The 72,089-nt window shown below is 41.2% G+C and overlaps 1 protein-coding gene across 1 annotated transcript; it reads right to left on the bottom strand.

The window, feature by feature from the left end:
* Positions 1–25,495: 25,495 nt before the first annotated feature.
* GOLPH3 (golgi phosphoprotein 3) lies at positions 25,496–55,493 on the bottom strand. Its single transcript, XM_069880128.1, has 4 exons — positions 55,134–55,493; positions 34,337–34,468; positions 29,149–29,263; positions 25,496–25,936 (listed from the first exon to the last, which is right to left on the bottom strand). The coding sequence occupies exons 1-4, from the start codon at positions 55,341–55,343 to the stop codon at positions 25,512–25,514; spliced, it is 882 nt and encodes a 293-aa protein (XP_069736229.1). The 5' UTR covers positions 55,344–55,493; the 3' UTR covers positions 25,496–25,511.
* Positions 55,494–72,089: the final 16,596 nt, after the last annotated feature.

Below are 72,089 nucleotides of genomic sequence, written 5' to 3'. Positions count from 1 at the left end.
GAGATGACGCGCTGCAGCCCCAGGAGCGCCCGGGAGACGAATCCCGCGGGTGTCCGGGAGGCTCCCCGCGGTGCCCGGCGATCCCACCCTCCCGCGGCCACGGAGCCCCCGTCCCGTCCCGTCCCGCCGCCCGCAGCCCCGGGTCCGCACTCACCTCGGCGGGGACGGGGCGGGAGGGGAACCCGGCGTCCCCGGGGCCGCGCAGCCCCGTCCCGGCTCCTCGCTCCGAGCGGCGGGGGCGGCCCCGGCGGGGCGGGCGGCGCGGGGATCCCGGGGGGCGGCGCCCGCAGGACCCGCCCGGGAGGTTCCCCGGACGCCCCGGGACCCGGCGGCTCCTCGTGAGGCTGCGGGTAGAAACTCGGGCTCGTCGGGGTGTTTTTAAGTCCCTTAAATGTTGTCCGTGTGTCGCTTTTATCTTCTGTTCTCGCTCAGCAGGCAGCGCTTGTTCCAAAGTGGCTTTAAATGAACAGCGAAATTACACACTTTTTTTTTTTACTTTTTTTTCTTTACTTTTTTTTTTACTTTTTTTCTGTACTTTTTTTTTTACTGTATTTTTTACTGGTTTTTTTACTGTTTTTTTTTACTGTATTTTACTTTTTTTATTTAAAAGAGCTAATGGAATCCTTTTTAAATTTAAAAGAGTCCCTCTTCGTACCTCCTGCATCATGCACTGCAGGAGGTCAGTGGGATGCATACCCCATCATCCTAGGCTCCATCCCCAAGGGACCAGGCGGTTTATCACCCCTGCAGGAGGGCAGTGCGATGTGTACCCCATCATCCTGGGGTCCATCCCACACCATCCTGGGGTCCATCCCCAAGGGACAAAGGGTTTCATCACCCCTGCAGCGGGATAGTGGGATGTGTACCCAGTCATCCTGGGGTCCGTCCCCAGGGAACCACGGGGTTCATCAGCCCTGCAGGAGGTCAGTGGGATGCATACTCCATCATCCTAGGCTCCATCCCCAGGGAACCAGGGGGCTCATCACCCCTGCAGGAGGACAGTGGGATGTATACCCCATCATCCTAGGCTCCATCCCCAGGGAACCAGGGGGCTTATCACCCCTGCAGGAGGACAGTGGGATGTGTACCCCATCATCCTAGGCTCTATCACCAAGGGACCAAGGGGTTCATGACCCCTGCAGGAGGTCAGTGGGATGCGTACCCCGTCATCCTGGGGTCCATCCCCAGGGGACCAGGGGGTTTACCGTGCTGCAGGGGTCAGTGGGGTGTGTAGCCCTTTAATAACTTAAGATTATTAAAATGAAAATGCATTCTAAAATGTTAGGTTATTTTTCCAGGTTTACTTTTCCCAGGCACAGCAGAAGGAAATGGTCAGCTCAGAAGCTCTGTTTTCCTTCAAGCCACAGCCCCTTCCTGACTCATGGGCCCATACAAGGCTCAGGGAGTGTGTTTCCAGTACTGCTGTGCTAAAATTAAATTAAAAAAAAAAAAAAGAAAGAAGATCAACCCAAGTGTCTCTAAAGTATTGTCTTTATTAAAGACTTTGTCAGGTAATCACGTTACAATTTGTCCCAGATGCTCTGCCTATCACTGCTTTGAAGATGATTGCTCGTGATGGCAGTATCTGGGCTGATGACTAAATCAAGCCCCACATTTCAAGCACAGGGCTGTCTAGAGGCACTTGTTGCAGTGACAGGCTCGGCACAGGGTACCAGGCAGTGCCTTAGGACTCTTCAGCATGTGAAGAATGCTGTTAGTTGAGCGGAATTATTTTGCAAATGCAGAATACTTCCATGCAAACAAAACAGCATTGCAGGGTGCATTCTCAGCCGTCCTCTGTGCAGAGCAGGGAGGTTTTCAATAATGTTGGCCAGGCCATAGCATCCAATGAGGGAAAAAAAAAAGACACTAACATCTTCCACGCTGCTGAACTCTGGGATGAGGCGCAAAAAGATAGGTATGGGATTCCTGTTGGTGACCTTGTTTCAATGAGGAAATCTCAGGCACATGGAGCATGTAATAGCTGCTGGGAATGGCAGCAGAGCAGCTCCCAACAAGCAGCGTGCCAAGTTTTCCACCAGCACTGTCAGGAAACATAGAATCATAGAATAGTTTGCGTTGGAAGTGACCTTAAAGATCATCCAGTTCCAACCCCCTGCAATGGGCCGGGACACCTCCCACTGATCAGGCTGCCCGAGGCCCCATCCCACCTGGCCTTGAACCTGCCCAGGGATGGGGCAGCCACAACTTCCCTGGGCAACCTGTGCCAGTGCCTCACCACTCTCATGGTGAAGAAATTCCTCCTTATGTCTAATCTAAATCTGTCCCTCACCAGTTTATAGCCATGCTAACACCATGCCAGGTCACAGATAACCAAGCAGCCCGCAGGAGAAGTGCGTCCTGGTGTTTTTTACTCTGTGTCTTCATGCTGAAGTGCAATCCCATTAGGTGGTTCCCTGTAGGGATGAGGTTAATCCAGCATACAATTCCATGACATTTCAGTACAAACCAATTTGGGGATGTATGAAGTTTTTTCCGCCACCCAGGACACCGTGGGAGTAATGCTGACCTGTTCCCCTGCCAGTGTCAGGTCACAGCAGATCAAGCACTGCAGTATCAGACTGATTCACTCTCCATCTGTGATGTTTCCACTGTCTTTCTAGGGACTTGCCTTTGAGCAATGCTTTGTTCGTTATTTATCCGCATAAGAAGAGCCAATGCTTGCAACTGATTATTTTGTGCTGCCAGGTAGCCCTGTGGAAACGGTGTTGGCTCGCAACAGGCTGGATGATGCGGTGAAACAGAAGAAACTCTCAGAATTACTCCCTCTGATTCCCAAGTTCAAAAATGTGATTATCTCCTGGTAAGACATGAAAAATCCCCAGAGGTCCCACAATAACTCGGGACAGGAGCCCAGAGTGCTAAGCCCTTATTTCAGAGCACAGATGTCCCCTGTGATCAATTCTGGCAGGAAATAATAGCCAATAGCCATGCAAATGTGATGATTAACTTCAGCAGCAACAACATATGGATCAGAATCACCAAAATATACATGCACAAACTCGCATTAATCTGTTATCTTCATTTTTGAAGATCCACAATTCAGCCTATTTGTACGCTCAATGCTGGGACAAGGGAGCAGATTATGTCTGAACCTCTTCTCATTTAAATCAGAGCAATTCTATTCATTTCAGGGGTTACACCAATGTGCAAATGGCATGAAAAGGGACTCTGCTTTATCTTTCTTATCCCACCACATAACAATATCATTTAAATCTCTCTGAAGCTGGTCATCTGCATTTCCCTCATTTTCTGCATCAGTTATAGGATAAATTTATAAAGCACTGAAGGTTTGGTGCTCCCACTGCAGAGCATTTGGCTTCTGGCAGGATTATGCCATGGAAGCAAAGCTGATGCTCATAAACAATGTCTTTTACTAAGTACTTTCATAGGCAGCTGTTGGCATTCAATTTGGTAATGTAAATCCGTTGTTGCTTGTATCTTCTGATACCAGGACAAAAGGTAGAAAAGATATTGTTGGGTTTATTCTGCAGATCTCTATGGAAAGGTCAACTTTATCTGCAACTGGAATCAGTCATTCTAGAGGCAGCCAGCAATATTTTAAATTCTCCTCTTACACATCTGAGAAATACTAGTTTTCAGCTGCTCTTGCTGAAGGTTATATACCTCTTCTGCAATGTGAACATTAAAATCTTAATTACATGTGGTTTCATGAGTATGGACCTCCCAACATTGATATATAGGGTTTGCAATCCCTATATTTTGCAACCTGGTCAGGTGTTGATAGCAGCAGCAGCATTCTGTGTTTTTCTCAGACACCAGCTGAGTAGGGATTAAGTATATCCCTTAGTGTTTTTCACACTTCACCTCCCAGAGAGTGCCCCAAATCTCATTTTATTTTGCTTTAGATAAGGGAGAGATGCTGAAAGTAAAACAGTTATCTGGACCCCTGGGGAACCTGGAAGAGACACTGGAGCCCAAGGAAAAGGTGAGAAACCAGAAAGCAGAGAGAAAGATCAGATTAAGCCAATGGCATAATATTCAGCTTTCAGAATTCAAACACTGCTCAGATCATATAACCTCATGTGGCTGTATCAGTGAGACTAGTAGCATTTTTTCAGAAAACTGGAGTTTTCTCAGAGTTGCTGCACAGCAGATTTTAGTCACCCTAACAACATTTTATCCCAATGCCAGCTTCAGCAATCTGTAATTTTGTCACATTTTCCAAGGACAAGCAGGATTTTCTGCCCTGACCCATGCCATCGGGACAGTGTCCATCTTCTGCTGCAATCTGTGGACGGCTGTGCAAAAATCAGCCACCCAGGCAGATCTGCTGAGCTGTCACCTGCCCTCAGCTCTTCCTGAAATCCCCAGATGTGGGGGTTCACATTATTCTGAAGTTTTTCTGTTCCCATTTGATGCCTCTTGGGTCTAGTTTAGTGGCTTGGAGACAGAATATCTGGCAGCAGGTAGAGAAGAAAATGCAAATTAAGCAGCTCAGTGTCTTCACATGCAGGTGAGGTGTGCATAGTGCTGCCACCACCAACGGTAAAAAAAGTAGGGCAACAAGTATCTGGGACTGATTAATCTGAATTATGCCTTACCCCTAGCAGCTTCCAAAATTCAGGCTGTGATTTAAAAACCCCAGCATGACTCCTGACATGTGAGCTCCAGCAGCCAGACTTGTGTTTTCCTGTGTTTATGGAACAAAACTGGGACTCTTCAACTTTAATATTGCACCTTGCTCTTCTCATCTCTACCCTTTACAGTCACACACACATCTCCATGTATATAGCTGGTATAAAATAGACAAAGCACAAGCCACCACTGGCTGTGCTATTATCATTTCCATTCACAAGCAGACTAAAATGAACTATTCTGTTGATTTCTTTGTCTACTTGGAAAAATTAACCAGCATGATTATGGTGATAACCTAGAGTCATCATGATCCTCAGGTGGGCACAAAGTTCCAGTTTTATTTGCAAATAATTAGTTCAAAAGCACAGTAATTTTTCCAGGACAGTGTCTAACTCTGAAAGAACATACCCATACGGCTTCCACTGCGGCAGCAGTGACAGTGATTTGCTTTGCATAAGCAAATCCCAAGAGAGGGAACACATTACATATGTCTCCTCTGTAACATCCCGCAGTAAATATGAGACTAAAAGGGCTGAATAAGAGAAACCTTTGGAGGTGGATGGAGCCAAGCACAAAAAGTGAACAGTCACGCCAGGCTCAGAGCCACAGTCACAATTTGGCTCTGCGCAGCCTTATATCGTTTGTAATAATGACACTCCACTTTGTCCCAGCTTTAATTTGGATCACCAGCTACAAATGGGAACAACAGCAATGAAACAATGCTGATCCAATACTTTTTTGCTGCCTTTTGAAGCCTACTACATCTTTACAGCAAGGCGGAGGGGGGAAATAAGCTGATAGCTGTGAATACTCAGCAGGGATTTCTCTCCATTTATGTCTTTCTGCCTATATTTTCATAGGCCAACTGCAAGACTTACTAGCATGTAAAGCTCCCGAGAGGCAATGGGTTTCCCCCAGAGCACAAAAGTGGGCAACCCACTTCTTAAGAAGTACTTAGTTTAAATTTGCATGAAAGATAGAAGCATAATTTTACCCAACATACCTGGGAGGTGAAGACAGGGAGTAAAAATGCCACTATCAAGAAGGTCTAAACTTTAAAAGAAAAAAACTTACACTTATATACATTTATTTTAAATTGGGTTTTGATACCACCAAATAATTATTTATTTGCTGCAAAAGTCTACAATACGTACTATATATAAATACTACAAGAGACCAAAATAAGTCAATAGTAAGGGTCAAAGTGTATCATATTCAAATACTCAGATACAAATCTTCAAAGAAACATTTGTTTTCCAAGCTCCCGGGGGGTAAAAGCCTCTCTGAGCTTATTTTACAATATATGTAAGATACAATTCTCTGAAGACTCTCTGCCATATATTCCTCTATCAACACATGCTTCGATTTCAATGGTATATCAGAAGTCAAATTCATCCATTGCATGAACTTGATTATAAATAGAATATTTGCAGAGACTACAGACATAGATTAAAAAAAAAAATGGTTAGAGCTTCTTATTAAGATCAAGATTTTGTGCTAATTTCTTTAGCAAATTAGTCATCCTCCTCTTTATTACTGTGCAGTGGTTGTCAAACCTGCTCTGATGCTGTGTTTGCTTAACTTTGAAGTAATAAACTTTTGTATGTCCTTGATTTCTAATATTAGGCGATCAGCTCTTCATTCCTCCCTGTATCTACAAAAGTGATGCTGTATGATTTAGGACTTATTGTATTTCCTTGTTAAATATGTGGGCAGATATAGAGTCAGTTGCCATTTCAAAGTACTTCCTTCAATTTCAACATCATCTTTGCACAAAAAATCCGTGTCTGCACATATCTGTGGGGGAAAACATAATATTTCATTCACAGTAGTTGCTGAGTGTGTGCTGTCTGAAAAAAAATACTTTCTTCCACAGAACTGGCACCAAAGAGTTATAAAATAACTGTGCAATAGAAACCAAGTCCTGCTTATGTGTGGCCAAAGCAATCTGTCACTAGGGGAATGTCTACATCTTAAATGTACAAATAGCAGCATCAGTGCCTAGTCAGTGTTAAATTAATCAAGGACTGTGCAAAGAGAAGTGTTTTGGTGAAGCACTGCCACAGAGCTAGCCAGCAGCCAGCACTGCCCTGTTCCCAGGTCCCGGCATTGCTCCTGCTTTCCCCAACACGGCCACATTCATGGTCCACCAGAACCAAGAGGATCAGCTTGATTTCATAATGTGAACCACCAATCTGATGTCCTCTCCATGTGGGAGCAGGAGGCACTTGCTGCAGACGAGAGTCTACTCATTATTCAACAAAATATTTGTCACACATGTTAATCATTATAATTTTTGCAGTCAGATAGTACCATTCATCTGATGAGCTCAGCCTACAAATTTAGCTTTAATCTGATCCGGCATCTGTCTTGAAGTATGCTTTGATTTGAAAATTCTGTTAAAACAGCCTAGAATTCTTTCTTTGTGTACATGTGGATCTGTGTGCGCCTGTACACATGGACAGAAATTCCTAATGTTTCAGTACATTTTGGATGAGCACTGAGCACCACAGACCATCTGCCAGTAACTGTATCTCCAAACTTGGGAAAAAAAAAGAAAATAAGAGATATTTTAATCCTTTTGCTCATAACAGCAGTGATTTCTCTAGAAATTCAAGCAGCTATAAAAGGGATGTACCATTTCAAAGGCAGCACTCACTCAACAGGTTATGAATTCTCTGTAACTTAACGTCTTAATATTCTACCATGTCAAATAAGGACAAAAAACCCCTCATCTTTATCTAGCCAGGGTCCATATGGCAGGTGCTTTCCGGACATTTGGAATCTCAGATGTAAAGTGCTAAAGAAAGGCAAAATAATCTTGTTAAATGACAAGCAAGGCGGAAATGAAGTGCACTGTTGGAATGTCTTTATGGATCATGAAGGTCTCTGTGACACTGCATGCAGAGATTTGATATTCAGGAGAAACTTCTTAGTTTCATCTGTCAGGTCTTATCACTACGGTATATGCAGCATCCTTTTTTATTTTTTTTCCTGGGTTTCTTCCAAATTGTATTTGTTGCAGGTGGAAATTGTTCATCCGAAGAGTTTTCTGAAAAAAAAAACCCAAAAAAACAAACACCAAATACTCTGCCTGGATTGCAGTTGGTTTTTCTCTGTCATGGCCCCAGTGCACAGCCACAGCAGCCTCTTCTGAACACATTTTCATCTAGGATATTGCACTTTAATATAATTTTATTTCTTATTCCTTTTACTCATTAAAAAAGAAAAAAAAGAAAAAAGAGACAGAGAGAGACAGGCAGACAGAGAGAGAGAAAGAGAGAGAAATCCAATGCTGACAAAATATAAACTAGCTAATAGAAAAAGCTGTGTGTTTGAATTTTTATAGTCTTTAAAGCATGTGATGTGAAGTCCTGTGAAGCTGCAAAACTCTCTCATAAAATGCTCCCAGGTCTTCCTTCAATGGCCGTTTCAAGCAACCAGTATCTGGTTTCCTTTTTTAAGTAAAACATGCTATTATTTAGTGTGAACTGCCTGGGGTCTAGAATTCTGGAAAAGCTAATAAAAAGTTTTCTACACACTTCTATTTTTGTATCAAATCCAAAGCACTGCAAGTCAGAGCTGTTACTTCAAATGAACATTTTTCTGTGTCATTGAGACACAGGTGCGTGGTAACAAGCATAAGAAATCCAAAGGAGCAGTGAATCAAATAAATCACCAGAAATCCTGATAGAGAGGGAGAGACAAAGAGACAGACCTGGAAAATTAAACTGCTACACTGCTCTTGAAGAATTGCAATTTACAGCGATAAAAACTGTCCTTGCAAATAACATCATCAAAAACTTCCCAGAGCTGAAATGTCAAATACTAATGCAATTCCACTAAATAACCCCCATATTAATCCCATTTCAGTGACATTAAAGAGTGAGAAGGCAAAAAATAACCATCCAGGGAACCAGGCAGGGGAGGGAAGTGATGGAGCTATGCCTCAAGAGAGGAGGATCCAGCTAAGGGCCAGAATTAGCAGCCCATTACAATCTCCAGCCTGAATCTGGACATGGAAGTGAGTCAGCACAACAGAGGTTTATACTCCTGTTTCTTGAGAGAGGGACAGAAAGAGACAAGTAAATGGACAAGCCTTCTCCTTATAACGAATCTGTCAGGTTTAGTGGAAGGCCGAGACTCATTTTGAGTTAATTGGCTTGAAGCAAAGAAATTTAAGTGCTGTAAACACCATGAGTATCAAAGGGTTCTAAGTGATGCTTGTGAATACAAGGGGCTGTTATGCAGGCAGCCTAAGGCTTTTGCCTTCCTTAATTTATTATTTTTTTTTAATACTTCAGTGCCAATTTGCAATCTGAACAGGTACCCGAGGCCAAAAGGCTGCAGAGGAAACCCAGGTGCAAATCCAGCACTCCCCCACCAGTACGGTGCTGCTCAACAAGCATCTGCTTTCACTTCACTCCTCTAGGGAGCTGTGGCACAGTGGATCTGCCTGCAGGAGAGGAAAAGGCAATCCAGCAATGTACACTCCCAGGCTATGTCCCATGTACCTACTTTGTGAGCTGAGGATGGATCAGAGACACGGGAGCCACCCACCCCTTGCTTGGTTTTCCAGTTGGAGTCCAGTAGAGACACAGCTTCCATCAGGCCTTTATTGCAAGGGGTAGATCTGCATGGGAGCATCTACAAGCTGCTGGAGGCCACGGCCTTTGGGTCCTTGTGTGCCAGCCTGGGCTTCTCAGAGTCTTCATCTTGCAAATCAGACAGGTTCCTGCCTGCATGGAGGCAACTGGCCATGTCTGCATACTGATACACCATTTGATAACAATGTCGATTGCAGTATTTTTGAGATCACAGTTAGAGGGTTGGTGAGAGATCATTAGGCAAATGCCACTTCTGCTGGTGCCAGACTACATACTTGTATACACACTTCTGATACCTTCCATCTCTCACTTTGGTATCGATTCCCTTAATGCTCAGAGCATCCCTTAACTCAGAGCAATGTGCAAAGTGCCATACTCCTCCTTCACATCCTTTCTTACCCTGGTATCTTATCTCCTGTAGGGTGTCTCTGTAGCTAGGACTGCTGAGCACCCATTTTCGCCCAGCTTTGTCTCATCCTTTCCCTGTGGTCACTCCTGCCTTTACCATCTGTACTGTGGTGAAGAAAGCACACACGGCCCCAAAAGCATGATTGACCAGCTTATATCAAGACAGATATGGCATGAGGTCAGTTGGCATTCATTTAAGTGTTATACACCCAAACATTAACTTGCGAAGTCTGTAAATTGAGCTGCAAACCACTTTCTGGCTGAGAGAGTAAGAGGGCTTTTACACTGTATTTCTGCACAGTATCCAGCCCTGGGGGACCCCAGTCAAAGGCAAGTGGTCTGCTATGGACCATCACTCTCACTGAAACACCATACTGACTGTCATTGAGGTCTTTCCCTGGTTCGGCTGTGATGAAAAAAAAAGCCAGCCCTTCGCAGAGAAAATCTTATTGATAACGATACCAAAGCTGTTGCTGTGGTCAGGTCCCTCTGTTGTGAGCTAAAGTGGAGGAGCTCACATCTGCCACATCTTTCTCAACAGCTCAACTTCCTGTAATAGAAAAAGCAAGAAGATACCAGCATGCTTCTCAAATGGAGAACTTCAAGAGGAATCCACTGCTCGACAGTCTAACTTTGGCTGTCCTCCCTCTCTCCCAGCAGCACTCCTGCCCTCATCTCTTTGAGATGCCGCAGCTCTGTGTAAAATAAGTGGTGAATGTGAAACCCTGACAAAGGAGAGGGAACTAATGGGCTATTTCTATTTCTGGAATTGCCCATTAGAGAAGCTATTCTGTGGTACACAGCATGCCAGTGCACTTTAAAAAAATAAATAGGAACAAGAATATTAGCAAAGGAAGCATATGTGGCCCCAAGACCATGACTCATCGGGTTAAATCGACCAGCTGAGGTCAGTGCTTCTATTTATCAGCTTTTAGTTGCAAATATGGCAATGGGGACAATGATTCTATTACTTAAATTTTACATGCTGTGTAAAATACAGCAGTGATTAATGTCTGTAACTAAGGCAGCTAGCTAGCTAGATGTGCTGCTTTTAGAATTTGGAAGCTATTTCAAGGTCAAGAGGTTTAGTTTTCTTCCTAAAGTGGGTTTTCAGCTGGGTTTCCTACAGACTTCAGGGTAGGTATTTATAGGCAATAAAGGTATTTTGTGTTCTCATCAGTCTCCAAAAACAGAGCTGAAACACAGCTTGATGAGAAAAGCCCCACTAATTGCACTTACAGTCACCCATCTTTCCTGCATTGTGGGACCATGAAAGCATTGACTGTAAGCTGATGCCAAACATGAAGCTGTTTAGACAAATACAGAGAACATTCCTATAATATGTTGTTGGTGTCCCAGATTTTGGATGCAAAGCATCCTCATCTTCAGTCAGTCTGTACCCTGGTCATTTATGCCACCAGTGCACAGGGTTTGGATTGGTGGTGCAGGTGGGGGACTTATGGGCTGCTGCGTCAGGGCACACTGAAGCTCAGTTTAAAACAGACGGTGGGAAACCATCTCGCTGAGGAAGGTCTTCTTCTGTTGCCAGGACATCACATGCAGATCATTACAAGAGGTGCAACTGACCTTACATCCCTGCTGCCTTATAACTGAGTTGTTACTATTTTCACTGTGAAATTATTCCATTCTGTTCTTTGCTGTCAATTCAACAACAACAACAACAACAACAAAAGCTGGAGGTAGCGCTGATGGGAAGACAGCATTCCTTTCCATCAAACACCCCGTAGCCCATAGATGTGTCCAGGTACAACGCATTTGTACAGAAGGAGAAATACCCTTCTCTCCTCTCTTTCACCAGGAAACCTCAGGATAACAACAGGACAAGCACAGAGCAGAAGAGTAACTGCGTTATCTCCAGTTGTCACCATTTCCCAGCAAAGAAGCAGAGGTAAGTTAAAACCAAGAAACTCCCTGCTCTGACTCACATGCCACACTACTGTGTGCCACTCCTTCATCCCACCGCTGTGCAGGTAAACAGGGGCTCTGCAGATCTGCTATGAGAAAGCTAGACTCTGTTCAAGCAGGGGAGCTCATTCCAGAGGTTGATAGGGCAGGCAGAGCCCAGGTGAGTCGCAACAGCACAATCCCATCTCTGTTGGTCAAAACTAAGAACGATAATGAGAGAAGTCTCAACCCAACAGCTGTCTTGCAACATATCTGCTGTAGGCAGCTCGTCTCCCTCACCCTGGGCAGTGTGGCTGGAGAAAACAGCGATGGGGAGACAGCAGGCATCTGCAGATCAAACCTGGCAGCATAAGGCAGCATAAACAAAGGGCGTCAGGCTGGGCCAGGTGTGCCAAAGGTTTACTGGCTACCATCCACAGTAAGGGGAAGGGTCTGTTAGTGTGTCAGCTAACCCCCCTGGCACATTTGGTACAAGGCATGCCATCTCTTATGCTAGCCAGCCTCCTCCTTTATGCCTGGTTCCTGCAAGCAGATGCTCTCGGGAGATGAATCCCCATACTTCCACGCTGCTCAGCCTCACACACCCACGGCTGTCTGTCTGCCTGCAGCCTCTTAACAGTCAGACCCAATCACCAGAATATGTAAAACTTCCTATAGGAACCCTGTAGGCCTGCAGTAATTACAGGCAAACTGCAGTGCTGGTTGGAGCTGTGCTGTAATTACTAGCAGCAAAGATAAAACCTCTAAGCAGGCTCTCAAACTATTTAGATTACAGCTCTGCTCAGCTTAGCACTGCTTTCCACAGCAGCATCCGTCTTTCAGGAACATCAGCTGGTCATCGTGCAGGGTTTCACACAGTTTTACCGCTCCCTACTTCTTAAAGGTTTTTGCTTGTTTGAGGGTTTGTTTGGGCTTTTGGGGGCTTTTTTTTAAGGCCAACTTCAATACAAGATATTTTTGGCACTATTTTCTCCCCTGAAGCCCTCACTAGACGCCACTTCCAAGGTTCACACTCATGAATTTCATTATTTCCAATGGAAACTGCATGCATCCCAAGTCCCTGGAGCATCAAGGGGAGATGATTTAACTACTAATGTCAGTCTGATAATTTTGTGCCTAGGTTTGGAGGCATCTTCTGCGACCGTTTCTCCACTAAGTGCTTGGTGTCTTGAATTTTTCATGGCTAAGGCATCTATGACTAAGGCATACAGAAAGATTATTCTTTTTAAATACAGGTTAGCTACTCTTTTATTTGATTTGTGTGGGTGTTATTTCACTCAGCGCTTCAGCATCTTGTGACCCACTTACAGGCTGAAACAAGCTCCGGTGAACTTTCAGCTTTTATATTCACGTTGTTCTTCACTGACAAAAAAAAACCTCTGAGGCAACTCTATCCTTGAGTTTTAAATCAGAAATGGTTCTTCCGTATAAGTGAATATGAGAATGTTATAGCAATTCATTTTGTGATTCTTGTGAGCTATGAGGGCCAAACGAGTTCTCAGCAGGGCTTTAGGTGCTGGGCTTGCCTAAAAAGATTTGAAGTGCCAGGGATTGTCATGTGCTTTTTTTATTCGTCGTGAAGGCTCATGTCCCAAATCCAAGAGGGTTGTAGACCCTGATTTATATGTGGCAACTGGGGTGAAGCTGCTGCAGAAACCAAAGTGCTCCTCATTCACCTCCAAATTCTCCCCCAGGCAGGAGAAAACACTGGGAGAGCTTCCAAAATCCCTTTGGAAGGAGTTTAAAAGAAAATTAAAATAAAACCTACTTCGATCCCAAAACAACAGTTCCCTTGTGGGGAGCTTTGGTGGCGCCTAGCACTTTATTTTGCTGGTATAATCGTGCCAGAAAAATGTGTGTACTCTTCTGTACTGATACGCCCTTAAGGAGTTTAAGCGGTTCAGTCTGTCTTTGAAGATGTTGTGAGGTGACTTAATTGCAATGTAAATGCATCTTCAGAGGGGAAATATCACAACTGTAACGGCTGGGAGTTACGGTCAGGATACCAGCCTTAGAAATGTAGGACACACACACAGTATCAGGTTAACCTTATCCAAGTAAACTAGTGAAGTATGAAACAGAAGCGTAAGGCACCCAGTGTCTTGTTATCCTCACACCAAGGCAGGATGTCTTACCAGAAAATCTGATTTAGCCAAAACCTACGATGCACAGTGGGAAACAGATACAGCTTTTGGTCAGGAGGCTGGACTACGTTTATTAGCAGTCTCTCCTCACACTCAAAGTCACCTTCATTAGCAGCTATTTCACAAGCTCCTGTAGCTTCCAGGAGAAACATAGCACTTCAGAGCAAGGCAAGAGAAGTCATAGAAAGGTGACTCTACACAATTTGGAATATTTGACTTGCATGGTACGCTGTGCATTTTAGCTTGCCTTTTTTTTAAGGAAAAAAAAAAAGAACTATGCAATATAACCGGTCATGAAGGAATGCTAACTAGAAAGCATAGTCACTTATTTAGAATAAACATGAGCAGGAGACTAGGAATTTTCTCATCGGTTCTGGAAGTTGAAGGCACTAAGATGAGATGTAATTTATGTTAAAACTTAAGAAGTCCAGTTGATGCATTAGAGAACTCAGCAACCTAAATGATAGGCATTTACTGAAACACACACATGGTCTGTCCATGTGGTAAATAATAGCTAGTGGATCATCAAAGAAGTCACATCCACACAAACAGCAGCAATAAAAGAAAACAAAAATTACTTCAAAGGCAACATGCACTTGCGGAGATGTTGATTGCCCTGGGCGCTGGGGTTGGTCTGTCCTTTCAGAGAGTTCTGCTCTGTCCTGTCTCTGGTGCATCCCACCATGTATTCAGAGACCCTGACTGGCAGGGAGCTCTTTGAGTTTCTTTTCGCAGCTGTAAATCATTCTTTATGTTAGCATAGGACACCTGCCTTAAAACCGTCTTTTCCCGAAGATAGTAACGCTCTACAGAAAGACTGCTTCACATGCCCTGTGGCTCAAAGCAGACAGAGAGCAAGACTGAAAGTGGTGGGTAGTTTCTAAAGAAATCTAGAAAGCCTACAAGGTTTTAAATTACATAGCTATGTGCACACATAATTAAATTAAAAAACAATTACCACAATTTATTATATGAATCCAACTCTTTTGCAAACTGAGATTGCAGTTGAGTTTGCTCTTTGACTCCTTTTTTTTGTTGACGCTTCCTGAATTATGCTGGCTGATGTTTCTCCTTAAGGTGGAATGACAGAAGACAGTTTTTAGTAGGTGCTCTGACCGTTCATTTCTGGAGTGACATTAATTCTTTTCCTCTTCCTGCGGACATTGGATAGAAGTGGTAATTTTTTTATTGAACTGTAATGAGGTTGAACTGAAAAATAAGAGATACCAAGAACAAATGCTGAACACCAGGGTGAAAATTAAAGAGTCTCCTACTGCACAGACTGATCCAGGAGGAGAGATTCCTGCAGAGCACATAATTTCACAGAATCACAGAATCACAGAATAACCAGGTTGGAAGAGACCCACAGGATCACCAAGTCCAACCGTTCCTACCAAACACTAAACCATGTCCCTCAGCACCTCGTCCACCCGTGCCTTAAACACCTCCAGGGAAGGTGACACAACCACCTCCCTGGGCAGCCTGTTCCAGTGCCCAATGACCCTTTCTGTAAAGAATTTTTTCCTAACGTCTAGCCTAAACCTCCCCTGGCGGAGCTTGAGGCCATTCCCTCTTGTCCTGTCCCCTGTCACTTGGGAGAAGAGGCCAGCACCCTCCTCTCTACAACGTCCTTTCAGGTAGTTGTAGAGAGCAATGAGGTCACCCCTCAGCCTCCTCTTCTCCAGGCTAAACAACCCCAGCTCTCTCAGCCGCTCCTCATAAGGCCTGTTCTCCAGCCCTTTCACCAGCTTTGTTGCTCTTCTCTGGACTCTCTCCAGAGCCTCAACATCCTTCTTGTGGTGAGGGGCCCAGAACTGAACACAGTATTCGAGGAGCGGTCTCACCAGTGCCGAGTACAGAGGGAGGATAACCTCCCTGGACCTGCTGGTCACGCCGTTTCTGATCCAAGCCAAGATGCCATTGGCCTTCTTGGCCACCTGGGCACACTGCTGGCTCATATTCAGTCGGTTGTCAACCAACACCCCCAGGTCCCTCTCCTCCAGGCAGCTTTCTAGACAGACTTCTCCCAGTCTGTAGCACTGCACAGGGTTGTTGTGCCCCAAGTGCAGGACCCGGCATTTGGCCTTGTTAAACCTCATGCCATTGGACTCTGCCCAGCGGTCCAGCCTGTTCAGATCCCTTTGCAGAGCCTCCCGACCCTCCAGCAGATCGACACTTCCACCCAGCTTAGTGTCGTCCGCAAACTTGCTCAGGGTGCACTCGATGCCTTCATCCAGATCATTGATGAAGACATTGAACAGGGCTGGACCCAGCACTGAGCCCTGGGGAACCCCACTTGTCACTGGCCTCCAGCTGGATTTCACACCCTTTCCCACCACTCTCTGGGCCCGGCCAGCCAACCAGTTTTCCACCCAGGAGAGTGCGCGCCTGTCCAGCCCAGAGGCTGACAGTTTCTCAAGCAGAACGCTGTGAGAAACTGTGTCAAAGGCTTTGCTGAAGTCCAGGAAGACCACATCCACAGCCTTTCCTTTCTTTCATGGTGCACCACTGTGTTCCTTGATATTCATTCATAAGTATGGATGGATATTAATTAGGGAAGGCAAGTATTACATGCAGATACATAATCTTGGCTTTGAAGAAAGTGACAAGTGTATGTATTTGCTGAAAATATCCTGGAAATACATGCTTTTTCAAAATAGTTTTTCAACCACTTTTAGTTTAACAGAAGTATCTACAGTAAGGAACTTTTCCTTAATACTTGAAGTAGTGAAACAACTTTCTAAATAACACTGATGGACTGGCATGATTTTGCAGAACCTAAAAAAGCCTCTCAATTCAAGCTATTTTGTCAGCAGTGGCCAGTGGTGTGGAGCTGCTCCCCCTCCCCATGCCCCCCATGCCGTGCTACAGGCAGGTCTGGTGCCTTGCTTGGGGTTTGCTGCCTGGATGAAACCACCCTCATGCTTTACCTGCCCGATATCACCACTGTCTTGCAAGAGAAATGTTGATTCTGGCAGTTTGACTGGCAATATCTCCAGTCTATCTGTCAAGGAAATAACTGAATAATGTTTCTAGTACGTGTAAAATTCTGCGGCATTCAGGAGTGCTTTACTTCTGCTCAAATAAAACAAGAGCGAACCACCACAGCCCTCTGTTCTGCAGTCTCTCACTCTGCTATTTGACCAGCCTGTTGAGCACCGCGCTGGTTGGAGTATCCAACTTAACAGTCTTGGTCAAAGTGGTGAATCTGAAGCTGAACACAGAATTACGGAAATGTTAGCTAAGAAGGACCTTTGGAGGTCATCCAGCTCAACCTCCCACTTGGAGCAGGGTTTTTGCCAACACTAAATCCGGTCAGCTGTGGTTTTGTCTAGACAAGTGTGTGAGACCTCCAAGGATGAAGATACCATAACGCTTCTGGTTAGACTGCCCCAGGGCTGTACCACCCTCCTTGTGAATAAATTTTCCTGAAGTCCAATTTGAAACTCCAGAGGTGCAGTTTGACAGTATTACCCACTTGTACATTACTTGCTGCTACTGAGACCAGTTGATGCCTGTCATTTTTATTAACTTCCTCCTGCCAAATAACCATGAGCCCCAAGACCTTCTTTTCCCTAGACTGAAGAATCCAAGTTCCCTCTGCCTTTTCTTGTAGGCCATGTACCCAAGGGCCCATGACCATCCTCACAGCCCGTTGCTGGACCCTATTTCCTGAAGCTGGACATGCTATTGCTGATGTGAGCAACATCTTCAATGCGGAGAAGAGGGAGCTAACCACTTCCCTCAAAACTGCTGCCCACCTTCTTCACATTGTCATGGGAGAACCATAGTGGCTCATATTCAAGGCAGTCCATGTCCTTTACAGCAGCATCACTCCCACTTGGCTCCCAGCCTGCACCACTACACTGGGGATTTTTTTCCTACCCTAGACACAGGACTCCACAGTTCTTGCTGAACTTCGTCAGATATCGGTTGTCCCAGTTTCAAGTTTCTCTGTGTCCATCTGGATGGAAGCTCTACTTTTTTGGTATGTCAACTACTCTCCCTTAATATTACTGTCCACAAATTTTCTGAAGACACATCTTGTCTCCTTGTGTACGTGGCTGATGATGCTACTGAACATCGTTAACTCCTGTCTAGCGACTGGAGTCCAGCCAATATTCCCCTCACTGAACAGCCTAGACTTCCAGCCTGTACTTTCACAGCTTTCTTCTAAGAGTGCTGTAGAGACAGTGTTGAAAGCCTTTCTGAAGCCAAGCAGTCTCATATCCACTGCCCCCCATTCCCATAGCCAGGCATTTCATCAGAGAAGGCAGTTTTATTGGTCAGGCCCAATTTGCACTTTATAAATCTTTAAGTACCTTCCTGAGCTGTTACATGTTTGGAAATAGACTCAAGAAGGTGTGCTTCCTGCACTTACTTGTCTGGGTCTTGAGACAAGCCTGGCTGTACTGTTTTCTCCATCTCAAACGGAGATACAAACTGGCCCAGCCCTCAAGGACTTCCGTAAGTCTCTGTGTTTTTTCCAAGATGAAGCTTAGTATCACTCTCAGCCCCTTGGGGTGAATCCCGTCTAGCTGCATGGATCTGTGTGCATCTAGCACCTCTGAGCAGTCTCTGCTGCTGGCTATGCCCCTCCATCCCAAGCTGTCAGCGCAGACATCAAGCTCCGGTGCAGGCAAAGAACAGTATTTCAGCTTTTTCTGTATTGCTAATTGCTTGTCTCCCTCACTCACTGTGGTGTTCCTATGGGCTATGGTGTTCACTATGGGCTGCCTCATATAGAAACAGCATATATGCAGCTCCTTTGGGAGCTCTCTATATCTCCAGCTCTGAGTGCAGGAAGCTTACGGGCATGGATCTCCCAGCCTTTGGAGCAGTGAAAAGCCTTGGAGGAGAGGAGCTTCCAGGGCAGCCATGACTGTTGGCTGCACATCCGAAACTGGCAAGTGGCAAATTTGCAGAGCCCCAAGCGGCTCAAAGACATTGATGTGGGAGAGCTGGGACTCGTTTGACTGTACAACCGAAGGGCCGAGAACCAAGCAGACTCGAATCCTGTTCATTACTGTAACCCCACAGGGTGAACTGTCAGATTTCTGAACTCCTTTCTGTGCCACTGATGAACATAACTTGCAAGACGTGCCACGAGCAGGATACTCACCAACCTGATCATACCTCGAGTTATCTTCTAAACAATTGCCTTCTGAAGATACACTTCAAATAAGGCTGAAGTGATGCGTGCTTCTCCCTGTTGCTGTGCAGGGTAAATGAAAATGTGCCAGACATTTCTGCTCTTCATCACTCACAAATCCTTCACCCTTGTACTGCCTTTCAGCCATACGTGATCTTGGCAGCAGGTATGTCCATTCTCTACAGAAGAAAGAAAAGACAAAAAAAGGAGGATATGATCTTTCATATAATGAAAAGAAGATTTTGTTTCCTCTTAAAGGCGAATCTACAAAGTTAGTATACATTTCTATAAATACTGTATACAAATTCCCCTGCTTGCCAGTGCTGCTGGTACAGAAGGGATTCTGTATGTCTTTGGCAGAGCATCTCGGATTAGGGTATATTAAAATGCATGTAAATCTTCAGCTGGATCTCAGAAGGAAGCTCTCAATAGCTAGTGCCTAACAGCAGACAACATACTTGCAAGAAAGGCAAATGCAGTAAATTTAGCTCCATTTCCTGTTTGCAACGTATCCAACAGACAGACCTCAGTTGTTATTCCAAATGTGTTTATAATTGCATTTTATTTCAGGCCTGTTTTATTTGTATGTATTCCAGTTTATGGAAGGTCACACGCACTCCCTTTTTTTTGAGTACAGGCACTCACCCGCTTGACGTGGTGTTTTCCTGGATGACTGAAAGCTTTGTGAACATCTGTCTGTTCCTCTCCCATGCAGGCGCAAGCACAGACCCAGGCACATCTGCAGCGTTTTGGCCAGCGTGCACCACCCAGCTCAGACAAACTGTTTGCCTCAAAGGTCTCCTGGGCACACATGAGGTGGGACCACTGAGTGCAGCCCCTGGGGGAAGAGGCTCAGGTCTACCATGGTCATGGTGGTTCATGGCCTGCCTGAAGAGCGAGCAGCTCTTTCTCACCTCTGGCCCATGGCCAGCGCCAGGGGAGAAAGACTGGTGAAGCATGCATCCATAAAAGACCTTTTCCAAATGTCATTAAGAACGTTGCATAAGATTAACGCCTCAGGAATCTCAGACCTTTCCAGGAGAGGAAGTTCCCTTGAACCAGTTTTCATTTGGGCACCAGAGTGACTTCTCCATCAAGGGCTCTGCTTACTGTCACAGCTGAAGTGGGTTACTGCAAGGCTGTTGCTTGGAGAAACAACTAGATTTTGCTAAACTCCTTCTGCAAGTCCTCTGAATCCAAGGTCTGAGACTTTTAATGGTGTGTAGGCGTTGTTCTGCTTAGCATTGCAAAACTCACACATGCCTTAGCTAACCCTTATTTCCAGAAGCGACTGAGGTCCTCAGGAGCTTAAGGAGACAGAGCAGGTTTTCTAAAGCTGGTTGAGACATGATTTGATTTCTTTTGAACAGGCAGGAAACAAAGAAGGACCTATAAAGATGCCCTTTGAGTGGCAAAGAAAGCTTATGAACTGTCTGTCATTTTGCTTTACAACCACAGAAGAGTCCTCATAGTATCTACCTTAAAGATCAATCCCAAGGCAGAGGGAGAAAAAAAAATACAAGTTTTGAATACAAATTCAAACAAAAGGAAAATTCATACAAAAGGAAGGGGCAACACATGATAAATTCTGAAGGACTAATGGATTAGACGATGGCAAATCCTTTATGAACAGACCTCAGAAGCACTAGAAAAAGAGGAACTAAATAATGTACTGGGAGTCAAAAAAAATTGAAACCCTGAAAGATTTTAGTCTGTTTTGCCAGGAAAACAGTTTATGTGATCACATTATAAGCGTATCTATGTCTCTGTCTTCTCCCACTAGTCACTTCTAATCAAATTAAATAGAAATAAACCTTCCAAATAATTAAAATGTCTACAACTTCCACAAAAATAAATGGTCAAATATAGAAGATGCATTTTTAAGCTGCAAAACAAACTCAGTTCTTTTTCAACAAGCAGAGAGCCCAGAAGGGAAAATTTCTCCTGTATATAATGCCCTCACTGTAGGAAAAGCTTGAGTGAGAGACAGGAAGTCCTAAGAGCACTGGCTCAGCAACAAGATCTCCTTAGATTAGAGAACTGGCAAAATTATGATCCTCAGCTGCCAGTCCTCCTCCTGCTGCTGGACTACAATTTGCTTTCAAAGCAGGCAGAGGACAGTTTCAAGGTAAATTAGCACCAGGTCTTGGTCATTTTAACAAACCACGTTCTAAGCTGTAGCTGCTACAGACGTAGCTGGTATTGACAAATGTATTTGTTGAAGGGGAGGTTCCTTGAGGCATCAGCTGGGAATCAAAGCAGAGGGGAAAATGTCTCCAAGGATAGTATAACGGAGAGTCATGATCAAATTGATTGCAAAACTGAAAGCAAAAAAAAAAGGTTATTAACAGCCAAGAGTCAAAACACCTAAGTTTGGAAACCAGTACCACTCATTCACAAGCATGAGAGAGGAAGTTGCCAAGCAAAAGGGAGAGAGAAGAAACAGAGAATATGGACCGAAGTCAAGAAGGGGGAAAAAGCAAAACTGAAAACAGTTTGGAAATACAGAAAGGTGTGTGCGTTCGGAAGCCACAGGCTGCAACTCATCTGGAGTTCTTTCCCTATTCTTTTTTTCTGTATTAGGGGCTAGCTTTTCTTCCCAGCATTTCAGCAGCATTTCTTTCTTCTCCTGAGACAGAAGCATCAGAAGACACTTCCTACTGTCAGCTTTCCATAGGCTTCATGTTACTCATCTGTAGACAGGTGAAAACAAGACCCAATGGTAGGAAACTCCAGATCTTATTCAAGGATTCACACAAGCAGTAGCTCCCATCATGCTTCTTCCCCATCCAAAGACCTACCCAAGCAGGCAACCTCCTACCCACACCTGAAAGCACACTTCATATTTAGCACTTACCAAGCACTTGACAGCAGCTCATATCCTAAGTAATTAAACTGTTGTATGCATTAAGCAATACCACAGAATAAATCAGTTACTTTTCCAAGAAACTTACACCTCTCTGAAACTGGAAAATGCATTCCCTATAGAAAGGCAGATGGACAATATGGGAAACTAGGACATAACAGACTGACTACTTCAAGTGCCTGAAAGCCAGTCGAGGTAGAATTGAGAGAAATCTTAAATTTCTGTTTCCCAAACTGGTAAAGACAGGAGCCTCAGGAAAAACTGAAAATTACTTAGCAAATAACAAAATATCAAAAAAAAAGGCCTTTAGGTATTGCATGCATGTGATACACAGTAATCATTTGCAGCATGTAGCTTGAAAGGGTGCTTTATTTTGTTTCCATACAGATTCAGTCCAGTTCACAGAACACATTAGTTAATACGCGTCTTCACTTTGTAGGAGAAATGGGCATGAACACGAGCACTCAGTTACCAACCTTATACAGCCAATTTATGGAACTTTTACCTCAAAAGCATCATGTCTGGCAGACAGGTTTCACTAGCATCCCATAGAGGAGCACTGCAACATCAACTCTTGGAACATAGGAGGACATAAATTTCTAGGACTGTAAAACTATATAGATACTGCTTTTGACATAAACTTGAAAGTTTGTTTTAAAAGAACATGTCCCTGAATAATATATGTTCTTCCTTGAGGCACATATTCAAGTTCCAGCTACGTGGACAGCAGTCTTCACTTTAAGCAGCCACTGAATGCTGAGGTCTCAAAGCAGAGAGCACTGCCTTAAAATCAGGTCTCCAGGCCTCCAGGAGTTGCAGCAGCAGCAGCTAATAGGAGGAAGAGTACCTGGATCTCAGCAGAACAAAGCAGTCTCCTATGTCAAACTATTCCATTAGAACCGGAAATAACAACAAAAGAAAGGATGTTAGCTAAATCAGACACTGCCAACCTACCAAACTTCTGTTCCTTGCCAGACATAAGGTCTGTGAGCACTCGTGAGGCTTTGGATTTTTTCAAGCACAATAGACTCAAGACTCCAAAAACTCATCTACTTCCACTGCACATCCAGGCTTATACCAGGTGGCTACCAAAATACACTGTTTCTCTTCACAAAACCTTCATTACTTTCATGAAAGCTCTCTGATATGGCCCGTACAAACTCCCCATCACAGACAGAGGTTCTACCTTTAATCAAAACAAAGCTGATAAATACTGCAGGCATTTATCTTCTATGTGAAACAAAAAACAGTAAACCCCTTTTTGGGGTGAAAAGGGGGGGATTAAAGGGTGACTTCTTTTAAACCATGTTGGCTGTAACAGTGACAAAACCCCAATATCCTCAACAACCAAACATGAAATCAGCAGCAACATGGAAAACAATGTAGCTGAGAGGACAGAAAGAAGAGATTATGAAAGTTACTTCAGTCTGAAGCCTGTTTCAAGTAGCTCAGATTTTCAGAGCAATTTTAAGTTTTGTGCATTCAACTTGCTCCTGAATATTCCCCTATTCTTCAGACCCTTCCACCTAATTACTTTTGTCTCCATTCAAAGAGCAACAGAAAACAAGAAAAATTGCAGGAGAGGCAATGGAAGCAGTGAGCTAGTACATATTATCAATTACAGAAACTACTCTATAAGCTGTCAGATTTGAAAGCAACATGGCAACTTTCATCTTTCCTCCACTTTAAAGCAATCACATTTTGAAACATTTAAGACATGTCCAAAGTTCATGCCCAAGCTCCTCAAAGCTTTAAACACAGCATCTTACAACTGAGAACACTTTTTTCATTTGTAAACCGGAATTTGAAATATCTTACAATGTTTCGAAAGAAACAGCATTTAAGAACGGAAAGAACAGTGTGCCATTAAGCGTTAAAAGACCATATTTTAAAAACCTTTTTTAAAAAAAAGGTTCTATCAGTATGATGAATTTAATTTGTATTTTAAAGTCAACTACTGAAGCACCTGAATGACTGAAAATGAAGTGCAAAATTGGAAGTCCAGTCACAAACTGGCTGTAGAGTTGTGCTCAAAATAGAAGAGGTCTACCCATGGCAGGCACAGCTGCATACTCCCAAGCTAACTCTGTACATCCCCTGCAGATGTGAGCAAGACTGGTGATTGGGTCAGTTTAAACTACTTAATATCCTTCTTATTTGAGAGTTTATAGGAACTAAAGCTTTCAGTTAAGCAATAAAACCTTTCTAATTAGCAACAAAAAATAAAAATGACATGTTTGCTCTGTTTCAGGCACTTTCAAGATCATAGTTTATTTACTATAGGTAAAAAGCTAGTATACAGATTAAGGGATCCCTTAGATTTCAACTCTACAGTTATACACCATCTAGTATTCTTGCTCTGAGTATTAACCAAAAAAGTTTCTAAACACCTGTAAGCCCCACTATAAATCTGCATTGTTATGAGGAAAATATATGAATCAATGCTTCATTTTTTCAATACTTAATATTTACACTGTGAAACCAATGGGAGATAACAAGCAGTGGCAAAGAGGCAATAAATTTTAAAAAGCCTAAGTTTTATATATATTGTTTTTACAATAGTGTGCTAATCAGCTTAATTATATATAAAAAATTAAAACATAGCAAAGCATCCCATTACAGAAATCTTAATTGTCTGAACTGCAGTCATCACCTGATAGCCTTTTACATGCAACACCTGCTAGGACTGACTTCTTGTTTTCAAGTGTAAAATAGATTACAAGGTTTAAGAGACAAATAATTTGTGTACAAAATTGAAAACTGCAGTCAAGAATTGTACTGGTCATGAGCCTCTTTCATACAGGGGGCAGGAGAGGGAAGTACATACCATTCCAGAAAGTACTCTCTTTCCACACACTAATTGCCAAAGGTAATGTACAGACTGAGAATACCTGGATGGTGAACTTCATAGACACTGGAAACAGCTTTCACATACATGCTTTTCACAGGAGGCCTTTCTTTCCACTGAATGGCAATGGCCAACTGCAAATAAGGGGCATCAGGTGTACAACTAAGTAGATCTTGCAAAATACTAAGATGGGGCTGTTGTTAATATACATTTTCAACTATATATACAATACAATGGAATGTATCCCATCCCAAAGCTGGTTTATGAAACAACTGGACCTTTCTATGCTAGCCTTATGACTCAGCTACTGTTTTAATGAAGATGTAAGTACACAAGAGACTTGTGTGAAAAGTAAAATTTATGGGTCGTTTTACAGGAATCATTGACAAAGCTGCTTAACAGCATTTCTGCTTTTAAAGTAATTTTGTTAGATAAAATTGAAACAACATCTGTATATAAAATGTCCTGACAGACACATCAACATGGAGCTTTGGTGATTTTAAAAGGCCCTTTGTAATCTGTTATAAACTGTTCTGCAGAAGTATTGATGCATGCACACATCTGTGTCAGCTGAGACTAGTGATTCAACTGCATGCACGCTTCCTCCTTGAGGTGCTTTCCATGTTAAGCTACTTCAATAACAATAAGATGAAAAATAGATTAAACAAAGTATTTCAGATAACTCTGACTGAATAGGAAATGGAATGCCAATATGGCAGTAAAACCTTTTTCTGTCGATTTTAAACAGGAAGGTCTCTTGTACCAGCAGAATCCTTTATACAGATACACACAGAAGGAGGGAATACACCACTTATAATTCCCATTAAGCAAGAGCCGATTCATCATGTGATAAAGTACAAATTACAGAAAACGTGAATAGTCAATAGAAGAGAAACAACTGGTTTACATGAAAGAAGATAACACTTCAGTCTGAATGCCTTTATTTTGTGAAAGCTGCTACAACAGCCCACAGAACCTCATTCGTGTTGGTTTTCATACATTCAACCTCAGGGTCTAAATCCAGAAGTTGCCGCACTCTCTTTGTGGCTAAATCATACTGCTCATCCAGAAGGGGGGCAAAAGCGTTCTCCAGAACATCTGAAGCGTGGGCTAAATAAACAAGTGCCAGCAAGCGCTTGTCCATGCGGTGAGGGTCATTCACCCATTTGTCAAGAACTGCTTCTTGAACCTTCTTGATGAGGCGCTGTTTGATATTGTTGTTGGTGAGAGGGTGCGTAGTCATATCAAAAAGAAGGAAGTTCTGTTTCTCTGTTGTCAGTACACCTTTTTCCACTAGATTTTTAGCTAACCGCTCACGGACATTTCGTAGTTGGTAGTGCAACTTCAGTGGGTTCCATGTTTCACCTAAAAAAGCAAAAAACCCAACAGTGAGGCTAACTTTAAACTGTACTATTACAGTGGTTCTTAACTCCCTCCTCCTGTGGTGCAGAATGAGCTGTCAAATTCATGTAGCTGACTATTAAACTAAGAAACTGTGCTAACATCAGCATTTCTCTGATCTCTGACCTACACAGCTACAGGCATAGAGACAGAGCCTCCTTGGAGGAGCGTCAGTATGCCTTCAGTGTGGATGAAATGCTAACTAAGCATCTCTTGATTAAGTATACGACAAATATGCAGTCTTGTAGCAAAGAATAAACAAAACAACAAAAAATAAACCAGTCATGAAGGAGTTTACTTTTTAGTAACAAAAATAAGCATTTCCTCTTGTCAGTTTGTTTGCCTCTGCTTCAGAGACTGGAAGAAATGTCATTGCCTTTCTGCCACAGAGATGAGCTAATATACACCTACCCTGCGCATTTCTGTTTCTTCAAGGTTTCATCCTTTTCTCCCTTCCTGCCCCCACCAGGTGAAACAGTGGCCATGCACTGTGTGAGTTGGGGAGCGGGGTTACACACAAGCATGTGCTGGGCAGAGGCTTTCATGTTTCTTTTAAAATTATTTGTAATGCCTTCTGTTAAGCAAGGAGAATTGGGGCTTTCAGAGTGTGTGGCTATATGCATAGATGAGGGAATTTAAAAAGCACAAAAATTGCCATCAACAGCTACTGATAAAGCTAGAATTGTTAAGCTCTGAGAAATCTACCTTTTCTTAAGTGTTTACTTAGCTAGGCTGGACTGTGTTTATCATAAGTATTAAAATCCCCTCCTGATATGAGATACTATGCACTTTAGGAGGCAAGAGAAGAAACAGCTTTAAGTATTTATTACATAGATGAGGGTTTTCTATGAATGAAATAGAATTTCTGTATCTGATCAATTCTGCTTTAGCTCCATTTGTTTCTATATCAGAAAGCTTTTTAAAAATTCATTGTTTAACAAGTAATGTAAAACCCACAGATGCCTTTAAAGTTTTACCCACTGTGATGGAGGGTGACATACACTGTATTCAAATAACAGCCAAGTTAAGTAAACAAATGAGGTGGCACCAACTGCAGAGTAAAAGGCAGAGAACCCACCCCGGTCTGATCTATACAAGTCCCTGTAGGTCCCACACCTCACTGAATGTGTTTCCCAGCATGACCACGAATGAAACTATAACACTCACACAGAAAAGTAGTTTTCCTACAGAATCTCACAGGCCAAAGGCTACTGCCTAGACGGTAACAAAAAACAGTCCTGTGGTGACACCTTGTGACCAATCTCCTCAATTACATAGACGCTTGCTTGTTCAGACGGACATTTGTTCAGTCTACAGGAAGATGTAATATTTTGATCCAAACTTCTCTATTCCCTACTCTTGCAGCCCTCAGAGGCTACCTTATAAACAACATCACCCTAGGAAATGTCATGCCACATGTCAATATAAGAACTTCCAGAATGGCTTGGAACACATATGTACTGTAACTTCACGCAGCATTCTTCACATCACTGATTATTATCGACAGGATAGCTGATTTCCAGGATCAGGCCTTAAAGCAAAATACTAAGTGTTTTTAAAAAAACAAACACCAAAATATTTTTCTTTGAAGGCCAGTCTTCTAAACCTTGGGAAATGCAAAGATCCTCAATGCCACTTAAGAACTAGTGGTTAATAACCACGTGTAAGATGAATGGTCCAAACTTTAGCCACAGCACTGATAACCATCTTCCCAGAGCCAAAGCTCAGCAGGGTCAGAAAAACCTTAGCTCAGCTCACTCAATGAAATCCTACATTGTTCATTCATTAGTTGACCTTTTTTTAATCAGTACTAACTTGATGTGCTCCGCACTGGGAGAGAAGGTGAAATGTCAGCACAAATTATGTATTTGGGACAAGAAGAATGAATTGTTTTTGCAGGCTGTAGAAGTAAAGGAGAGCTAAGCAAGAACTAAACCGCCAGGCTATGCGGCAGGCATGCCCCCTACTGACCAGGACCGCTTTGTTCTCCCCTCTCCCCGCTCTGCCTGACAGTCAAGGAGCAAGAAGGACAGATGGCAAGGACAGGAAGATGAACTAAAGTGCATGCTAGAAGTGTTTGAAGTGGTGCAGGATGAATGGTACGAACATAACAGGAACAAGGCAGAGAAAACTGGAGAGATTTTGCTTGCTTTTGAAACTCCTACTTACCAGTTGTTACAAGGAAGTAATAGATTCAGACAGATAACTTCAAGTCTCATTACCCCTGACCTCCCAGAGTCACACTGCTGACAGAAGAGTGAGGTTTCTTCCTGCACTGTTTGTGCAACTGAAGCACAGGTCTGATCTACCCCAGGGAAGCTGCATTTTGTGTTTTGCAAAAACAGACAAATCCTAGTGATGAATTCTGGCTACAGGGTTGCGAAAAAACCCCAAACAACAACAATAAAAAACACCAGAAAACCCCAACCCAAAAAATAAGAGCACCAGAACTTCCAAAAAAAAAAAAAAAAAAAAAAGCCATTGTTAATTCCAGTTTAATTTATATATCCTGAGGATTCAACTGTTGGCAAGGCATATGAAAAAATGTTAACTGCAACTGTAAAGATAATTGGCATTTCATATTTTTGGCAACAACTTAGGTTTAGAAGAAGAGGTACGTTCAAAGAATTTATCTTGAAGACTTTGTTTTGAACAAGAAGTATCTATTATTTGAAAATATTTTATTTCCCCAGATAACAGAAAACCAAAACTCTTGACTGCTTATGGTGTCTTTTTGATTAATGGTCAAACCTTCCTCAATTTTCACATCTGAGCTGTGAGATCTGTATCTTTATCAAAAGATCTGAATGCTGAATCCATACACCTGTCCTCCAAATTTTCACTAATCCTCATTTCCAATAACAGAGAAAGGCAGTTTTATCTCCATGGTGCGGTTGTGATTTATTTCAGAATCAGTAGAGGGCGCTTCCTCCACAAAACTGAGATGTCATCTGACACCCGCACCTAGATCCTTTCTGTACCAAGTCAAGTCAAAAGCAACAGTTACTTACATTTGATTAAAGGCTACAATCGACCAAAGACTATCCCAGAGATCAGACTAATTAACTTTTTCTGCATACTTTCTCTCCAAAAACTCTGCAATATCATCTCTAATGATGCCAGATAATTAGCTTTACTGGGGGGAGAAACTCAAAAACATTCTGTCCAGGGCTTACCACTAAGCAGTTCAATCCAGTTCTGTACTGTTTCGGGAGGCTGGGTCTCTTTTATGTGTTTCAGAGCTTCATCAAGCAGAACATCCCCTGTAGGAGCATCTGACTTGCAGATCACCTAGGACAGAAAAAAGCGGTCAGGATTTTGACTCAATTCATAGTGCAAACATCCACCAACAAAAACTGGAAAAACATACCCATTCTCAAAACAGGAAATTTTAAATAAATAAGAACCATCTCTAAGAATATGCACGTTTAAAAAAAAACATAAGTTACTTCAAGAAATAAACTAACTATCTAGGATTTTAATTGCAAAATTGTGTTAAGTCTTAGGTTACCTACAACTTAAATTAACCTTAATTGACTAAAAAGAACTACAGTATTAATAACACGCTCAATACCTACTGTTTTTTAAGGAAGACAACCCACTAACCCCAACAGGCCCTTTGAGTTCTCCCCAGAACAAAGCATGCTACAGAGTTAAATTACTTTCTTAGAGTAGCCTGTTCTACTGCTTCCAGTCAAAACACTTGACTCGAAATTAGCTTCAAAATACTGCAGTCAAACAATAAGGCCATGTGAAACTGAGAACTGAAAGAGCAGGGAAGTTGGTTTCTTTTTCATATGTTGACAGATAAAAACAAGTTCAAGACAATACCTGCAAGTTTTACAGCTTTGATGAATGTGTTGACCATCAATACTATATTCCATTCACTAACAGTCAAAATACACACATTATGTGTAACAACAAGGTCCTTTAATATTCAATAATAAATGCAGCATGGGTTAAGTCTGTTATTTAATCACTTCTAAAATTATTTGAAATAAATAAAATGGGAGAACAACAAAAATAATCATTCATAGTAACATAATAAAATTTAAGAATTTGGAGTAACTGCTTGTTTACCAGTAGAAGTAGTTATCAAAATCTTGTACAAAAACTACTTTTTCTTGTTAGAAGAACAAGAGCACCAAAACCAAACACACATGACATACTAGCCCAAGTCAATATGTTCAAATAAAAACAAAGTTGCAACAATAAAATCAATCCTTCTTTAGGAAAAGAATTACTACAGTTTCAAAGCTAGTTATGAAAACAACGAATAAATCTAACAATTTAAATAGTTTTAAAAGTTAGCACTTTATAAGTACCAGGTAGAAAGATAACAGCCAATATATAGGAAAAACTAACTTATTGGCACAATTCCACATGTATAAAAGAAGCAGCAAGTGAAAGCTTATCTTTTCATAAAACTTCAAATTAGTCACAAATGTGCCCTGAAAGAGCTTTAAGTGTCCTACTGAAATACATCCAAAGTTTACTTCTGTTCCATAATTCTAATAACCCTTACTACAAACAATAGAGGAGTACAACAGTTCACAGGGCCTAAAGACAACAATGAAATGAGTCGCAATGGCAGGACAGCTTCAAGACTGGCAAGGTGATCCCAAACTAAAGGTGTACAAAGTCAATGAGATGAAATGAGATGGAAAGTTGTGAAGATATCTTTGTGAATACTTAAGAGGTCATAGTTAGAACATTATTTCCAATTTCAATGGTGTATATATAAAACACAGAAACTAGTAATTTTAATAAAATTAGCAAAAGTGAGCCAGTCCACAATGCCAGGCCAAAAATAACACTTGCTTAGATCTAGAAAGAAAGCATGCGAGATACTTTTACAAAGAGTATCAAACAGCAGTTCAAGGTACTTAATTTGGATAAACAAGAGATACCAGATTATTCTGGAAATACAGAAGATGCACAATGGATTGGCAAGAACTTCAACAGGCAAATGAAACACCCAGGGAGGTGCTGAATTCCACGCAGTGGGAGAATTCTAAGACTAAACAGCTGCCAGGGATGAACTAGAGAAACCTCATTATCTGTCACTGCATCAAGATTAAATGGTCTCTTGAGATACCTTCCCGATCTCCCTGGGAGCTGCAGATCACTCTACTCATAAAACTCAGACATTTGTTTTTTAGAACACAACTACATTTTAATTTAGACAGTTCCTACTTGAAGCTAAACACAAAACAATGCATATTTATCTGTGATTTACAAGCTTGCACCAGTGTATTTCAAAAATTGTATTAGCCACATATAATATTACATATGTTTCAGTTTTATGAAAAGAGTCTGAATGTTTTGAATTTTCTGTTCTTTAGTTATACAGGCACATATTTCAGCTTGGCTTTTTAAGCTGCTAGATTGTGATTATTAATGTTTCGGATATTCCTTTAATAATTAAACCTAACCACCCAATTTATTTATCTTTCTGACAAACTGACAGTCCAGCAGTATCTTAGTTTCTTTCAAGTGTCCCATATGATTATTTTCACAGCAATCTTAGTTACACTGAGTCACTCCAGTCTGCTGCACCTGGTAACCTACTACTCAACATCTCACTTTAACAGGTAAGAGATAGAGTCATCTTTTTGAATATTTGGAAATTGCAATTATACAGAATATTTAATTCGCATTTTCCACAATGCAACTTTGCAATTAAGAATGCTAAAGATCAAGCATTGCTTGCACTGGTTTATAAGTAAGCTTCATTATTTACTTTTAATACAAAGTATCACTTATGCACGAATCACTCAAGAGTTGTCAGCTATAAAATAATGACGGTAACTTGCCAAAGATTTGTTGGGACTTCATTTTAAGAACTCTAATGATATAATTTGCTTTAAGGCTGCAAGGCAGCATAAAGTACCATTTTCTATCTTCAGTAACCATGAGTCTTATATGTTACTTAACTTATATATAAACCTCAACATTCATTTGTTTGTTTCTAAAGTTGGCACAGGAAATAGAACTCCAAAGTGATACTGCAACTGCATACTCTTAAACCAAATTTATGAGGATGCTGCAACATAAAACACAACATATTGTCTTTCAAAGTTTCACTACCATCCATCACCTCCTTTGTCTGTCACTTTCTCAGGGTCTTTTGCCTCCCTACAGCATTCCAGCACAGATTTTAAGCATCCCCATCCATTCTGAAGTTCTTAGAAACCGCAAACAAACTCAGCAAAGATCCACCTGATTGAAGCTTGAAGTGGAAATCAGTGTATATAGCAATCTTTTAAGTCAGCTGTATGACCTAGGCTGTATGACCTGAGCTGGTTATAGATCTGTACTACTACCCAAAACACTTGTTCTACCCTCTTCTGGTTCTCACCTGAAGGCTTGTGCCAGCAGTCTCACCTGATAACAGGATCAAGAAAATTGTTCAAGTAGAAACTAAACTGACCTAGGAGGTGAATTAGTTTTCAACCAAAGAGGTTACCTGTCAAGGTTATCTGACCAGTAATAACACAAGAGAGGCTCCAACAAGTCTCTTCGCAGAGACAGGACTACTGTTCTTAGCTGCAACAATGACTAAAATGACCAAAGCCTAAACTCCTCCCTGCAGACTATGGCTTGAAGATATAAGGTTTTGATTCACAAATCAAAGCGTTAAGTATTAAGAAGATTTTATCTTCCCACAAAATTGGAGGGGTGGATCTGGAGCAAGGAAGACAGGCCAGCCTGAGAAGCAGAAGCTATAGAAAATGGTACTGCCACTGAATTGCAACTTTAAATGCAAGTAGACAGCTCATCCCACACTAAGCACAATATTTAATTCATAGTGAAAGCTGACAGCAAGGGGAGAAAATCCTCAAAAAGGACAACAAGGAGGACACTTGGTAGAGCTGACACACTTAAATCCAACACAGGAACAAGATACAAATTTGGTGCAAAACTTCAAATAAGAAACAAAACATCACAAGTCATTCCTGAGAATGAGTTCTAAATTGAGAGAGGTGGAGCAGTGGAAAAAGAAACCTCACATGTATTTTATTTGCAAGAAATTACTTAAGCAGAAACCAATCTTAACTTTAAATTAAAGCATTTTTCATAAACCCCTCCTGCCTGCAAAACGAAATATTTTGATTGTCTTTCATCACTGGGGGGGGAGGAAGTAATACAGGGTAGCTTATACATTTTCTTAACACACACACCATTGCACCCCAAAAAACATAATAAAATTTAGCAAAACAAAACCACAAAAGATGACAATTTCGCTTGAAGATATCCATAGGTTATTCTTCCATTTTCCTAAAAAAAGCCCCACAGTTAAAATTGCAGGCTGACAGAGCTGACAAGGTTTGCATAGAACAAAAATCACTGCTAGAGAACATTCCTGAATGCCTAAAGAGCCAAAAGTTTCAGAGGGGAAAAAAAATTGTGCAAAGTAATCAATGCTGAATATGCTTAAATGAAGCTAAAAGAAGCAGGAGCTGCTTGTCTGAACAGAGGTTCAATTCTTCAGAAGAAGAAGCAGCTGGGGGAAGGTTGGGGAATTTGTAAGCTTTCCATTAAAAAAATGGCAAAAGATAATATTGACAGGGAAATGTGCCATAAAATAGAATTTTTGTGGTGGATAGAGAACATTTGACTATGTTTTCAATAAGCTTATTTTGCAAGTACCATCTATTGCTGATGAAGTAAAAATTCTTCAAACAGTGTGATTCTGCACACTTGGTACCAAGCTAAAATCCAGGGGCAACTATAATAAATTAAGGCCTCAAATCTGAGGCCTAATTCAATAAAGGACCTTAAAAAGTTGCCCAAACGTCAGTGAGTACAGTAACACCACTCGCATGCTTAAGCTAGATACAGTTGTGTGTTCTCAGGGGCCCGAGATACAACGATCAATCGTTTCCTTCCCATGCATTACAAATACCAACGGCAACACTGAGTATGTCAGAATTAAAACTGGTGGCTTGCAGGGTGCATCTGGCAGACTGTCAGTTAGCCGTTCCTCTAATCCCCAGACCACATTTAATCACCATTGCAAAAGCCAGTTCCTTCAGAAGTTTACAACTGGTGCTACTGGCTCTTAGTAGTAACTATGGCAGCCACACCCTGGCCAGAGCGACTACCAACTGTTTGTGTGAGATTCCCAACAGCAGCAGGAACACACCAAGAGAACAGGAGCAGAACAGATTCTCCAAGGCACTTCAGCTCACCATTTAAAATACTGAACTCTGTGCATCTAACCTGGGTCACTTGTTAGCATGCCTATCCCCATGCAAAGAAGAAAACTCAGTCTTTTTCTTACAACCAGTTGTAATTTGTAGCTACTCTGTTGCCTGAGGCATAACACAAAAGTGAGTGTGATCATTCTCCCCCACCTACCTTTCTTGTTAACAGACTTTTGCGCCTCATTCCACAAGCCTCTAGCTGAAGTCGGCCTCGCAATGCTAATTCAATTAACATACAGCCACGCAATCCTGAGGAGATGCAATCATTCCAGAAGGAAGTGTAACCCTGTGAAGAATAAAAGACAGTAAGATATCTCCATCTAGACCTGGAAGCAAATATGGAAGAGGCTTACTGCATTCTCTAAGCAATTCTCCTATGTTCCTGCAGTTTTGAAGTAGCACCACCAGTCAACTACCATGCCAGTACTGAAATTATGAAAGAGAAACAGACCCATCCCCGATTAGTTCTGACATTTGGTCTCTGCTTTTCGAAGAGCAGGGAAACCACAGGAAAAAGATTCAAAACAAACAGGAACATACCAAGAATTGCGATGTATCAAGTACACCTTATACATAGTCATAATAAACTTACTATATTTTTAAGATATGAAGCATATGACATTACCAACATCACACAGGCTTATCCAAGTTTCCTGAGAAATATTAACATGACTTTACATCCATATAAAATATGTCACTGATGAAGTAACAATAAGGCATTGATGAAGTAACAATAAGCTGAGCATAGATATTAAGTAAAATACAGAGTATACTGTAAACGCAAACGTGGCAATTTGCAAAAACAGAACAGGTTTTTTAGCTTGAATTTAGTAACCCAAAAGACAAAAGTTTCCAAGCAAATATTTGGAGCAGCTACTATTTTGCCATTTGAATTCTTAAAAAAAAACCCTTTTATTTGTAAAGCCTGATGCATATTGCTCTTATACAGACTGCAAAACTGCAAACCGCATTTATTCTACAAATCGCACATCCACCTATTTTATCTACAGAGTAGCCAACACAGTTCTTGCATAATTTCTAAGCATCTAAGACAAAACAATACCTGATACACATTTTGTATTTTGAGAAATGAGTGTAGGAACACTTAGTATGATCCAGAAAGGCTTTACAAAACCCCTCTAGCAATACATCACTGAACAATACCAACTGTTGAGATAGAGGAAAGTGTTGGAAAAAAGAGAAAGGAAAAGAAAAAAAAGTACCCCTTTTCATTAGTTTATCCCAACCAATAACAAAGACTAGCTCAAATCAAGAGCAATTCAATTTTATTCTACTCACAGATAAAGCTTACAATGTAAAGACACAGAAGATGAACATATCTGAAGCCCACTAAACTTACCAACCAGTCACTAACAGATGCCATTAAATTAGATTTTCAGGAACATGATAATATTCCATTTAGCACTTAAGTTGCTTCAATAAGCTGTATTATAGAGATGATCAATGCTTCCAAAAAGTCTACAAAAGCTCTGAAAGTAATCACTGAACCATATCAGAGATATCTATTTAAAAGGCCATAAATATAAAGTTGGAAAGGCATTAGAGAATTTATCTAATCAACCCCTCTACTTGGTGCTGACACTCAGAGTATTCATGAAAAAGTGTTATATTATTATGAGAACTAAAGTGTTATTTTCCCCCCTTCTTTAGCAATGGAAACTGAGTTTAGTTTTAAACAGAGTATTTTTTAATGAAGTGACATTAACTACCATGCTCCCAGCAGCTATTACTAGAAATAAATTTGTCTGCTTCGCTAGTTTTTCAACACATATATGACCACAGTCTGTGGGTTGCAGAGAAAAACAGGATCAAAGAATAATTGAGGGTGGAAGGGACCACAGGAAATCTCTAGTACAGCCTCCTTCTGAAAGCCCATTCAGATCAAGTTGCTCAGCAAGTTTTGAAAACCTCTAAGGACAGAGACTGCAGAATCATCAAGCAGTTTTTAATCAAGTGATCACAAAAGACAGCTCTAAAAGATCATGTTTTTCGAGAACAGAACTGCATGCTCTAGTGGATCAGATGACACTGAAGTAGTGAGAAGATATACTGCATCATCTCCTTTTTTTTTTTCCTTTAGTTTTTTTTTCTTTTCTTTATCTGTATTTTCAGGCGATCCACTAGACAAGGAACACTGTATTTCAATACACAGAGATTATACTGCCAGTAACACATTAAGGAAGGAGATGTTTTAGAAAGTCAGTGTCATTCTGAGCATTTTTCAATCCATTAAACTGATCTTCCAAGACAGTTCAGGCAGACGGACTGATTGGTTTTGGCACTTATTGCAAAGACCTCAGACAACTCAAGAAACCTTCACAGAAGGTCAGTTTAGAACAGAACAGTCTAACTTAATCATCCTTTAAATGAACTCAAACTTCCTGGTGTAACTGAAAGGTCTGCTTCCCCACATTTTATCTTCAACATTGTAAACAGCTTCTTGACACCTACCTTAAATGGCACACAGCATAACTAGAAAAAGACATACAAACTCAATAATATGCAGTATCATAAAGCTACTGGAGAATGTCCAGAGCAGGGCCACAAAGTTTAGTGAGAAAACCATATGACAGTGCCTGAAGTCACTTGAGCTGATCAGCCTGGAGAAGAGGTGACTTAAGGAAAATCTCATTGCTGTCTACATCTTCCTCACGAGGTAAGGAAGGTAGGCACTCAACTCTTCTCCCTGGCAACCAATGATAGAACCTGACAGAATGGCAGGAAGATGTGCAGGGAAGGTTTAGATTGGATATTGGGAAAAGGTTCTTCACCCAGAGGGTGGTAGGACACTGGAACAGGCTCCCCAGGGAAGCAGTCATGGTGCCAAGTCTGACAATATTCAAGAAATATTTGAACAACACCCTCAGACACAAGTGTGAATGCTGGGGTTGTCCTATGCAGGGACAGGAGTTGGACTCAATGATCCTTGTGGGTCCCTTCTAACTCAGGACATTCTATGATTCTACTGCCCTTCGAAGAAGCAACAAATGGACAGTGAAAAGAAAAGGAGTTAAAGGAGTAGAAAGAATAGTAATAATATATACAGAGGGAGACGAGTAATACAAAATAATGTACTATTTGTACAGGAAACATTTATTTTTAGTTTTTCTACAGGCAAGGACTGAAAGGTGGTAAATTAAGCTAGCTAACAGGTTAGAATAGTCAAACACCAACTTCTTTGCTATGTTTCTATGCAACTGTCTTTACAGGGAGGCAAAATGCTAAAAGAAAATCCTTTTAAAATTAGTTAGACTCATAGGAGACTGATAATGAAAACAGACATCAAGAAACAGATCTGTAAACCATGCATAGCCTGGGAAGTTCCCACCCAACTGAAGTCTGTGTACACTGGAGGAGCAATCATCATTCTGAGCAGATCCTTCTCTGAATATGGACTGGCCGTTGCTTGTCACAGGTCAGAACAAGATGCGGATCTCATCTGACCTTTTAACTCTGTTCTCACCATTACTCCAAGTATCTAATAGTCTCAAAACACTTAGATTGAAGATCAGAGACCACTGTTTATAGATGCAAGGCATTCCATTATGTAATGCTCTTAAACAGCACTAGTTTTCTCACGAAGTCAAACCAAATACCCATATTCCTCAACTGAATACTTATTTCATTAAAGTTGCTAGGCAGCACAGGAAAATGTCTTACAAGGCAAAGAATTATTTTTATCTGACAGCAATCCCACTAGCTACGAATACTAAGTTTTAAATCTATGTTGATTTGAGGATCAAAACCCAGTGTTTACAACTTTCATGTTCAATTACACAAACTGCACAAAAATTTTTCAGCTGACCTATGAATTTTCAGGTAAAAAACCTAGCTTTGCTAGACAAGCATAAAAGGAAATGAGACTAAAGTTTATAAAGAAAATTGTTATATTATTAACTTTGAAAGCTTATACTTTCCACCCAGGTATGGAAAAGCACAGGGCTAAGACTAAGAGCCTCCTACAGCTTAAAAAATACCTTATCCAGAATCTGTGCTCATTAGACCATTTCTCTCCAACCATATCCTGTAGCATTTACTCATTTTTGCCTTTTCCCACATCCCTTACCCAATTTCCAGCTCACAGAGGTCTAGACACTAACTGATTTATTAAACAGTTCACGTCCAAATGACAGCTCTCTGCCTCGGTGTTACCCAGCCTACCTGATCTTCAACTCCCTGCTTTTACCTTGCCTCTTTAGCTGCACTTCACCACCACCACTGAACTGTGACACCCTCTCTCCTACAAAGGCCTCCCCCCTACTTCATCTTGCTATGACTTGTAATACACAAACTTAGCGCTTCCAAGGTTTATTAGGATCCGAGTTTCTGTGACCCTCATGGGTTTCCTTAGATCTGTTCATACAGATGATGCAGAAAAAGTATCTCCATAGCATATGATGAGCAGCCCTCTTAATTTTGCCTCTGTTCCAACAAAGGGGCAAAGCCATATAACTACATTAGCAGATGTACAAACGAGTAATCCGCACCAATACGCTGAGTCCAGCTTTGCTGAGCAAAGCACAAGCTCTTGAAGCTTCTTCCTGCTTACTTCAGGAATACCCCAACTCGGATCTGTGTACAGAGCAGTGGAAACACATGCTAGAACCGGTCTCCTACAGATACTGGCATGTGAAGCACAAGGGAAATCAGGGCTGATACCCACATCCCACAGGAAAGGAAGGGACAGAGGAGAGTTCCTGAGTAGAAATGTCCAATGTCCCTTAAAACGCTTACATCATTCCCTGACAATATCCTTTCTGAATTTGGCTCCAAGACATCTGACTCAAACTTCACAAAGCTATACTTAAAACCAAATACGATCCCAGGACTTTCAAAAAAGCCTTTATAGGCGTTACTAGAAATTATGAGAACTCCTCTACTTACAAAGAAATAAGGTAATTCAGTAGCTCAAATATCACCCTGGCTGTGAAAAATCTAACAGGATCATTTGTTTATGCAATAACACAGACATAGCTAGATGGGAAAACTACATACATAACGAAAACATATTAGCTCTAACAACATCATAGTATTCTGAATTTGTTGGCTATTCAAATATTTTGTAGAAGCACTTAGTATTAAGTATTACAGAATAAGAGCTGTTGCAGAAGCATTGAAGTATACTTCTACAGAATACACTGATTTCCAATTTTTCAAGACTCTCAAAATTTAAATTTCTGGCTATTTAAAACCATTAGTTACTTAAGAGATTTTGTAACTCAAAGATTACTTATAAAAATGTTTTAATAGAAGGCAGACATTTTTCCCAGCTCTGATCCCAAAAGACACTGCAGTAATGACCCCTCTAACTTATGGAGTATGTAAGAAATCAGAATGAGAGGATTCTAGCATGAGCAGACCACTGAAAGGTATTTGGCAAAGTTAAGTGCCAAGTATATTAGTGATTTCTAGATAATCAATGCTGCTTTAAAAACTTGTATGAAACTCCAAAACCACTTCATTTAAGCACAAAACAGCAAAGCTTGTCAGAGCAGTCATTCAGTTACCTTACACTGCTCCCTCTACTCAGCTTCCAGACAATCACTCCTCAAAAAAACCAAACCACCACACAAAAAGATAGCACCCAAACAAACCTTAGTATTTCCTGTTTCCCAAGAGCAAATTAAAGCCACTCAAAAGTAACATTGAAAAAAACACAGTTAAATTGCTGACGTCATTTTACATTTATAGACAGTACCTCAAAATATTAACAGAGAAGTTATCTTTAATGGATTACAGAGAGAAGTTTTAAAAAATATACTTCCTTCGTAAAATTGAGTACAAAAGACTCCTAGAAGACCAGGTTATCTTTTACTTGGAATATTTTGTTTTGCACATAAGAGTTAGTAAAATCCTCTTCCCACTTAAGAAATACACATTCTTCAGTCAACTCTGACTAAATATCAGGAGTTCCACTATACCTGGCACAGACTGGCAAAGAGTGAGAAATCCATGAAACTCTCCAGGATTCAAAAGAAAAAGAAGCACTTGCAGAGTTCCAGTCCTGAGGCTTCATGATACACATGTTAATAAAAATGCATTACATTTAACTACTTGGTTAAGGCCACCAGCTTACAGGACATTGTATAGCGTAATGTAGACCAGCTGCCAATGCGTTCCCTGGTCTAACCGAGCAAGTCTCAAGATTACAAAACACAGTCATGGGCAAAGAAAAATGAGTCTTGTAACTCTTTTTAAAAAGCATCATAAAGCCATGTAACAGCCTGTGAAGTCTGTGGGCTAAAACTGCTTGTTCACCAAAAAATAAAATTTTTCTTTATTTTAGCAACAACAGGCTCCTCAGGCCCATTCCAAGGTCCACACAGACTCATAATCAGTATCGGAGGTCAGTTTTAGGTCAGAGTTTTGGCATGGCTCAGAGTGCATTTACATTTATGAAGAACCACAACAGCAGAGCTTCCCTGGGATAATGCATGTAACACTGCCCAGCATAAGAGCCTTTACATTTTATATTCAGACTTAATAACACTCCTTAAACTCTCACTTAAAAGCAATCCTAACCAAACTGAAATGTACCAAACAACTAAAGTGGAACCTTCTGAAGGAGAGACATCACCAAACCCCTGAATTCCTGTCCTCAGGACATTCCAAGTTCTTCTTTTAGGTAAGACAAACAAAAAGACTTCAAAATTTAGTGAAGAATGCAATTTCTGAAACTTCATGTAGGAACAGCAGAAAAAACATTGTTTGAATGCTTTCCAGCCATAGTAGCCCCGTCAGAAGAGGAGTTGGCCAACTTGGAAAGTAAAGGAAGCCAAGACAAACAATGATTACAGCTCTGCAGTCTATCCAGACAACATGAAGTCCCTAACTTCACAGTGTCTCAGCTAGGAGACACAATCTAGGTTAGAGAAAGCTTTTACTTTTAACAAACCATAAATTCTGAATTTCCAAGAAGAATATTTCACAGGAAAAAATCCAACCAGTTCTGCTTGGTGGCTGAAAGACAAAACAGATTTCCTAAACTCTGGTGTTCGCCATCACTTTTATTGCTTCTGCATAGATAGCATTCAAATATTGTGTTGGGGATAGCAATACAAAAGCTCTGAGACATAAACCCATTGTTTTGTTTACACACAAACAAGCATCTAGCTTTCCCAAACAAGGTTTTCTTCCTTGCCATCTATTCTTTCTGATATGTGGCAGGTTATTTTTATGGTATGTTCTCAGATATCACAAATGACAGATGTTCACAGATGTTCAGTTCTGGGCTCCTCACCACAAGAAGGATGTTGAGGCTCTGGAGCGAGTCCAGAGAAGAGCAACAAAGCTGGGGAAGGGGCTGGAGAACAGGCCTTATGAGGAACGGCTGAGAGAGCTGGGGTTGTTTAGCCTGGAGAAGAGGAGGCTGAGGGGAGACCTCATTGCTCTCTACAACTGCCTGAAAGGAGGTTGTAGAGAGGAGGGTGCTGGCCTCTTCTCCCAAGTGACAGGGGACAGGACAAGAGGGAATGGCCTCAAGCTCCGCCAGGGGAGGTTCAAGCTGGACATTAGGAAAAAAATTTTCACAGAAAGGGTCATTGGGCACTGGAACAGGCTGCCCAGGGAGGTGGTTGAGTCACCTTCCCTGAAGGTGATTAAGGCACGGGTGGACGAGGTGCCAAGAGGCATGGTTTAGTGTTTGATAGGAATGGTTGGACTCGATGATCCGGTGGGTCTCTTCCAACCTGGTTATTCTATGATATTCTGTGCTTGTTGGCATGATGGGAAGTTACTGAGGGCAATTATCTCCACGTCCAATTAATCACTCTCAGCAAATTTACATACCAGCATAATAAAAATACAGTTTGGAGACCTGTAAAATAGACAGGATTCAGTTCTTCTCTTCAGAGGAGAATAACAAGGAATGGTTGTCAACACACGTATAGCCTGAGACTGACTGGCTAAAGCAAATGCAAAACTTGGGGGGAAAAAACCTTCAAAGTCAGTTTGGGTCATTTGTAGGGTAGGGGAAGACAAACTGAGGAATGTGCTGGTATAAATTATATATGTAAGACTGATTTTCATGTTGCACGGCACAACCCTACTTCTAACTTTTACACAGTATGTATCATAAAGGGAGAATACAATGTGCATGCTGGCTATCTCAATACTGAGAAAGGGCCTCTTGATTTCTATCTACAGAAATTCACTTATCTTTTCTGGAAAGTCCTTAAAGTGGCAGAAAGAAACATCAGGAGAAAAAAGCAGGAAAAAAAAAAACTGCGGACAAAATGCCACCCCAGTGTTTAATTACTTTCCCAAAGCAAGCATCTCTTTTGAACCACTACTTTCTGCCCACCATTTCAATTATCTTTCCTTTGAGAGATTAATTTCAGCTTTACTGACCTTTCAAGTCAATGTCACAGCATCTCATTTTAACTTTGTACAAAACCATGTAACTTGAGAAGGTAGGTCCTCTCCCATGTCTTCCCTTTTAGCCATTTGAGGGCTAAACCAAATGATGCAACAAAGCCTGAACTGCTGCTGAAGACAAAAGTTTCTATTTTTTCACCCCAATAAAGAACAATTCTGTTCTCTTTTCTCAAGCCCACAGTAGCATGTGTAGTTAGCTAGATGAGAAAGTGGTGTGTCTGAGAGCTAATGGTCTGTCTCCTTATCTGATTCACTAAGCAGGTGAACATATTTCAGAGGCACTATAGGAAAGGGAAGGAACATGCCTGGGACAGACAGTAAAGGGCAAGAGCATCTCCTTCAGTGACAACCTTCAATGGACAAACTGCTTTCAAAACCTGAATAGTTTTCACAATCGGAATAGTTATGACTACAACTATTCACTTAGTCATTGTGATAAAGAGGTTAAAAAAAAAAAGTCATATTTTTGAGCTACCTATATGGAAGCCATTCATGAGCACAATCTGCTCAGAAAATACAAAATGCTTAATGCACCACATTACGTCCATCACTACTTTCAGTTTCCCCTTTGGACCCTGATCATCATATATTTGAAGTTACATTATTTAAACCTGACAGGACAGCAATAGTATCCCTTTATGATTCTCTGAAGCAATACTAAGCTTTTTCAGAGGTGCCTACTAGCCTATTATTAGCCAGCACAAAGCACAGACAGAACGTAATAATCCAAAATCATTATCTGTCACCCATGTGAAATCTACTGCAAAAGACAGGCAGAGAAAATTTATCTTGAAAAATGGGCTATGGCAAGTTGTATTTCACAATGGACTTGATCACAGTAGTGACAGAACTCTCATTTTTTACTCCAGGAGCTCCTCTCAAGTAGTACTTGCAGGATCTACAGAAAGGCAGCTGGCAGGGGCAGGGAAGAAGGGAAAGGGGGTAACAGCATATGGTGTCCATGTGCACTGCAGCAGGTTAGGAGCTAGCCACAGTTTTAATGTCAAGGGTTGCCATTTCCTTCCCCTTGCATCCTATATCCAGCATAAGATTGTCTTGTAAGCAATTGCATAACTTCAATTTGCTTCATAGCTATGACAGTGGATGACAAACGCTGTTTTTAAGGATTTTAATGAACAGTACCAACAGACTGTGAAGCCATCATACTTCCTTAAAATATAAGAATTGTACAATTTTCAATACTATTAAATTATGAAAAAAAAATCCCTCTATATAGTCTCTACAATTAGCAACACCGCTTGGAATTTTTGAAAGCAGTTGGAATCACCTGAAGAACTTCCGCAACACACCTCCTTAAAGTTGTTCCCAAATCCAAAAGAGGTAAAATACAAAACACATACATAGAAAGGATAACAAAAGTACCCAATTCATCATATATTAAGTTTTGGCATAGAATTCCAATCCTTTCTGTTGACCTAAAAGCATCATTTTACTAATTCTAAACACATCTATAGTAAGCACTGTTCTACAACAGAAACACTGCATCCCTTGGATACGCATGTAAAGCTATACAGTTTAATGGGGATACCAAGAGACAGCAGTAACAGAGGGCAAGAGTAAGTGAACGTCTTTACATGATTCTGTGGTTCCCATCCTTTTAGCTGAAAGTAAAATTGCTGATCAGAAAGAAAGAAAAATTGCCTGCTATTGTTGCAAGTAAGAAAATCTTTTCTTTGTGACAATGCAACTATAAGCAGAAATCTTGGGAGGATCAAAGTCAGTAACTGAGACAGTAACCATGTTACTCTTACAGAATTATGGATTCTTTAGATATGAAAAAGTCTTTAAAAGTCAGTATTTAGGAACATCGTCATTCTACGAGGAACAACTAATAGAATTTCTGAATCTCTCAAAGGAGGTGAAAGTCAGTGTGTTGGAATTTAATCTTGAGTATATTCTGCAAAAGTATTTGTCCAACAAATCTGATACCTGACTTGTCTAGTCAAACCCAAAAACTTCAATCGCATCTTTTTTCAGAGCAGGAAATTCTTACATTACAAATAAGGTACACTTTAAAAAAGGTTAGCTAATTTTTCTTCTTCCATCATAACGTTGCAAGAAGCTTCTCAACATAAAAAGGAGTAAACAGGTCTTGTAAAAATGAACACAAAATAAAAAGCCCACTAAGTTTCCAAGTTCTCAATGACAAATAGAAATGCCGGTCAATACTAGGGGAACCAACTGTACATTTATTCTGACAATTTGAAGCCCTTAGATCCTCTTGTGCCGCCAGCCAGCATTTGTTCCCCCTCAACTAGGTCCTTATACAGATTTCTGTAAAGCTTTGATTCAGCCATTCAAGTAACCTTAGACTGTAAAAGCACCTTGAACTCCACTGAGAACCAATTACAAGTCCTTTTACCAGCATAACTCATCATAGTAAGAAGAAATTGGGGGAAAATACATACAATAGAAAACAGACGAAAGAGGAGAAAAAGCAGAAGCTTCATTGCAACATTCACTGAAGACAGGTTGGAATGTCCAAAGTTATTTGAACCGTTAAGGGGAAATTAGGCTGCCCTCACCACAGGCATGAAATGAATTGATCCATTTCCACTTTCAGTGTATCAAAAAGTTTCTTTCCAGTGCAGGGTATTGTAATTTAATCTACCTGAGGATGAATGTAACCACAGTACAGAAGCTGCAGTAGCTGCCAGTAACTCTCAAACAAGAAAAGACAACATGGTCAAATTATGCATATGCTTTAAAGACTGAGAGCTCCACTGCCACTTTCTAATGCATATTCAATAAACATATCAATCAAGTCTAAGAGCTACTGATTTATTACCTCCAAGGAAATCTTATACTCCATGACACTACAGTATTGTACAATGCCGAAAAGATTAAATTGCAAAACCAAATTTGCCTTCTGTGACAGTTTATCTATCAATTTCCTTTGGTAAAGGACTGTGCAGTTTTACCCCATCCTATCGATACTCAGCTGAAAATATAATGTTCAGGGTTACAGTCTTGCTCAAATAACTCTTCAGTAATAGTTCAATCTCTTCCCTCCTCTGTGGATCTATAAGACAAGAGAAGAAAAGTCTCCACAATTCTGGAATACAAGAAAGACGGTAACCCAAGGGTATAATTTTTTTTCTCACGTTTAGGTTCTAAGACAACAAGCAACCCCAAAATGCAAAAATTTATTTTTGGTTTTGACAGCAATATGATGACAACATTTATGATTAACTAGAAAATTATAAAAAGACAAACCATCCATTTTTCTTATAGAATTGTTTTCATATGCACTATCTTTCAGATTTTCATTTCCACTACTTCACCAGACCAATCTGGTTTAAAACAGTTTTGGGTAAAGACCTGACCCAGCTTCACTTGACAGGAATGAATTCAGAGAAGGCTACTATATATATATAAAATACAGACATAACGTATGTAATAACCAAAATTGAGAGATTCATTTTTCAGGTAGCTGATAAATGAGTACAAAGGAATTTCAGTAAAATTTCCTGGGTAAAAGAAATAAAGTTTTATCTATCTATACAATTAGAAAAAATAAAAATGCATTCCTGAAGACAAAATTTGAGGAGACTATCATCCCTTTTCCCAGTCACTACTCGAAAATAATAATTGAAAGACAAAACCAACATGCCCAGAATCAGTGAATTTTCAAAATATTCAAGACAACTGCTAGAGGAATACTCCAGATTTTCTCATGTGTCAAAGGAAAAATATCCAAACTTCAAGACATTTGCAATTAAAATGAACTGAATTCCTTTTCAACCTCTTCATATTAGACTAAGAGTCTATGCCAACCTACACCTACCTAGCTCTCTGTGGTAAATCTTACTTTTCAAGTAAGCCATCACCTTCTCAATCCAGACAGTTGCAGGAGTATCTAATGATACCCCCTGACCTGTGTAACTTTTGAAAATTAGTATCTGTTTAAGAAAGAAAAGCAGGCCACAGTGCAGAAATGTGTTTGTTATTGGAATACTACAACGTGGGGGCTTTGATGTATGACTGCAGTCCCTCCTGACTTCCTCTTCTGATGCAAATGAAATCATTAGCCATTTTACTAGAACATATATTGTGGCCTAGTTATAAACAGAAGATAAGTTTGTGAGGAAAATCTCTGAAGTGTTCTGACAGCCAACACTACAAACACTTTAGGAAAGCAAGCATACATATTCTGCAAAGCACAGTATTGCTGTCAAGATACTTGTCAGGTATTTTATTAACCTGCCACCACATGCAGGAATAAATAACAAATAGCAACTGCTGTTGACTACAAAACTACTAAAGCCAAATGCTATTGCCCAGCTTTTCAAGCACTTACACATGCACACAAGGTACACAGACATCTTTCAGTGAAATGATAACTTTGCTGAGAAGGCAGCGACTAACACATGCATACTGCCAAACCATTAAGAGATCCCTGAACAAACCAACACTTAGAAGCCTGATTGTTCATTTAGGAATGAAATGATAAACTTAGAAGCCTAACTTTCAGCATGATTAAGTATACGTGCACAGAGATAATGATTTCAAATATTTGCATTGCCCTCAAAAAGCCACCTTCCACCAAGGTCCAATCTCTAGTCACTGTACTTCGTGCCAAATAAAGATGTAATTAATTTGTTCCATAACCTGCAGATTGATTTCTACGCTACCGCCTATTGTCACCGAATACAAAATCTGACATTTGTTTTAAGGAACTGGTGCTTAAATCCTCCACAGATATTTCACTCAAAAAAGTGAATTTCACTTCACACAGCAGTAAGCAAACATAGCAGGATCAGAAAAAATAACTCACATTCTGTGTGAATGTGACAACAAGAAGCTTACAACACAAACCTTGCACACATTTAGTGTCTCGTAGTTGCGGGCTGACCCTGGCTGGCAGCTAAGGCCCACACAGCCATTCCCCTAATCCCTGCACAGGAGGATAGGGGGAGGGAACAGGAAGAGCAAAGCAAACCCAAACTAAAACTAAATGATGCAAACCACTCACCCATCACCTCCCACAAGCAGACTGACACTTAACCAGTCTCCAAGCAATGCCCACCTACCCACTCTTTTCCTTTTTATCGCTGACCAGGACACTATTCAGCACGGGATATGCATCTGATCAGCTGGTAAGCTCTGGTCAGCTCTTCTGCCTGCCCCTCATCCCAGACTACTCACTGTGGTTGGGCAGAGAGAGAACCAGAGACAGTCTTCATGCTGTGCAAACACCATTTACCAACAGATAAAACACAGGTGTGTTATCAATAGTGTTTTGGTCAAAAATTGAAAACAGTACCATACTGGCTACTATGAAGAAAATTAACACTATCCCTGCCAGGTGCAGGATTCTCTTTAAAATGGTAAGAAAACATGTGGCTGGAGCACCTCTGCTATGAGGACAGGCTGAGAGAGATGGAGTTGTTCAGCCTGGAGAAGAGAAGGCTCTGAGGAGACCTTACAGCAACCTTCCGGTACCTGAAGGGGCTACAAGAAAGGTGGGGAGGGACTGTTCACAGAGGCTTGTAGTGATAGGACTAGGGACAACGGGTATGAATTGGAGAGGGACAGATTTAAACTAGATGTAAGGAGGAATTTCTTCACCGTGAGAGTGGTGAGGCACTAGCACAGGTTGCCGCGGCATGTTGTGGATGCCCCATCCCCGGAGGTGTTCAAGGCTAGGCTAGATGGGGCCTTGGGCAGCCTGATGTAGTGGGATGTCCCTGCCCATGGAAGCAGAGTTGGAATTAGATGATCTTTAAGGTCCCCTCCAACCCAAGCTATTCTATGTTCTATCTGTACACTGAAAGTCTTGCCCACAGGCTGCAGATGCTGAAGCGGAAGTCCCACTTAAATAACCAGCACTGGCAAAATAACTCTAATTAGCTCTTTCCCTAGTGATTAATATAGATCAAACACTCATTTGGCATTTACCTCAATCTACCCAATAAGTGTAATAACTGCATTCTCTACTGCACAGTGCAGAAGACGCACTGAAACTGCAACATAAAACATATGAAATCCTCTCACAGTAGAGACTGTCGAACATTGAAGTGCCAAAGTAAAATCAAGTGTCTACTGATGTGAAAAAATAGATGTGCAATGTGCTGTGTTGTACAAGAATGACTGGCTGAACAACCATCTCACGGTACAGCCCAGACACAAAAGACAACTAGCATGGCAGCTAAGGACTCTGTAAATAATACAACCACACAACACTTTCTCATAAGAACAAAGGCAGATGACTAGAAAGTGTACAGCAACAAGCAGCTTACAAGTTCTTAAAAGAATATCAGCAACAGGAAGATATGCAAAAAGCCCAACAGACTAATTTCCCGCTGGGATGAATAAATCCAGTAATGTTCACATATAGAAGAGCTACGAGTGTAACACCTCTCCAATTACAAGAAGTCACCTTACAAGGCACACTATCTCATTATCTTGAGTCCATCACAAACAGGAAAAACAAATAAAAAGGGTTGAAATGCAGCGTAGTACAGGATATTCTGGGGGAGGTGGGAAAGACTTTTCGTGCATAATACTCATTTGCACTCAGACAATAGCTTAGTCATAGTGCTGCACACCTTTGTGCTCAGACTCATCCAGGTTTCCGTACATACAGTGCATTCAGATGAGAGCAGCTGTCCACTATTCCATATGTAACCTTGTTATTTTTACATCTGAAAAACCTACGCAAATTCATTCTGCAGTAACGTTTTATGCATATTTCTGAAAGAAAAATTACTGAAATCAAAGAACCGCCTGCAAGCTAGGGGAAAAAAACAGTTTAAAGTGGCATATAAGTTTTGGTTTGTATTTTTTTTTATTTCTTTACTAAAATTTATAAGGAAACAGACTGAGAGTATTGTCTACGCAGAGGAAACAGCCACACATCCACTCTAGACTAGCCTTCCCTTCCACCCAGTGCTGGTGGTACTTTCTTACTCACAGAGAAAGTAATTAACTCTTAAACATACTGACTACAACACTTAGCCCCGTTAATTCAGCCTTGCAAAGAAGGCCCGTTACACATAGCTTAACTGAGATAAACACTGCAGTATCTGAGCTACTTTAAGATCAAAGAACATCTAAAATACCACCAATTTTTCTTTAATATAAACTGTTACTTTTCAGTCTCATGACTACTTCCTTTCTAGCAATTAACAGCCGTACTTTCTTAAATATACTTCATGCAAATTATTTAATAAAAAAAGCTGGCTATCAAGAGAGGAACATAAAGTTGAAAAACAAAGAGCACTTCGAAAAACTGAGAAAAATCACTAGAAAGGTTTTGACTGTTTTTATCTTTGCCCTACATTAGACAGCTTGGCATGAAAGAAGGGACTACACTACACTCAAAATTCTCCATGAATAAATAATACAGATTACACATTAGCCATCCCATAGGAGCAGGGATAACCACACTAGCTGCATGCAGAACCATGAAATATAACCACCATTTCACCACAAAAGGTCAACTTGTACCCAAAATGCTGCTTCTAATCAGCATATCCTCAAAAAAGCCTCAAAGCAGGATTAACCAAGCAGCAGTGACGAGGCCCTTTACTATACCTTGAATCAGACAGAATAGGGGTACTCCTCCTCCCACATCTATCTATTCCTGAATTGTAATTTATTTATGGACATTAAAACCAAAAAGGAGCAAAAAGGTTGGCAACTACAAAAGAATTTTTCACCACAGACATTACACACTTTGTTGTTATTAGGCCTTGAACATTTAAGAAAAAGCACGTCTTTGTCAAGGTTTCAACACATTCATATGTCATTCTTCATCTGAAATATGAATTCCCTGCAGACGCCTCTTCATGTTTCACTTATTTGTTGCAGAAAGGTTCCAGCAAAACTTGAGAGCTTCTGAGCTGACATTCCAGTTGTGGCTGAAACTTTTTTAATGGGGGAGGAGGGCAAATCACAGACTAAAAGGATAAGAAAATGACTTTTTAAAACTTGACACTTGCTATACAAGCAAAAAAAAAAAAAAAAAAAAAAAAAGGACTTCCCCATCATAATATGGATTTCACAAAGCCAAATCTTAATATCAGGGAAAATGCCATTCACATTTTGAATGTGTTCAAAACTCCCATTTCACCCTTCAGAAAAATGTATTTTAGGATTAAAATACAGAACGTGTTAACAATTCCAGTCACTCACATTTTTAAGAATAAAAAAATCCCTACATTTAGCACTAATCTGATCAACACAAAGCAGCACATACGAAGCAGGTAAATTAGCATCCTAATAAGTTATTTCAATACAACAAGAACAAAAAAAAATCATAAACTGTAGACCTTCACATTATGCTATACTACAACACTAAATCTTCGGTAATAAAGATTCTGAAGGCCAAGCATGAGTAGCAAAGATCCAAGATAATTTCTGTACCTAACAAAGTGATTTAACATTACTTCACTCTTGCAGTAGACCACAGCAAATTACAATTATACAGCATACTTTAATTATTTTTCAGCAACTGAGGATTTTATTACAAATCAAATAAACATTTCATCTTAGTAGGCATCATGCACCTACAGCTACTTTAATTTGGCTGTGGTGCACAGTACAGAGGACAGGTGTAGTGAGGTGCACTGCTGTATTTAAGTAGATTCCCAACATGTATGGCGACAGACCTCCAAAAAAAAGGAGAAAAAAAAAACAATCAAAAAAAAATACGTGTACAAAAATTTAAGTAAACTTAAATGTAGCAACAGTTACAGAGTACAGCCACCTAGCAACCTCTCAGTTTTCTATGGGCCTGAGTCAGGAGATGTCTGGAAGAACTGTAATGAATAAACTGGCCTGAACTCACCACTGAGCTGTCATTTTAAAATAAGCTAACTTTTAATATTTACTACTCCCTTCTTTTGGAAGTGATGACTTCACATACTTCACTAGCTCTACAGAAAAACCTCCCTTTTGCTGTGGCTTTCACCTACCCTATTGCAATGCTATTTTAACCTAATACAACAAAGGATTTTATTTCAGTGGCTTTTATTCCTATAGCAACAAGCTATTGCTCTACTTCAAATGTATGAGCACAACTCCCTTTTCCACTCATGTTTCTGACGGGTTTCCAACTAATTGTAGGTGTTCTTGTGATGCTCCCTGAAGAATTCCAGTAATGTCTTTTGCTCCAGTATGTTACCTACTCCAAGGACACCACATCTGTCCTATTACGCAAGCACACACATCTTTCAGCACAAATCCCTTATAACCTATCTTGACCTTGGAATATAGAAGTAGTTTTGTATACACTGAAGATATAAACAGAAGAGGAATCATGGGTCGAAAGGAGCAACCAGAACACTACATCAAGTACAATTTAATTAGGCCGAAGGTGGGGGAAGGAAAGGCCATGCCCAGGAAGTATGTGTGAATGCAATTATTTGTGTTGAAGGATTAAGAATGGCATTGATGTGTGCAGTGTTTGCTTTAGGACAGCCAGATATTCCCATCACTGAACCCATACTCCAGCAACAAGAAGCAGGCAACAACTCAAAAGTTTTTCTGTGGTTGTTAACAATCATGGCACTATCCTGAAAGCAGGATCACATAACTATGTAACAATTTCCTAGAAACACTGAACTCACCAATCCATCACTGCCTGAATCTTCCCAAAAAACTCCTAAGAGTAAAGACTAGCACCTACACGTAAAAACTTTAAATGGTAGTGCCTTACATGCAAGACATTTCGTAAACAATTTACATGGCACTAAGCTGTATTCATCAGTGTTCAACTCTAGGAAAAAAAACCACCTCATACAAATTGAAAGCTAAGTTGTCAATGCATAAATTGCTGAGTTCTCTGAGAGAAGCTGTTTGTAGGAAAACACATTCTTTGGCCAGTTCTGATTCCTTTTTTCAATATTTTTGTTCATTTTAAACTCAACATTAATTTTTTTTCCTGTTGGAATAAATAAGATAGATGTTATCAGCTTTAAATTTACTGACTTTCAATCCAGGTGATAGCTCACATACCTGCCTCTGCCCTTCCCTTAGGCTTCGCGTAGTTTCACAGTTCCACTTTGCAGACCCTACACTGCTTTTCTCTGCTTGCTGTCATGAGGAAGTCTCACACATGTCATGGAAAATCAATTATACTGGAAGCTAAAACTGTGTAAAAAGTATTTTCAGATGCATAAAGTAAATAAGTTTTGCTCATTTATCGTTAGAACAGCAACAAAAAAATTCTTCTTTGAAAATTAAGTTTTCCGGTTTTAAAAGGAACAAAAATTTTGACAAAGCAGTTTATATACTGTAGTTTGTTCCCAACGGTAGAGGCAGACCCCAAATCAAAATATAAACCCTAGTGATTCATGTCTAACATAGCTTGCAAAAGGTATACGCTACAGCTGTCTGCACATGAGCCCCCCAGCCCTCAAGATGATACATTTGCTCTTTTTGCCTCATGTCTCAACAGCAAAATCCCAAGGGAGTTAGGGATATCTGTGCCACTGTAAACTCTCAATTCCTTCTTCCATGCAAAGAAACATTAGATTACCTGGGGTACGTGCCACTGCTGCACTGAGTGAAGTCAGATTTTATAATTTCAATGTACACCAGTACAAAGCTGGACTTTTAGGCCCAATGTTAACTGCTAGCTTTTGATATACCAGGAAGACCTGCACCACATATTCTTTCTATGCAGACAGAACACTCCCTACCTTGTCATCTTTAGAGTCCACAATCTACAAATGCCACAGATTTAGCACACGATCCTGACCATGGGGGCTAAGAGCTGAAAGATAACCCCATTATCTCATCTTCCTCAAGGCAAGACCTCCTAGACGATCCTGCCAGATATCTGTCTTACCACACTTCCCTGCATTCAGGTGTGCAGAAACAGAAGCGTGCACAAGTTTTCGATTCAGAGGCTGGAAGAACACATCATTGAGATTATCTACTGAGATTATCAGGATGCCAAGGTCCCTCTGAAAAAAAAATTGGTATTACAAGAATATGGCCTAAACCTCATAATCCTAGAGAGAATATGCTATTGTAGAACACATGTACAGTTATATCCACACACATTAAAAAATTAACATTAACCAGAGAAACTACTGTTTATTATCAACCAGCAGATTTATCTGAGATGCAACTCACTGCCAAAGAACATAAATTTTATTAGCTTCCCTCCCTCCCCCATTATTCTGTCCACAGTTTTAAGAGACTGCCACCTAAATCAATGAACTGGCTTCATAAATTTACTTACAAAAAAAAAAAATCAGGTTACTTAATCAAATTCATATTATAACTCATATCTAAACCAAAGGAATATTATGCTTCACCATACACCACATCAAATTAAACCGTTCCCCCAGCACGACTGAATTTCTGCCATGTGTACGCTTTCTCTATTGATTGCTGCTTTCAAAAGAAACAAAAATCCAACACACCAACACAAGTCCATCTTCCTCAATGACTTATTCACAATATCACGACAAACAGTTAAACTACAAACTCAGTAAAAACACCGAATTGCATAATAATGCTATTTCCTCATTTTGACACACTTGTCATTACTCAAGGCCCATTTTTGTCATGGGTATTTCCCCCAATTTTAAGACATTTTTCATGTGCACTAGCCTAGAAAGTCTTAGGAGGGGGCTGCTAAGCACTGTAAAGCACCTGAGAATCCTGTAAGTACCACAGAGTTCCAACCAACAAAATGTAATGCATAGGAGTGGAAAAATCGTGCACCTTAGAGGCACGGAGAAACTGTACACAAAACACAAATATCACAGAGCTACCCAGGCCCCCAGGTCAACCACCAGCGCTCACCACAGGCCCTGCCCCTCACTGCCAGGTCCCTGTCTTGCCTCAATGCCTACACACCCTTCCTTAAGAAGCTACAAATAACAGAGCCGTCTGCAGACCCCACAACCAAAAGGCGATCCAAACGCCTCCTCTGCAGACTCCCCCTACATCCAAAAGCCCTGCCAGGCTCTCCCTCCCCGAAATCCAAGCGGCCTCCATCCCCACCTCCTCCAGAACACCAAGCCTGTTCCATCTCCCAGCACCATCGCAGCCCCCGCCCACGCCCCCATCCCACCCCCACCTCAGCATCCCTTGGGCTGCCCTTCCCCTCTGCAAGCTCCCGAATAGTCGGTAGCCCCTCAGATACCTCCCGACCACCTTATTTTTGGCTCCCTTCTTCACAAGATCACGAATAACCAGCACCCCCTCGGATAACCCTCCCTGGGCACCCTATTCGCGGCTCCTCTTCTTCGCAAGCTCCCAAATAACTGCTACCCCATCAGATACCCTCCCCAACCACCCTCTTCCTGCACTTCCCCCTCCGCAAGATCCCGAATAATCGGCAACCCCTTAGATAACCCGTAGGCCTCCGTGTTCCCGGTTCCCCCTCCTTGCAGGCTCCCTTGGGCAGCCGGATCTAGTGGGACGTGTCCCTGCCCAGGGCAGGGGGCGCTGGAATTAGATGATCTCTAAGGTCCCTCCCAACCTAAACTGTCCTACGAATAGCCGGTACCCGCTCAGACCCCTGAGGCACCCCGCTCCCATCCCGGCACCCCCCTCCCCGGCCGCACCTCACGATCCTTGAGGCCCAGGAGCAGGACCTCCTCCATGAGGGTGAGCCGCGTTTCCTTGGAGTCGCCCTTCTCGTCGTCGCCGGACTCGTCCCTCCGGCCTTCGTCCTCGGGGCCTCCGCCGGCCCCCCGCTCCTTGTCGGCGGCGCTGCGGGAGGCCTCGGTGCGGCGCTGCACCAGCCCGGAGCTGCGCTGGGTCAGGGAAGTCATGGCCGGAGGCGGAGGAGGAAGTGGGGGGGGAAAGGGGGAGGGGGGAAAAGGGGTGAGGAGGAGAAGGGCCGGCAGCCGCTCACGCCTCCGCCCTCTCCGCACCGGGCATGGGGAGGCGGCGGGGGCAGCGTCCCCCCCCTGCGGCGCCCGGGCTGGCGGACGCGGCTGCCGCTCCAATATGGCGGCGCGCGGTGACGTCAGCGGGGGATGTGGCAGCGCCGCGCGCGGGGGGCGGGAGGGGGAGGACAACCGGAAATGGCGGCGGGGGAGGAGCCGGAAGTGGCTGCGGGGGGGTGGGGTGGTTAGTGGCCGTTAGTGGCCGTTAACGGCTCACGGCGCTGAGGGGGCGGCGCGGGGGGGAGCTGCGGTTGCAGAAAGTGGAATGTTTTGATTGACGCTAAAGGAGAGTTCATCCAGGTAACTGTGTTATTTCAGTTAGACAGAATCATAGAATAGCTTGGGTTGGAAGGGACCCTAAAGCCCATCCAGTTCCAAGACCCGTGCCACGGGCAGGGAGATGGCACTGCATCAGGTTACCCTTAGGCCCTATCCAGTTCCTCTGGACCTGTTCCAACAGCTCCATATCCTTTTGTTGAGTATTCCAGAACTGGACACGTCTGGAGAACTGCTCCAGATGAAATCTCACAAGAGAGGATTAGAGGGGCAGAATCCCCTCCCTCAAACTGCTGGCCACACTGCTTTTGATGCAGCCCAGCATACAGTTGGCCTTCTGGACTGCAAGGGCACATTGCCAGCTCGTGTCCAACTTCTCATCAATCAGCACCCCCCAAGTCCATCTCCACAGAGCAGCTCTCAATCACATTATCCCCCATCCTGTATCAAAACCAGGGATTGTCCGTTTAATGACGTGATTTCTTTCTCTGACAGTATGGTTTATTTTAGACAGTGTTTTTTCAGACACTGTTAGTTCTTTGGAGATGACAACATCTTATGTTCAGTATGGTCTGTGATGACCAGATAAGTCTTCTTCTGTAACCACCTCTGTTTACAGCCTTTCCTTCCCTCAAATGCCAGGTCAGACAGAGCTGGCTCCAAAGCTCCAAATTAGCAAGGGATTTGCTGGTTGTGATGTTCACAATAACATTAAAATTAGTCCCTGTGACACAAGAAGTAGTTACTATTAGAAAAAGTGGAATATTTTGCTTTAATCTAGAGCAGAGTTAAGTTTCATCTAAGTAATTGTGTTCTTTGAAAGTTAGACAATGTCCCTCCAATACTGTGTTGGGTTTTTTTAAACAGTGTTTCTCTAGAGACTGTTGATTCTTTGGAGATGATAGCGTATCCTGTGCAGTGTGATCTATGCTGAACAGTTGTGTGTTCTTTTGTGACCACCTCTGTTTGGAATTTCTCCCTATCTCAATTGTAAGGTTTGTCAGAGAGCTGGAGCCAGCTGCATATTAGCAAGAGTTTTGACTGTTGTGAAGTTTATAATAACATTAAAATTAGTCCTTGGAGAGTAATAGAATATGCATAAGATTTCTGGGAGAATTTATACATATGCATGTCACTGGGAAATATATTCTGTCCCCAGCTCTTGTCGCATTGCATGATTGATGGAAATCACTCCCTCATTTTTCCCAGGCCCGATTAAAGAGTGCTTGCTTTCTAAAACTGCAAAACAAGTCTTAAGAGAGTTTTGCCAACATTTTCAGTATCAGCAGAACCCAGCAGTGGGGTGTAGCACTCACTTATCAAATGGCTTTTTTTTGCCTTTAACTGAGTGGAACTGGTCCAACTTAACTTGATGCAAGAATCATTTAATGGATAGGGAAATTAAAAGAAAAAAAATTGTCCATGCAGCTGAGAACTGTTGATGCCCTTTCTGTATTGTGTTTGAGTTGATTAAATATTTGAAACTGCTTTGGAAAAAGTTGTTACATTACAATCATATTGACACAGAACAGAAGACAGTTTAACTTATACTAGTGGCATGAGGACTCTGAAATAATACCAAATCGTGCCTGTCGTCTTGGATTACTGGATCAAGTCGGGCTGACATAAGATGTAGATAATGTCAAATCCAGGTAAAAAGGATTTGTTTCTTGAATAAATTGTGTGGAAGCAGGATCTAGGTATGCTGCTTCAGGCAAAACTCAATGGCAATGTAAGAATTCATCTGATAAGAATAATTTAGGTAAGAGCTTGAAGATCTTGAATTCTACCTGCTTATGAATCCTAATTTGTCAAAGTTAGAGTCAATCCTCATTCCTGAGCAGGCTCAGGCATATAGTATAAAAGTAGGGATATTGCGAACATCTGTTCTGTGATTCTTAAAAAGTGCCTTATTTGGGACCTTAGGGTTGCCTGGTTTTATGTGCAGCCATGGGACTGTGGCCAATTCCTGTAGCCTCCTAGGAATTCATTTCTACATATATATGTGTATACATATATATCATACATGTACACATATATATCATAGAACCATGGAATCACAGAGTCACTGAGGTTGGAAAAAACCTCTGACATCATCCAGTCCACCCATCAGCCCAACGCCACCATGCCTACTAACCCACGTCACAAAGTGCCACGTCTACATGATTTTCGAATACTTCCAGGAACAGAGACTCCACCACTTCCCTGGGCAGCCTGTTCCAATGCTTCACCACTCTTTCACTAAAGATTTTTTTTCTAATATCCAAGCTAAACCTCCCCAGGTACAGCTTAAGGCCATTTCCTCTTGTCCCATCACTTATTTCTTGGGAGAAGAGACCAACAGCTGCCTCTCTGCAGCCTTCTTTCAGGTAGCTGTAGAGAGCGATAAGGCCTTCCCTTGGCTTCTTTTTCTCCAGCCTAAACAGCTCCAGTTCCCTCAGTTGTTCCTCATAACCCCTGTTCTCCTAACCCTTCAACAGCTCTGTTGCCCTTCTCTGGACACACTGCAGCACCTCAATGCCTGTTTTGTGGTGAGGGACCCAAAACTGAACACAAGATTCAAGGTGCAGCCTCACCAGTGCCACGTACAGGGGCACAATCATTTGCCTACTCCTGCTGATCACACCATTTCTGATACGAGCCAGGATGCTGTTGGCTTTCTTGGCCACCTGGGCACAGTGCTTACTCATGTTCAGCTGGCTGTCAGTCAGCACTCCGAGATCCTTTTCTGCAGGGCAGCTTTCCAGCCACTCTTCCCCAAGCCTGTAGTGTTGCATGGGGCTGTTGTGACCAAAGTGCGGGATCCGGCACTTGGCCTTGTTGAATATTATACAGCTGGACTTGGCCCACCTATCCGTCCTGTCCAGGTCCCTCTGCACAGCCTTCCTGCCTTTGAGCAGATGGACACTCCAGCCCAACTGGTGTCATCTACAAACTCACTGAGGGAGCACTCAGTCCTTTCATCCAGAACATTGATACGGATACTAAACAAGACTAGCTCCAGTATTGAGCCCTGAGAGCACTGCTTGTGACTGCCTGCTTATATGGATATGTTTATATATGTAAATATATACTCATCAACTGAACTTTCATTCCTAAATTTACACTGAAGAGATGCGGTTCCATGGCTCTGCTGCTGAGTGGCATCTTCTCAAACCTTTTGAACTCAGCACACTAAAACCTCAAAAACTACTTATCAAGGCCAAATCCCTTAGATGTTTCTAAGAAGTGCATTTTATTGTAGAATAAAGGTGCTTGTGGCACAACGATGACCTATTATACTTTTTGGTCTGCAATTAGAATGCTGCATTTGGTCATACTGGTACATATACATAGAACAGAATAGAATCATAGAATCATTAAGGTTGCAAAAGACAGAGAACATCATCTGGTCTAACCATCAGCCCAGTGCCACCAAGCCTACTAAACCATGTCCCTGAGTGATATGTTTACACCTTTTTTGAGCCCCTCCAGGGATGGTAACTCCACCATTTCGCCAGACAGCCTATTCCAATGCTTCACCACTCCTTTGGCCAGGAATTTTTTTCTGCTATCCAATCAAAACTTCCTCTGGTGCAACTTGAGGCCATTTCCTCTCATCCTGTCACTTGTTGCTTAGGAGAAGAGACCCACATTCACCTCACTACAGCCTCCTTCCAGGGAGTTGTAGAGAGCAATAAGGTCTTCCCTCAGCCTCCCATTCTCCAGGCTGTATATATATTTAAAAAAAGACATAAATAAAATACATGTATAATTATGGGATTATTTTTTAGGGGTTTTGTGCATCCTGTTTACCAAGGGCTCCAAGTCGCTTTCTAAGTGAGTATCATAGCCTCCATTGTTTCCCACACTGCCAATTCTTGTCTGTTTTTGTGCCTAAGTGGTAATTCGGCCTCTTCAAGATCACAGATAAGAAAGAACAGCAGATGGACAAAACTGATCCCTGCAGGATCTGAGTCACTCATTCAAATATCTGCTGATCATTCCTCTTCTGTGTTTGAGGTCTGCTAATTATTCTCAATCCACTTACTGTGTGACATTCTGATTTTGTTATCTTTCTAGGCTTTTTATAAAATGCTTTGCTACCCGAAGTCAAATGCCAAATCAAAGCTTAAGGATCTAACATCTCTGCTACTTTTATCAACTAAACATTTGCATAAAGAAGAGATACCACAACATCATAAGATCTGTTCTCTGGAAATGTCTTTTCTGAGTAGTAATTATACTTAAATAGTTATTAGTTTAGTCCTATACAAGCCACTTAGATATTTAGCAGAGGATTACAATTGAGATGACAGATGTGTAATTAACCTGGGTCATCCCTTTTACTTTCTTCTAACACTGTCACTATGTTAGCTTTCTTCCTGCTCTTCAGAGCTCCCAAGATTTATTGACAATCCTAATTAGAGATCAAAAAGAGGTTCCAAAAAGCTTTTTTAAAAACCTGGATACAGGTTATCCTGGCTTACTGATACAAACTACCTAGCTTTACTACTGCTGTTTAACTTTTTCTTAAAGTACATTGTTACAGGAAAATATTTCATCTCTGTCCTGTATGATAAAATTCACCTGTTTCCCCAGGTTCCACAGCTCTTTATTAAACACATTTTTAAAGCACCGTTAAAAATTTTTACATTTATCTTTAATGCTGTTGTAGTTAGAATTTGCCTTGCACCTACAATTCAGTTCCATGTTTATTTCTGCTGGCAAAAATTTCTCAACATCATTTACATTTTCTTTAAGTCCTAGATTTAATTGACAAAGCAATATTACCTTCTCCTTTCTTATCAGTAGAATGCACTGTTCAGGTTGTTACAACTGTTTTCACTTTCCTGCTTGACTAGGATGGCATTTTAACTGTTTGGGATTTATCCTGATTCCATTTTCAAGGTTAACTGATTGAATGGTTGCTTACCAACTCCTAATTTTTACTTTTTTGGTTTGCATCCTTTCTTCAGGAGTCTCAAAGGAGTCATCATTATTTTCACTTTTGTGAAAATCACTATTTAAAAGCAGTAGCTAACTATGGTATTGATTTGCCCGCTGTTCTTTTTTTAAAAAACAGAAGTCATCAAATTAGGATCACTTGTAGGTTAATTAATTTTGCTGATTTATTTATTTTTTATTAGAATGAAGTGTGCTATAAGGTTCCTTGCATTTGGCAGCCACTTTTCTGACTTAGAAACTCAGGTGTTTGCACAAATTGAGTGATGTAATTTCAGACAAATATAGTTTCTCGTTATTAATTCCAGTTCTGATTCTTTGTCATGAACTTAAACCAATAAGCTCAGTGTGAATCAAATTAAGAATGACTGCAAATGAATTTCAAGCCAATTAAATTAGGGGTTTTTTTACACCAATGCAACACTAATAGACAAAACTAAAATGTCAATAAAAAGGATAGCAAACAAGACACATATCAGCACCAGATTTTGTTGGTGTTGATTCCTTGCACAAAAGAGAGAGCCTGTATGTTAGTGAGCGCTCTCTGCTTGTTGGATCTCCACCTAGGAGATCCTAATGTACCATGTCACAGCCTTTTTACCTGCCATTTATTTTACAGCACCAAGCTGTATTTGAAAAATATTTCTGAGGCGTGTGTGGCTTTATCAGTAGTTTAGAAAGCTATAACCTCCAACACAGCATTTGGCGTTGGCTGGTGTAGTGTGTGGTTCCATGTCATTTGGGTTGTCAGTAGGCATCTCACTGGGAAACTCCCCTTCCTCCCCCCATCCCAATGCCAGTGGCATCCCGCCAGAGAGATGATACGCTATGTCTTTGAAACAAGGAAGAAGTAATAACATGAAAGCGCAGGCTGCAGTCTAAAAATGTTTTGTTTAGCTTGCTGTAAATTGCCCTTGTAACACGTCCTTGTTTGTTCTTAAGCCCATATCTTGCAGAATTTAAATGAACAGTTGCCGATGAATCTAAGTTATCTTTAGTAAATGCAGCAGACTTCAAAAGTTGCTGGTTTTTTTGAACTGCTACTAGCCCACTGGGTAGTTGAAATAGAAGATAAAACAGAAAAGGCATGATTCTTAAACTCTCATGTTGCAGTTGCAATGATTTGCTTCACCATGGGAGCAGGGCTTACCTCACTTGTATCAGCAGAAAAAGTCATTGATAAACCAAAGGCAGATGTCCATTGGGATGGCTGATCAAGCAAAGTGTAACCTTATTTAATACCCAGAGTCGGAGGTTGCATGCTGATAACTATTGACAAATTTACTGTAACTTGGACACCATAAGCATGGCATACAGCTGGTTAAAGCAAGAAATTGTAGAAAAGTATCAACCTAACATCTGTGTGAGACTCTGAAACTTTCAGATGTAGTGGATGGATCATAGTGCTGCTATCACAGCATCATAACAAGGTACTGCTGGGCAGATTTTTCTCTTGAAGGACAGTTAGACTAATAGCACGTGCATGTTTTGAAGTTCACAGCAAGAATACAGGAGTTGTTTTCTAGAAGAAAGCTGCTGACTCTGGTACAGCCTCACCATCCAGTGGTTTCATCAGTTGAGCTTGTTTACATTCCTGCTTTTGTCCTCCATTCCCTCTCAGTGAAATTTTGCCACTCCCAATAATGCTACTAAAAACAAGTGTCAGATGGAGCTGTGGCCTGAAACACTGTGAGGATCTGACTTAAAAACAGCAGTCAAAAACCAGGTCATTTTTACATGTCATTTCAGGTATCTATTGACAGGCAGCCTCATAAATAGATACTATACCATTATTGAAGGAGTGTTGAGCTGGAGTACAAAATATGGAAGCCCAGTGGCCAGGAGCAAAGGTGCAGAGGATTACAAACATGCTGCTTGAGTGCTAGAGTAGATATTAACGCTACAAAGCAAATGGAAGGAACAAATTATCTTGAGATTTGTTCTATCCAATATTATCAGGACCATGATCTCTAAGAACAGGATTTTCACTTTCAGTAAGAATCCGTCTGCTAAAATGTACAGAGTGATGAGAGAAGGAGGAGCTAGGAGACATGAGACAAAAGAGCTGATATAGGCTTCCTGCCCCTACAACCAACCCTTTCTTTGGCAGCTTTTAGTGCCCAATATTTAGACATCATTTAAACTATCCGTTTACAAAATCAAAATTTGCCAATGTATCTTTTCCAAGAGCAACCTTTTAACCTTTTCCTTTGGCTGATTTAAGGATGATGGCTTAGGCTTCTCAAAAATACAAATAATTACTACTTTCAGTGGCCGCCTGCCAGCTGTGAACACCTAGCTCAGATGCAGCTACTAAGTTAATAGTAAGGTTTAATTTCAGGGGGCTTGGGGTTAAAAATTATTGCTGCTTTTAATTTCTATGTATACAAACCCAATGAGTTGTGTTGCTCTAGAGATGGACTAATGGGCATTTTAGGAAAACCAAAGGCAGACATGCAGAGATCTTATTCGTATTCGCTAGGTTCTAAAAAGTTTTCTTTACTTCAAATATTTCTAGATCCTCTCATTCTCTCATCTCCTGCAGAGTTCAAATGATTGCTAGTTCCTGAAATCCTTGTATTGTAATAGCATCTTCCTCCTTGTGTCTGAATGATACTGTTCAGTAGCAAGAATCTGTATTGGTTATTTTAATATTACAATTACAGTACTGTGTTGATGGGAGCGTCACGGAATCAAACGCAGAGATCAATATGATCAGCGATGTTGAATTTATTGAGCTTAGCTGTTTCTTTACAAACCCTTTTCGGTTACATAACTGGGTGCCCACGAGGGTATCCACAGTGTCTTATTGGTTAAAGGTAACTGTCTGTAAGGCTATTACTGACATATTATTGGCTAAACTACTGCACATGCTAAGAAACCAAGTTACACTAAAACTAACTATGTTGATAGTTCTCTTTAATTGTTTTTCTTTCAGCTGGTACTCGTTCCCACTGAACTAGCTGCTGTATTCCTTTCAGCTGGCATTTGTTTATCTTTTGGCTCTCTGTTTCAAGGCCTTGTTAGAGTTGTTCAGTCTCATAGCATCCAGGCCTTGTTCTCTGTAAAATGTTCCCACAGTACTGAAATCATAAGGACAAAAGTATCCGTCAAGGTGCTATTTGTAATGAAGATATGCTTTCATTTCTACACAGGGGTCCAGTTCAACTAGTAGCACTACGAAAAATGTGCAGCTTTCTTAACAGATGTTCATTGAATATAATGAGTCCCATGAAGCCTCCACCAAAACTGTCACTGGTGTTTTGGCAAAATTTAAAATGTTGAATGCAGTGAGTTTTATACAAATTGCCTTTTGGAAAATCTTTATTTACCTTCCTAATGTAACAAATGCTTCTCTATCTGTTCCTTGTGAAGTATATAAATACTCATCAACTCATTATAAAAATGCATAAAGCCAGATGGTGGAAAGAAAATGTTTCCATGGAGTTGTAATTTACAAGATAAATAGTGATTAGAACAGTATTCTTGTTGTCTAATTAGAGAGTACTTGTGTTCATTCAGAAGTGTGTAGAATATATGTCAATTACTTTTGGTAGGTTTACAGCCTCTCTTTATGACCAAAGATCCACACAAAGAGAATCAAATAATGAGTTGTAATTTTAGAAGAGTAAATGTGAGGCAAACAGAGCCATGGTGGCTGTCAGGGAGAAAAAAAAAGGATTTCAGGCACCAGTGGTTATATCAGCTCAGCAAAGATGGGTGAGCAGCTGCCATGGGAAAATGGAAGAAAAATCTAGAAATATTTTGCAGCAGCCACTTCTGAGCCTCTATGAAGACTATTGTAAAGGGGATTTTCAAGTTACCTCATTCATGAGAAATCAGCCAAGTGCATTACAATGTCTGTTCTGCTCCTGGCAGAGGTTGCACACCCTGCTTGTGCTCTATGGTTTGTACTGCAGATGGTAGCCGGGAGGCTGTGAACACAGGAAGTTTTTTAAGTTTGGCACAGGCAGTAATACCTCCCATAATGCCTCTGTCCAGGGAGCAAGACACATGGATAAACATTTGTAGATTAAACATGCAGACTTCTGGGTTACACTTCACTTTTATTCATTCAAGAGTCAAACTAGGACAGAAGCATGTCTAATAAGTTTCTTACACTTAAAGCTAGCTTTGAAAACATGGAAGAATAAAATCTTGTGCAGCTTGAGTTTTAGAGAACACTGCCTCACTATCTTGCTGTGAAATTCTTTGCATGGCAAGTTGTTGTCATCATGAACTGCTGGACACCAAACATGGATTTGATTAAGACAGAGGGAGAAATTCCAGAAGATTTTTTGAAGGCAACACACTTGCTTTTAACTGAGGGAGTTCAGAAGAGATACTCAGTGGCAGAACACTTTACTGGCACTGCCATCTTTCTGTTTTAACCTGTATTCCTGGTGCCTCTGTTGACTGCAAGGCAGTAAACATGAGAATATTGTTCTGTGAACATATTCCCATAGGGTAGAACAAGCCAAATATGGACTGATTTGGGGGGATTAATTATATCCATGCAACAGCATCTGTCTTTGGTATTGTAAAATGATATTGCCTCTAGATCATTTCTCTGTGATGGCTTTTAAAGAGATTTCACTGGCTAAGACTTTTCTATCCACGCAAACATTTATGAATGCATTTGATGCAAAAGAGCTGTTAGTCAAACCGAATTCTCTTAACAGGAGACATGCAAGGATTTTTTTCATTTAAATGTACACTGCAGACCACATTTCTGTTTCAAATTGAAGTGATCATATGAATGATTGGAACAAAGGCCAGTTAGGGCATTACTCACACAGTATAGATTGATGAGCATCTGAGCACTAAACACAACATTGTCTCTGAAGTTAGCCAGCTATTTAAAAACTTTAAAAAAATGCCGTCTGGGTGAGTAAGTACAGAAGTACTTTTTATAAGCACTGATTGCATTTAAGAGTTCATTAATGATCTATAAATGTTTAAGAACTCCTAGGTACTCCTGTAATACCAAACACAGACTACCTGCACATGCCTAAGTAAAGATGATGTTCAGTACCCAACCATGAAACACAGAAGGGTGTGATTCTCGAATGACTCCAGTTTTTTTAGTACTAATACTTGTAGCAATCACAGTGGACTCAAACAGAGCAGAAACCTGACCACCAGTTAGGAATAATTAGAAAACTCACCAGAACACAATAAGTTTACATTCTTGTACATCTAGAGCGCATTCATGTGTCTGCCTTTTAGTAATTTTTTTTTCTCCCTTATAGCTAAATGGAAAGAGAAGACAGGGAATTTGAGACTTCACTGTTGAAGCCAAAAAGAGCTAAACCAGCCCCAGAAATACACAGTATTGCTGGAAAGGTTAAATGGCTTTTTTTCTAGAGATTCTGGAGTGGGTACAAGGGACTTACTAGACAAATGCCTCACTGACTTCAGAGTGAACCAGCAGCTGAAAACATTTGTCTGCATGCCCAGACATGCAGCAGCGCTAGGAGAGAAAGTGAGCCTGACAAAAATAGCATCCAAAAACTTGGCATGAGAGAAGTTCCCCAAAATACTTTTCTGTACCTGGGACGAAAAGGAAAGAAAGTGTAAAAAAGTACTTGCATGGTTTTCGGTTATAGGAAATGCGGCCTTACTGATGGCCAGTTTGGTACCTGTCTGCCTTAAAGCCTCACACTTGACTGACAGCAGTGTGTGGCAAGTGGTGACTGAATTGCTTTCCTATGCTGAGAAAGTTGCAGGATTACCAACAAAACATAGCCTATCTTCTGGGCCTCCAAAAATCCATCTTCTGCAGCTACCAGAGATTGCCTGATGCTCACAGCAATAAGCTACGTCACTGAAGCCAGGATTGGACCTTCAGGCCTCCAATGACTTCCCCAAGGAGGAGAGAGAGAAAAGAAGGATTGACAGCTGAATTATCACCAGCTGCAAATTAAGATGGATGCTAGAAAAAAAAATCTTAATGGATCCGATAACCCAGCTAATGACTGGTAATAGAAATACATCCTACAGACTAAGAAGCCTGGTGTGGTCCAGGAAACTCAAACGACACTGGCACATCTGCAAGGGAGGCCCTTGGCTGCAGTAGGGATTCAGAGAAGCTGCACAGTGTATCACTGTTTTCACCCTCATAGACAGTAAAAGAACATTTGGTTTCTAGGTTATCTTTGGACAAAAAGTTGTATCTCTGCCTGCTCTTGCTGAGATAAAACAAAAGGCACTTCAGATTTCCATATTTAACACAGAATATGTTATGCTGCTGCGTCAGCCAGCCTTCTGTTAAAGGGTGTCCTACTTTGGTATGTGGGGCTTTTTATCACTGAATGTTTTCCCTAATGTTTACTGAGGTATCAGCTTAAATCTCTTAACAGAGGATAAAACAATGATGTTACTTTACAGCTATTTATTACGAAGTAAGTCCTTTGGAGAGAAATTAGAAGAAAACTGAAAATTCCCCAAAACTAAAACTAGCCTCATTGTTCATCTTATGAGTAGCGAATGCAACTCTTTTGTTTCTGCAAAACAAACACATCAGCAGAAGACACTGAGTATTTTACTGGTCTTAAGCATCAAAATGGACCTGTAACTGAAATCCGGTGAGGTGATCTCTCCCTACTTATAGTAGGAGAGCAGGACCAGGCACTATGCCAAAGCAAAGAAAGCATTCCCTGTCCTGGAAGCATGGTCACACTCTGAAACATATCTCTTTAAAAAACAAATTTAGGACTTTCCTTCTTTAAGTCAAATGGGCTCTGTTTTCTTAGCTGCAAACTCAGCCTTGAGCCGGAGAACCACCTTGGCACTTCATCATCAGTCATAAACATCCCTCAGCCAAAACCAAGGCATTCCTTAAATCTGCAGGACCCCTGAACTTTAAATTGGTCTCAGTATAAACGTGTTGTGTGAATATGTGTTCGCTAGTCATGGTTAATATAAGGTTCATACAAGGTGCTAATTTTTTCAAATATCCGGTTTTCTGACAGGAGCTATTTTTGATGCTTCTGAAGGCCACATTGCTCTTACCTATACTGCTGCCAGAAAACTAAGAGCTTCAGCAAATAGTTTTTATGGAGGTGTACTCCAAGCAGACAGTAGCAGTGACTTAATTTTGCCATTAGCATGAGGAAGTATGGCATGGAATATACAGAAGGGTCAAAATTGTTTAAGGAAGAAGATGCCATTTTTACCACTTACCATATTAGAAAGATACTGTAGCGCAGAAATAATTTTGAAATTTGAAAATACATAGATAGATAAAACTACTTCAAAGTAGACTTTTTTACTATGCCACTTCAGCACCAGCTGACAAATTAGAAAAAAAAAAAACCAAAAAACCCCAAAACCTATCAGAATTCCTAATTCTGCTCTGTCTGCAAGTTTCCCTTCTGTAGGAATAGTTCTTTGTTGATCTGGGCAGTTGGCCAGCTCAGAATGTGATAGGTTACTCCAGTCAGGAATAAAGCATCTTCAGTGCAGTTTGGTTTATTTCCAAAAGTATACAGCTCTACTTTTTTGGCCACGGTATAAATCAAACAGCTGAAGGCAGTTTCTTTAAACACAGCTCTTTCAGCCAACACCTGAGCCAAAGGTCCTTCTCCTACCAGTTCTCCATAAAGCAGTATGTTTCATGCTCATCACCACCTTTTAGTATGTCTCAAAATCTAATTAATTGATGCGCCAGAGCTACTGATAAGCTGTTATGAAGTTATTGCTTGTCTCAATGCAGGGCAGACTGCTAAGACTTCCATAGCTCAGCAGTGAGGATTTGTTGATAGCCAAGCTGAGATTACTTGATTACTAATGTGATGCATACCATCTCACAGCAGGCCCAGGGAGACATTCAGGAGACATGGGAAGTATGAATCAGTGATTTTAACTGGGCGAGATCTTTCTGCAAGTTAGCTGTCTGGGTGGCAAACCAATAGTTAAATGAATTAACAAAACCTCATATAGATGCATGAAATAAGTTTTCTACACCTTTAAAACCTGGCCATACTTAGAGGGACTGAAAATCTTGCCATAAAATCTTTCCAAAAAATCACAGAAACAAAGAGATGCTGTTAAAGTGTGCAACTATTTAAGTGTTTGTGTGAGTTGACCTTGGCTGGCTGCCAGATGCACACCAAGCCCCTTTTATCACTGTCACCTCTCAGCAGGGCAAGTGGAGACAGTGATCGGGCTGTTCATGGGTTGGGATAAGGACAGGGACATCACCCACCAGTTAACATCGTGGATAAAACAGACTCAGCCTGGGGAAATTAATTTAATTTATTGCCAATTGACATCAGAGTATTATAATGAGCAATTAGAACAAATCTTCAAACACCTTTCTCAACCCTCCCTTCTTCCTGGGCTTAACCTCTCTTCTGATTTCTCTAGCTCCTCCCCCAGCAGAATGGGGGAACAAGAAATGGGGATTGTAGTTCATTCATCACATGTTGTCTCACGTTTCTTTCATTACACGATGCTCCTCCATCATCAGACAGAGGACTCCTCACCCTCTTTCCCTGCTCCAGTGTGGGGGTCTCTCCCACAGGAGAGTTCTCCACAAACTTCTCCCACGTAGGTCTTTCCCAAAGGCTGCAGTTCTTCGCAAACTGCTCCAGATTGGGTCCTTTCCACAGGCTGCAGTCCTTCATGAACAGACTGCTTCAGGTTGGTTTCCCCACGTGATCGTAAGTCCTGCCATCAAGCATGCTCCAGAGTAGGCTTCTCTCTCCGTGGGTCCACAGGTCCTGCCAGGAGCCTGCTCCAGCATGGACTTCCCACAGGGTCACAGCCTCATTTGGGGGCATCCATCTGCTCCAATGTTGGGTTCTCTGAAGGCTACAGGTGTGTATCTGCTTTTCTTTTAACCACCACGTTGCAGGAGGACAGCCTGTCAGACCAAATACAGTCTTTCTTTTCTGCCATGTGTCCATCGAAATAAGAACTAATCCTGGTTTTCTCACTTCAGGGTTCAGGTATATTAAGTAATTCTGTTTCAGTCCTGAGGTTAAACTTATCTTTTCAACTCTACACTCAGATATCACTTAACTAACTGAATGTAACTTCAAAAGAAGGGTGGGCAGCCATTCAGAAAGTTCCCCTGACAAATGCAAAGATGTGAGTCGGCTTGTTCTTCTGACTGCATCACAGCTGGAAAGACATTTGCCTCTTGAGGGTGGAGCTGGTAGGCAGAAGGTTGTGCATTAAAAGCAAAGAGGGAAAATGTTCAAAAAGGGAAAGAATGGCTGCTAGCCCAGAAAGAACATTAACATCAGCAGCCAGCACCTGTCAGGCTATTATTACTTTAATAAGATCCAAAGATTAAGAAGAAATGTTTATGTTCAGTCATTTCCTGCTGCCTAAGAGGGTCTCAGTCTCTGGCAATTGTATTTATTTCAGCTGTTTCCAGCATCCGTTATTACCTGCAGAACTCCAGAGGCCTTGCATATTCATGCAGCCCCTACTTAATACCAAGACATTAAGTAATGGTTTTACTATTACTGTATTTCATTTCAGTAACTAGCCCTTTTTATTATCCTCTCTGCCAGATAGCTATTCAGTGGCAATTTGAATCATTAAAAGGGCCACTGCCTTAGGAATGATACCAGGAGGGTAAATATGCCTGGAAAATTAGGGTGTCTCAATAAGAATCGAGAAAGCTCCATCCTACACCTGAGACGGATAAATGTCTGTGTACAGAGAAAGCGCATAACCCACAATAAATCTAAATAATAAGAATAAAATAGTTAAAACATCTAAAAATTGCTGGGGAGGAATGGGCAACCAATTGGATTAGGTATATGTAGCTGAAGCTCAGCAGAGAAATTCAGGAATGCATCGGTAATGCATCAGGAATCCAGAATCACTTTCCAAATGATGGTTTTGAGCTTACAAGTCAGAAGATGATTTTTGCTTTTCAACAGCCGCACTCAATCACTGCTCAGTCACAGGCTGGGTAGCAAGATGTTACTTAAAAACTCTGCCAGTCCAAACCAAACCAAAGCATAGCTAAGAAACAACAGACCTGAAAAGCATCGAAGTGTGTTTGATGGCCGTAGATTGAACAAACTGGTTTTGTTTACCTTATCTTCTTACTGCAGCAAACAGATCAGTATTCTTTAAACTACCATGTGAGGCCTCTACAGGCACACTCAGACCAAAGTTGCTTTGGGTTGCGTTTTTTTCTCCTTTATTCTCATCCTCCTGCCTCCCCTCAGGCCCCCCAAAGCCTTGGATAGCTGGAGTTAGCTGTGGATGTTATTTACGGCACTTTGGCTAACCTCACATTAGATGTGGTTCCCAGGATTTACCTCTTTTTCAACAGCATGGCAGTTTAAGACCTGGTTTTATCTGAACTTGTGGTTCCACCTTTCACCTCATCTGCTGTAACAACAACAATAACAATTATTATTATTCTGGAGCTGCCATGCTCTATATTGGCAGGGAAGTGAGACACTTTTTCAGATGTGGTTAAGTCACCTGCAGTACTTCTCTGCCTTTCAGATATTCCTGCCACCTCAGGAGAGCACAACAGGAAAAACTGAGTATAGATGGCAGGTATAAAACCTGTCTTTTCCAAACTTAAAAAAACAACCATAAGAAAAGCATGCTAAGAAACATTATTTTTAAGGACAAACCCACAGAGGAAATTTCAGGATAGAAAATGGGAGAATGCAGGAAGTGGCTTGTGAGAATCAAACAGGGTTTGTCTGTGCAGGGAACTTAAGAAGCTTGGTAAGGAGCATCCTGTTTTGATTTGTGAATTCGGGTCATAGTGAAAGTCAGAATATCTTCTTGCATCACCACCAAAAAATGAAGCAATGAGTACTTCCACCCTTTGCATAAAGTTTGCTCCTGTGTCATCACATTCATGCATAAACATACTTAAATCAATGCCTGTAGAAACACAAAAGGAAGCAAATCCCACTGACTGCAAAGTGAGCTAGCTAGCGAGCCCACAAAGCTCTGACATTTAAAACCTTACTGCTATTTATGAAGTAATTGTACATTTACAGTCTTAATTAGCAAAACTGAACATTAATTCTAGCCGTGTTAGCTGCTCTTAATTGGACATTTTTTTCTGATGGGAATAAAAAGAACAAGGATTATAAGTGACCTTTTGAAAGTCATACAAAGATCAGTTGATTTCCAGGAAACTCCACAGTTACCTAGCCTGAATTTTGGCTCCTATGGTATAATGAAAAGATATGTCAGAACACAAAATGAGGTATTACCTAAGATAAAAACCATGAGTGTAGTGAGACACTGGAATAGGTTGGCAAAGGAGGTTGTAGATACCCCAGCCCTGGAGGTTTTTAAGGCCAGGTTGGATGGGGCCTTGGGTAACCTGATCTAGTGGGATGTCCCTGCCCATGGCAGGTGTGTTGGAACTGGATGATCTTTAAAGTCCTTTCCAACCCTAACTATTCT

This window comes from Phaenicophaeus curvirostris, chromosome Z, assembly GCF_032191515.1.
Source record: "Phaenicophaeus curvirostris isolate KB17595 chromosome Z, BPBGC_Pcur_1.0, whole genome shotgun sequence".
NCBI lineage: Eukaryota > Metazoa > Chordata > Aves > Cuculiformes > Cuculidae > Phaenicophaeus > Phaenicophaeus curvirostris.
The sequence above is the reverse complement of the archived record's forward strand: the minus strand, read 5'-3'. Positions and strand labels throughout refer to the sequence as shown.

Excerpts from the sequence above, each read along its gene's own strand:
- GOLPH3 (XM_069880128.1), bottom strand. The coding sequence starts at position 55,343 with ATGACTTCCCTGACCCAGCGCAGCTCCGGGCTGGTGCAGCGCCGCACC. Across the intron at positions 29,264-34,336 it reads AAAGTCTGTTAACAAGAAAG|GTGATCTGCAAGTCAGATGC; the intron begins GTAGGTGGGGGA and ends TTTCTGTCCTAG. Across the intron at positions 25,937-29,148 it reads CTGGATTGAACTGCTTAGTG|GTGAAACATGGAACCCACTG; the intron begins GTAAGCCCTGGA and ends TTGCTTTTTTAG.